Source organism: Ixodes scapularis, unplaced genomic scaffold, assembly GCF_016920785.2.
Source record: "Ixodes scapularis isolate PalLabHiFi unplaced genomic scaffold, ASM1692078v2 PGA_scaffold6__148_contigs__length_123643588, whole genome shotgun sequence".
Taxonomy (NCBI): domain Eukaryota; kingdom Metazoa; phylum Arthropoda; class Arachnida; order Ixodida; family Ixodidae; genus Ixodes; species Ixodes scapularis.
The window spans coordinates 85,921,326-85,992,759 of record NW_024609881.1 but is presented as its reverse complement, the minus strand read 5'-3'; the positions used below and the strand labels follow the sequence as shown (position 1 = coordinate 85,992,759).

General features: G+C 46.8%; 3 protein-coding genes across 3 annotated transcripts; 2 read left to right on the top strand and 1 right to left on the bottom strand.

The window, feature by feature from the left end:
* Positions 1–20,404: 20,404 nt before the first annotated feature.
* Positions 20,405–31,796, bottom strand: LOC120840724 (hydroxyacid oxidase 1-like). Its single transcript, XM_040211368.1, has 8 exons — positions 31,636–31,796; positions 30,107–30,261; positions 28,841–29,096; positions 25,785–25,915; positions 24,960–25,051; positions 24,186–24,344; positions 22,530–22,599; positions 20,405–20,508 (listed from the first exon to the last, which is right to left on the bottom strand). The coding sequence occupies exons 1-8, from the start codon at positions 31,794–31,796 to the stop codon at positions 20,405–20,407; spliced, it is 1,128 nt and encodes a 375-aa protein (XP_040067302.1).
* Positions 31,797–41,733: 9,937 nt separating this feature from the next.
* On the top strand, positions 41,734–43,008 carry LOC120840723. Its single transcript, XM_042294843.1, has 2 exons — positions 41,734–42,929; positions 42,982–43,008. The coding sequence occupies exons 1-2, from the start codon at positions 41,778–41,780 to the stop codon at positions 43,006–43,008; spliced, it is 1,179 nt and encodes a 392-aa protein (XP_042150777.1). The 5' UTR covers positions 41,734–41,777.
* Positions 43,009–43,118: 110 nt separating this feature from the next.
* Positions 43,119–45,629, top strand: LOC121045638. Its single transcript, XM_040501306.2, has 4 exons — positions 43,119–43,145; positions 43,629–43,728; positions 44,359–44,546; positions 45,177–45,629. Exons 1-4 carry the CDS (start codon positions 43,119–43,121, stop codon positions 45,627–45,629), a joined length of 768 nt encoding a protein of 255 aa, XP_040357240.1.
* Positions 45,630–71,434: the final 25,805 nt, after the last annotated feature.

Genomic DNA, 71,434 nt, shown 5'->3' with positions numbered 1-71,434 from the left:
CGTGACGGAAGTCGTGTTGAACTTGATTTGGTGACACTTTCGAAAGTAGCCTTCGCCTCTGGCGCGCTGCCGGGCAGCAAAGCACTGACCTGTCCCTCGTTGTTTCGGTAGAACCAACTCGGCCGGACCCAAAACCTGCGCCTCCTTCCGTTCAGAGCGCGGCGACGTCGCAAGATCAACGAGCAGGCTAGGAGAATCACATTCACGCTGATCACCACGTCATCATGGACACCTACCATGTAGGCAGCGAGTGCGGTTTCGATGCTGATATATGCAAAATATGAGAGCCGAAACGGTTCACCCTAGTGTGGTCAGGCCTTTAGGCTCCCGTTTGCTGCATGAGCGGCGTCGCTGTTTCCGCAGCTGTCACTGTCGGCGTAACCGCGCGTTGCATTATGGGGAGTTTCCCATAATGACGTCACACGTGACGTCACGAGGGTCCCGCGCGTTGCATCATGGGACGTTTCCCACAATGACGTCACACGTGACGTTACGTGTGACGTCACGGTCATTCGTGAAGGTCACAACGAAGGTCACGACCTTCAAAACACGAGGCCTTCACGAGTGACGTAACGAGGGGGAGGCAGGGTGGGAAGGAGGAGAGAAGGAGAATGAGAGAGGAGGAGGATGAGGGGAGGGGACGAGGAGACCAAGAGTGGAGGAGGGGAGGGTACGGAGGAGGTAAAGAGGCATACCCTCCTCTTCGTACCCTCCCCTTCTCCTCCTCAAGAGCTGCACTCTAATTCGGCATTACAGGGAGTTGTAAACGGCTTTAATTTTTTTTTCGAATTCAAGGACATTTTTAACTTTGCTTTAACAAAAGAAGGTCCCAACTGGATAGATAGAACGCAAGTGAGGGGGTATTAAGACCTTGAACAAGCTAAAAAAATAAGCACGGTATGATGATGGGTGACGCGCGATCAAACTTGGAAGAACCTTTTAAAATCTGTTTTTAAAGATAGAGAGGTTTTGTTTACTCCTTTTGAATGATTCATAATAGTTATAATACTTATTACTAGGCGTTTTAGACCGCTTCTTTCTATCAGTATCACCGACGTGAACTGCCACAAACAGGGCACAATTCTTACACTCCGTTACATGCTTCGACACTTCCGTTCGTCCCTCTTTTTTTCCAGTATTAAGATGTTTCTTTCTTTTTTTTTTTTACTACTAGCATAATAAGGCACATTCAATGCATCTTACTCCGCGAAGATTTAATGACCTTGAAGCCGACAGCTTCTGCTCAGTTGGAACGGCTGGACGCGCCCAGTCGTTTGTCCTTTAAATTGGCAAAATGCCACCATCTATCGTTGTCATTACGACTTTGAGACAGTGGAGAAGGGCGTCTCTGCTGCCTTGGCGAATCCGGTATCGTGACTCGTCGGCGGTAGCCCTCTCCTCGGCGCAGCAAGAAACCGCCACAGCGTGGAGATAGCAATGCGCACGGGTTTTCTCACACGCGGTCTGTCCCCACCGCTAGAGGAAGATTTTGTGTTGAGATGGGCTGTTTAACGCAAAAGAACGGAGTAAAATGTAGTATTCTATACTGTTGTCACATAAGAAAAGACTTTTTTGCATATTCTTCACGCTCTGCGCGAAGCAGTTATTACCGAAATTTGGTTGCAAAAATGAGACATTTACAACTCCCCGTAATGCCGAATTAGAGCGCAGCTTTTGAGTAGAAGAAGGGGAAGGTACGGATGGGACGGTATGCCCCGCTTCCTCATCCGTACCCTCTCCTCCTCCCTCCTCATCTACTCCTTCCGTGCTCCTCGCCTCCTCCCCCTCTTCCTCCTCCTCCTCATCCTTTCTCCTCCTCCCTACTCCTCCCCATCCTCCTCCTCCATCCTCCATCCTCCTTACTCCTCCTCCCCATCCTCCTTCCTCCTCCTCCCTTCCGCGCGGTGCATTACGGGAAACGTCCCATAATGCAACGCGCGTGTCACCGCGGTGCATTGTGGGACGTTTCCCGTAATGCCCCGCGCATTACGCCGACGGCTACGACGACGGTGACGGCGACGCCGACGCCGCTAAAGCCGGAAACAAGCGACTAAAGGTCCGTTCACACTCTTGCAACCGAGTACGATCGAGAGAGACCAAGACTTGTTAAAACCTCTTAAAATTTCTTAGGACGAGAGAATACACTGGCACGCTGGCGCCATCTATTCGGTGACCCTAGAACTGCATTTCACAAGAGCGAAGGTTTTGCGGCAATTCCGAGGTCAAATGTGCGTAATACCTATAAGGAAGCTTGTTTATTGGCCTCGAGATCAACCTAGAGGTGGCGCTACGGTCGCGCTATCATCATCATCAAAGCGGGGATAGGAGAACGGCCGCCCCATAGGCTCTCCACGGTCGCGCGCGAGACGGCGTAGATTCTTGCGTTTATTTCGTCGCATACTATCGGTGGGAAAACAATTCTAGCGGAAAAGGATGCGGTACTGTTCGGTGCTTCAGTGAAGATCGAATCGTGTTGCCAGCGTGCGGCCTAAGTTTATATAATCGCTTCTGTGGGTGCGTCGTCTGCTCTAGGCAGACGTTGGAAAGCATGGATTACCACGACTGATGCCTGTCTCCGGCTGAACTGGAATATTTATGTTAAATATTTGTTTCTTTTAAAATGGATGTATCGGTTCATCAACGTGGGAATTAAAAAAAAAAATAAATATCAACCCAGATAACATAATACTGGTACTGTGGGCTGTAAAATCGCAGCTTCTATGCTTTTTTTGACGTCTAGCTTTTGCAGTAATATAAATATTTAGAATGAAAATAAGTTATCGCTGTATTGGAAATTACCACGCTATTGAGTTCCTCTGCCCTTTCATTGTGCCATAGTGTGGGTAAGTTTTGTGGAGTCTGAACAAATCTACTGCTTTGCGATGAGGAGAGAGTGTCTCTTCTAGTTAAAATCTGCAAACTGCACGGTTGGCAGGACAACTGAAACAAGTGAAACAAACTGTTCTAATATATCTGCCGTGACTGTAATAAACGAGTGTAACCGAGCAACGCAGCAATGTTGCTGTTATTAAATGCTTTTCTCGGTAGTGTGAGTTCACCCGCTTCAATTTTCTTGGTGAGGGCCGCGGATGTCAAGAGGCTACTACTATAAACTTCTGGCTAAATAATCTTGTATTCAAACACGGTAGACTTTGCAACCCAAACAAACGACGCGCACCACGACACAGACAGCATCGGCTGCAGCCATACTCTTTACTGATGAGGGCTAGCGACCTTCACGAGACTTTCCGATCACCCTCCGCCCTCACCTAACGTATATCGGGACTGGGCATTTGACTGATTAACTTTAAGATTATTCGAGTAATGCTTTAATTGCAATATTTTTTTGCCGGTTAATTGGAGTTTTGTGCTGGAGAAAGTCAACAAGGAGTAAAATATGCCTGCTTTAATATTTTTGACGTCTTTACTTCTTTTGTGACACAGGCTTGCACGGTAAACCACTTAAGCGTTCTTGTCATTTCGCCGAGGGTGATTATACTGTTTACATATTAACTTAAAAATACTTCATTTTAAAAGGCTTCCCGTGTTCATATTTATGTAGGACTCACAACGTGAAGTTTAGAATGGGAATGCAATATGCCATTTATTACATAGTAAAACCAGTAAAAAAATGTGTAGTTCTAACGTCTTTAACGCAATGTGACCGGCGAAAAATCAACATACAGATTTATTGATTGATTAGTCTATTAAAAGATAGGGGTCAGTCGGGTTAATTTTCTAATCAAACCACAGACGCACTCAACATTCAATGCTTTATGAAAGCCACGGTTTGTGCGAGATAACAAAAATACGCGGGACCAGCGATTGTATAAAAAACAACACACTAAGATTATGGAAGCTTCCGACTTAATAATAATCGCTTTGCTGAATTTCTACGCATGGCAAGCGATGCAACACAACCTTTAGTAAGAAGAAACGGCAACAAAAAGATAAAACATTTAATAAGGAATGTCAAGCTCAGCCTGAAACGGGCTTGCGTCGTCAAGATCCAAGCTTCTGAGCGTGCGCCCGTAGCAGACGACGCACGGCGGTACCCCCGCTTTCGCGCGTTGCCAATTTCGGCCGCACGGTGGCGGCACGGTTCGATCTCGAGGCGAATAACGTTGACAAAAGTTTTTCGAACCAGGAAAGACAGGATAATGCGGGAGAGAAATAGAAAATATGCCAGACCGCCAAGTTTGCACTGCTACCCAATAGATGGCGCCAGTGTGTCCTCTCGTTGTAAGGGGTCGCAAGAGTGTGGATACTTCAACGAAATTTGAAATATTCCCGTCGTGTTCAAAAATAGGTTGAATATGATCCACAATATCCGTAAATGACAATCGGACGTTTGTGTTTCGTTTTATGTTCTTGTGACGAAGGGCACACATGGACAACCTTTCGTGCCGGAGTCAGGCTGAAGACTGACGTCTCGTTTATTAAATCTAAAACGAAATAAAAGAAAAGCGCCTCTGGTACGGGGCGCTCAGGTTACGCGCGAAGCGGCGGGACGGGGCTCCGCGCGCGAACGGTTGCTCTCGCTTTGGACTTTGGAGCTCGCTAGCGTCGGCGCGTCGGCGACCTCCATGACAGTTTGTATTTTGAGCCTGGTAGCTGTATTTTTCGTTATAAACGGCCCACTCTGGCAAGCGCTCGGAGAAGGCCCAGCGGAGACCACGTGACATCCAACGCAATCGTGACGTAGGTCGTCTCAAGACGAGCAAAGCTACGGCGAGGCTGACGTCGAGAGGATGGCCTAGTCGTTTTAGCCACCGAAGCGGCTGCTTTTGTACGAATTTTGAGTGACGGGTTAATCTTCTGTAATCTTGTAGGGGGACAATAGCGACTTCTGCGACACACAAAAGGCATTCTCGGGAAGAGGCGAGTTCCTCCTTCCTCTTCTCTCGTCGTGGCCGGAGGCGAGACGACCTCCGTCACCAGCTGTCAAGGTTCCTAGACGGGCATTACAAGCAGACATGTACAAATTACTCAAAAAAGGTAGTTAAGTTAAGATACTGAGTATCGACGCCAAAAGTAGTTGGAGTAGAGTAGAAATTACGCATTTGTAATAGTAATTGAGTACACTACTAACTACTGTAAAAAAGTAGCGAATTACTTTGAAGTTACTTTCGAAGTTACTTCTTTATGTTTTTGTGGCAGCAAAATGAACAGAAGTTTTGATCAGTAAAAAACCCTGCGAGCTGGAAATAAATGTGTCATTTTATGAATTCCAAAACAGTTTATTCGCTCGCCGAAGCAATTGTCTTGCAAAGTTGTTATAGGAGAGTTTTCCTCTTTTCCTTCTAATGACGTCCTCGGTCAAGCTAAAAAAACGTTCCACCGTGGCGCTGGATGCAAAGACAGCGTTCAATTTCAGAAGCAGGCTGTGCAGGGTCGGGTAAGCGAGTGTCGGCATCTTTGGTGTCCACGGCGAAACATGTGAGGCTTGCCTCGGCTAGAGGGTCTTTTATAACTCTTCTATTTTTTTCTTTTTTCTTCAGCAAGTTGAGATTGTCTTTTTCCCACGACGTTCGGAGATTTCGCCGAGCGAGTGCACCTGACCGTCAAGGGACCAAGTCTCGCGCCACGACGATGAGATCATCCGGACGACTGCGCGTCTCGTTGCAATCTTAGAGCTGCGCCATAAAAAAAAAAAAAAAAAAAAAAAAAAAAAAAATTGCTTTTTGCCGTTGGCGTTGGGTCTAACAAAAGGATTTCCCAAGGGTGATTCGAAATCCTTGCCGGCGACTACGGTATCTTGACGCGCCTGACACGCCTGACAAGTAAAACGTTTTCAACAAAGAGGAGGCCTCCCTGGCGTGGAAGGTCGGAAGGACGCGAAGGATTACGTGAACAAGCATCGTCGCTCGTACAGTTGTCTTTTGAAAAATAAAGTTATACCACCACCACCACCACCAGCTGGAAGCGGCAACGTGTTCCCATGAACGGATTATCCGTGTCTTCTTTTGTGCGCGGGGGAGTCCGGCTTTGCAAGGGAGTATGCGCTGACGACGAGGCGACCATGGGAACAGGAGCCTAGCTGCGAGGTCATTCCAGTGGTGCAAACCGTGGATCCTACCACTTGAGTCAGAACTCACTTAAGCGCGATCCAAACCAACGCTTCTTTTTGCGCCTGTAGGTCGTGCGGCTGCGGATGTGACGCATTTCGTGGCGTTTTTGCTGTTTCCGGGCGCGCTTTCTGAGTCAGAACCGTGCGCTTTGGTTTGGACGGGCGAAACTTCGGGCGAGCGCGCACGCGCGCACGCAGGCACGAGCGCACAAGCAAGGTGCAACTGCGACAGACTGGCCGGCCAGACGGCGAGAGAAAGAGAGAGAAAGAGAGATCGCGTTGTCATGTTGGAAGAGAATAAAAGGGGGGAGGAGAGGGCAGCCAGACGGCGAGAAACGCGGAGCCGGAACTAGCTTGCCCTCCACCGATTGGCCGGGACACAGGCGCGCCCTGCTACGTCACCGCGCGTTTTTGTGCGCGTCCAGAGAGAAGTTGAAATCATCCAACTTCTTCGTGCGCGCCCGGAAGGAGCGAAGAAGCGGCGCGACGTCACGAAAATGCGTCACATCCGCAGCCGCACGACCTACAGGCGCAAAAAGAAGCGTTGGTTTGGATCGCGCTTAAGGGCACACAAAATGAAAACAACAACAACCCTCGGAGTGTCCCCGTCTTTCACGGTTGCAACTGGAGGCGCGGCGCTTGCGTGCATTACCGGATTAGGTCAACACCCGACCAAGGCTTGTTAAGCATCTTTCCCTACGTTCGTGCGCGCCGGTGTTATGTTTTGGCGGTTCGTCGCCACCTTGGCCCAAGGACGCCTGTGATGCAGTTTCTAGGGCTGCCGAGTGTAAGTGCGTGGGAACGGAATGTGAAAGGCCCCTTGTTCGTGAATACCACTTAATCTGCCAGCGTCTTATTTATTTCTGCGCTCAAACTTTTGTGATGAAAAAGAAAACAGGATTACATTTCGAAAGTAGTTAGTAATTTGAGTAGAAGTTACGTGAAAAACGTAGTTAAATTAAACTACTAATTACCCAAATCAAGTTGTAATTGAAAGTTACCAAGTTACTCGGAAAAGTAGTTAAACTACAGTAGTTTGAGTAGAGTAGTTGAACTACGTCCAAGTCTGATTACAAGCGAGCAGACTTGGACGTAGTGCAACTACTCTACTCAAACTACTGTAGTTTAACTACTTTTCCGAGTAACTTGGTAACTTTCAATTACAACTTGATTTGGGTAATTAGTAGTTTAATTTAACTACATTTTTCAGGTAACTTCTACTCAAACTACTAACTACTTCCGAAATCTACCGCTAACTTTGCTCATCACAAAAGTTTGAGCGCAGAAATAAATAAGACGCCAGCAGATGAAGTGGCATTCCGGAACAAGGGGCCCCCTCCCATTCCAGAAACTGCATCAAAGGCGTCCTTGGGCCAAGGTGGTGACGAGCAGCCAAAACATAACACCGGCGCGCACGAACGCAGGCAAAGATGCTTAACAAGCCTTGGTCGGGTATTGACCTAATCCAGTAATGCACCAGGCGCCCGCCTCCAGCTGCAACCGTGAAAGACGGGGACACTCCCAGGGTTATTGTTGTTTTCATGTTGTCTGCCTTTAGTGACCTCTGCCTCAAGCAGTTTTGGAGTTCCACGGAGAGCGCCACTGGAATGACCTCGCAGCTGGGCGCCTGTTCCCATGGTCGCCTTGTCGTCAGCGCGTGCTCCCTTGCGAAGCCCGACTCCCCCGCGCACAAACGCAGAAAGCACCTTCCCGCTTCCAGCTGCAACTGTTCGAGCGACGATGCTTGTTCACGTAGTTTGACTACGCGTCCTTCCGACTTTCCACGCTAAGGAGACCTCCTCTTTGTTGAAAACGATTTACTTGTCAGGCGTGTCAGGCGCGTCAAGATACCGTAGTCTCCGGCGAGGATTGCGAGTCACCCTTGGGAGATCCTTTTGTTGGACCCGACATCAGCGGCGTAATATACTTCGTTTCATCTTCTGTCAAACCAAAGCAATTGTTTTTTTCAGTAGCATAACACTGCACAGTCGTCCGAATGATCTCATCGTCGTGGCGCGAGACTTGAACCCTTGACGGTCAGATGCACTCGCTCAGCGCACTCTCCGAACGTCGTGGGATAAAGAAGAGTCATTCATAACAATCTCAACTTACCGAAGAAAAAAAAAAAAAGCCCGAGATTTTCTTATAAAAGACCCTCTAGCCTAGGCAAACCTCACATGTTTCGTCCCGGACACCTAAGATCGACACTCGCTTACCCAACCCTGCACAGCCTCTTTCTCAAATTCAACGCTGCCGTTCCATCCAGCGCGTCGATGGAACGCATTTTACTTGGCTGGGGACGTCTTTAGGAGGAAAAGGGGAAAACTACCGTATCAAGAACTTTGAAAGTCAATTGCTTCTGCGGGCGAATAATCTATTTTGGTGAAAACGCAAGCCATTAAATGACTGCATTTATTTTAGGCTCGCTGGGTTTTTCACGGATCAAAATTGATGTTCATTTCGCTACCACAAAAATATAAAAAAAAGTAACTTCGAAAGTAACTCGCTACTTTTTACAGTAGTTAGTATTTTACTCAATTACTATTACAAATGCGTAATTTCTACTCTACTCTAATTACTTTTGGCGTCGATACTCAATAACTTAACTACCTTTTTTGAGTAATTTGTACACGTCTGCAAGCGAGGCGTTAGTGACATTCACCAGGTGCTCTTTGCTAATCGTTTAATTCGTTTTAAAATTATTTTTCGTGACTTTTTTAACAAGATATTGGTATGTTCGATGTGATGCTGCTTTTTTGAACACATATAGACCAAAAAATGAGCGCCGAAATTTCGTTGTAGTATCCCTTTAAAAACTGCGCTCAAACAAAAACAAAAAAAAAAAAAAAAAAAAAAAAACGCAGGGATGACTTTAGCGCTTAATACATGTACAGTCACGATCAGAAGTAATTGGAACACGGGAGCGGTGGCCCAACTGCATTGCAGCGCAATCTAGCCGCGCTCGTGGGAACTGATAGGAGAGTACGCGTAAGCGTGCATGCCGGCGCCGACGGCCCCTCTGCTCCTCTCGATCTATTCCTTTACCGGAGGTTCTAATCGTTCCTTATCGCTTCTGGGACGGAACGCTACGTCCCCGATGGCGCTGCAAGCAGAGAGCGGGCACGCTTTCCACCCTTGAAGCCATCTTGGTGCAGACAGAAACAGAAGGATTGCTGTCCCACTAAAATGTGCTCTCTAATATCTTATCTCGACAAAAATAAAATAAAAACGCGGTTCGTTGCTTGGAACTTATGGCGTTTGTCAACTTCGCGTGTCATTTTGTGCAGCTGGCGTTGCTATCTACTCGAGAACAATATAAAGATATTTTTTTACGTAGCGATGCGTCACGCCATTAGCGTTTGCCGCGTCATTGAACCAGCACCGATCCGCTCCAGGTGATTCTGATAGTGCACCCGTTTCCTCAGTTCGCGCTCGCAGGGAGCGTCCTCGTAACGCTGGATGGATGGATGGATGAATACGGCTGAGCCCTTTGGATCGGGCGGTAGCTTACGCCACCTAGCCATTTTGTTTTACCATTTAAGCTTAGAATATTTAAATGTGAAATCTATATTCACTCCGCAGTGCAAAGAAAGTGAGGCTATGAAACCCCCTTGCCATCAGTGGATAAGAAAATACCTAGTTTTCTCTCGATTTCTGCCACCATTCACTTAATCTTTGCTTGGTAATCTCTACAGTCTTGAAATCCACTCTCCCTTCGCTGTCTCTAAAACCCAATGACTTTACTAAATCTATGTTGTCTTCGGTAGGCATAGGGTGAAGCCCTTTACAGTAGAGTATCAAGTGTTCAGCCGTCTCGTCCTCCTCTCCACAAGCAGTGCACACTGTATCAATTTCCTGGTACTTCACTCTGTATGTTCTGGTTCGCAGAACACCCGTTCTTGCCTCAAAACAGCAATGAGCTTCCCCTAGAATTGTCATAAATGCTTTCTTTGGCAATAACTCTTTTGTTTAATCTATAGCTTTCCAGAGCCGTCTTTGTCTGCATTCCCTCTAGCCACCAATCTCTTTCTGTGGCCTTAACTTTCTTCTTAACTGAGACTTGCTCTTCCGTATCTTCGCTATAGCCCAAAAACTTTCCTCTTAATTTCCTAGTGCGCTGTCTCCACTTTGTGTCTACACTCCTCATGTATAAATAGCTGAAAACCTTTCGTGCCCATTGCTCCCCGTCCATTTGCCTCAACCTATCCTCAAATTCTACCTTGCTCACCGCTTCCCTGCTCTCAAATGATGCCCATCCCATGTCTCCTTGTACTCCCTGGTTTGGCGTTTTGCAATGTGCCCCCAAAGCCAGTCTACCTACTCCGCGCTGTTTTATTTCTAGTCTCGCATGCACTTCGGATTTCATGCATAGCACTGCGTTTCCAAAAGTCAAGCCAGGCACCATGACCCCTTTCCAAATCTCTCTCACCACCTCATACCTGTTGTAATTCCAAAGTGCTCTATTTTTCATTACAGCTGCATTTCTGTTGCCCTTACCTATTATATACTTTTCATGGTCTCTGAGATATTCTGCACCATCACATATCCATACTCCTAGGTACTTGTATTTACTAGCTCTCTCAACTGTAATATTCTGTATCTTCAGCCTCTCAACTTCATCCTCGTTAAAAATCATGACTGCCGATTTTTCGCTACTGAATTCTAAACCTAATTCCTCTCCTTCCCTACCACAGATGCTCATTAATTCCTGCAACTCTGTCCTGTTGTTAGCCATTAGTACAATATCATCCGCATACATCAATCCCGGTAAGGATTGCTGAATTTTTTGGCCTAGCTTATTGTAAGAAAGGTTGAACCCAAGCCCACTCTTCTCTAGTCTATCCTCCAATCCTCTCAGATACAACATAAACAGCAAAGGCGATAACGGGCACCCCTGCCTAAGGCCTCGTCTTATCTCTATTTTCCCTGTCGCCTTTCCTTCCCATGTTATAATCACCTTGTTATCTTTGTAAATGTTCCTTAATAGTGCTGTTAGTCCTTCATCTAGGTTTAAGTTCTCCATTATGTCCCACAGGTTTCTTTGGTTCACATTGTCATAGGCACCCTTGATATCCAGAAATGCCAGCCAGAGCTGTCTGTTTTCTTTTTGCGCTATTTCTATACACTGTGTTAGAGAAAATAAATTGTCCTCCAACCTTCTTTGTTTTCGAAACCCGTTCTGTAATTCGCCCAGTATGCCCTAGCAATCTACCCATTCCTCCAGTCTGTTCTTTATAATCTGCATTACCAACCTGTAAATAACCGGTGTCACGGTTATGGGACGATAATTCCTAATATCAGACTTATCTCCCTTTCCCTTATATATCATAGTCATCCTACTAAGCCTCCATTCATCTGGAATATTTCCTTTTGTTATCATGGTACTCACTACCCCCCTTAGTTTTGCCTTAGATTTAGGACCCAAATTCTTCACCAGCTTGATAGGGATACCGTCTGTGCCTGTCGACGTGCCACTAGGGACTCTTCGTTCCGCCTTTTCCCATTCTCTTTGTCCAAAATCCGCGATGTCACAAACTGGACTGCTACTTCCTTCGGTTCTCCTATCTTCCACATGTAACCGTTCCCGAAATTTCTCCTCCATCACTGCTCCTATATATTGTATCGCATCATCTCCCTCTAATTGATCTCCCTGATGCGAGAGTATGAACCTCTGTCTAGCTTGCGTTGTTTCACCGAGTGAGTTCAAGTGCTCCCAAAACTTCTTGGCAGCGTTTCTATCTTTCTTACTTACATTACTCATCCATTCCTCACCCTTTCTCTGAATTTTCGCATTGATCAAACTGGATGCCTCTCGGCGACATGTTATAAAATTGTCCCATTTTCTTTTTACTTCCGTTTCGGACTCCCCACTACGCTTGGAATACCTGTGTTCTCTAGAGGCTTCCTGACGTTTTTGTATCGCTTGCTTCACTTCTTTGTCCCACCAGCTTTTTGGTCTATGTCCTTGCTTCCCCTTTCGTTTACTCTTAACTTTGTCTAGTTCTAGAGCAAAAAGCCTAGTTAGGCTCTCATAGGTCCAATCTGTATGCCGTTGCCCTGAAACTGCTGCCTCTATTCTTTCAACAACTATTTCCAACTCTTTGTCGCTGCAGAAAGTTTGCTTTGAATTATGTTGTCTAGTTTCAGCATTTACTTCTCTGGCAAAATTCAGCTTAATACGTTTGTGATCACTACCAAGACTTTTGGAACCTTCTTCATCTATTTTCATTACTTGTAACTTACCATATATTTTGTGTGACATGAGTACGTAATCTATAGTTGAATGCAGATTGCCAGTTTCCCAAGTTATGTGCCCGTCACACTTCTGACTGGTATTACATAAAACTAAGTCATGTTTTTCCACCAGTTCTAGTAATATGCTTCCAGTTGAGTCCGTATACCCATCCAGACCGTCAATATGGGCATTCATGTCTCCCATAATAATTATTTCGGAGCCTTCCCCTAGTTCACTAATGTCTCTTGATATGCAATCAATCATTTTTCTGTTTTCCTCTTTAGCACCTGTCCCTGTCCATAAGTAAACCACTCCAAGGACTGTTGCTTCCCCAGCGACTTTTCCTTTCAGCCACAAATGTTCGGCGCACTCCTTTCTGATCCTTTGAAAGTTCATATTCTTTTTAATAAATGCTCCAATTCCACCTCCCTTCCTCGTTCCCTCCATTCTGTTGCATTCTTCCCACACATAGTCAGGGTTGCAAGGTGGCTGCTCCATGTCTCTGAGATGTGTTTCCACAAACCCATACACCATTAAATCCTCCTTTCTTAGTTGCTCCTCTACCTCTTCCCATTTTAACCTATTTCTACCACCCTGCATGTTAATATATCCAATGTCTGATTGTGCTGTTTTTTTATACCTGTTCTTACGTTTTCTCCTCTTTTTAACCCTGGGTGCCTCTCCTGACTTCGTTGGGTTTTCAATTACTTCAGTGCCCCCAGGACCCTCGGTCCCCCCAAAAAAGCAGTCACCGTGCGGCCCATCCTATCCCCCACCCTGTAACCCGTGGCCTCACTGTAGTGAATGCCATCTGCAAAAGGGCGGGAGCCAGCCTCGTACACCTCTCTGTTTACTTCCATTACGTCGTACCGAAGCTGTCGACTCATACCCTTAATTACTCCGTTGGCTTCGACAACCCTCCTCTCCGTTAACCCGGACTGCCCCCGAACTTCTGGAATGGTGCACACAACCACATGCACATTCTCAGACACGTCCCTCAGCTTACGTATTCCCACGTTTAGCTGCTTTCCGAGGTTCTGGCTCCTACCCTTCAGCACATCATTAAGCCCCGCGTGAACTATTACTAGGTTCCTTCCCTCCCGGTTATCCCACACCCCCTCACGTGCTGCGGTCATAGCATCCACCATACACTTCCCTGGCTGGACCTCTACGGTTACCCTCTGGTCTCCCTTCACCCTGTTATGTACACCCCTCCTAACCCGTGCTACGTTAGAGCTCCCCACTACCAGTACCCTAGATCCCCCTGGTGCCTGCGCGCCTTTGTCCTGCGACTTATCTCCTGTCACCTGACTGCCCGACGCCTGCTGCTCGAAGGCGCCATTGAGCTGAGGTTCAATCAGCTCTCCAGCGTCGTCGAGCCCGCCTGCCAACAGGCCGGACTCCCGACCACCAGGGACCCCAGCCTGCAGACTGGTGGTTCGTCCCGCTAGAACTGACACTTCCTCCTTTCTTCCCTCGCTACTCTCACTCGCTCGAATTACCCCTTCCAGGCGCTCTACCCTACTGTCACACTCCCTCTTACGCTCCTCTAAACCCGCCTTCCATACTTCCCCCAGCTCTTCCGCCTGCTTCTCGAGGCCGACGCGCTGCTCCCTCTCATGATTAAGCTGCCTAGTCAGCTCCTCTACCTGGGCCTCGAGACCCACCCGCTTCTCTCCTTCTGCCTTAAGCTGGGCCTCGATCTCCCGAACTCTACCCTCCCATTCCCCAGTTACCTGCTGAAGCTTCACACAAAGCCGACACTCGAAACTCACCTCCGCCGCCACCTCCAGGCTCCCGAAACCCGTCTCCTCCAGGTAACACCACCTCCCACACCCCTCGCACTGCACCAACTCGTCCCCACCCTTGTCATGCCGACCCAAATCTAGACCCATGTCTAGACCGGGAACAAACCGTCCCTTCCCGCCAAAAATTCAAACAGAGCCTACTTTGCGAAACTAACGTTAACTGCTGCTGTTCAAACCTAATACTGCTACCGCATAGTCACTTCCAATCAACTCTCAAAAAAAGAGAGAGAAAAGAAGAAAAACTGGCACTTAGCTTCGGATGCTCGAGGAGAACCAGGAAACACGTCCGCTCACCGCAACTCAGTACGCTGTCGGGCGCTATCAGCGCCATCACGTGTCGTATCTGAGAAGCAGCGAAGGATTATCTTGATCTCCGGTAAAAGAAATAGACAGAGCGGTGCAGAGCGACTGTCGGCGCCGGCATGAACGCATGCGCTTAAAGGGCAACTCCGGTCCATACTTTCGATTTTGGGATTATGGCTGTTTTTAGTGCAGTTAGCGCCCCTGAATTGCAAGGTGTAATTTTTTTCTCGTTATTGTGCGTAGTTTTAAAGATATCGACGTCTCAAAGTTTTGTTTGGGGCGCGGCCGACAAAACCGAAACTAGCTGCTCGAGGTTCCGGCAACACTGGAAATCAGCCGCTATGTGGACGTGACGCCAAGATCGTTCTCGTTCAGCGAGTACGCAGTCCAAGCGGCACCTACCTCTGTTGCGCTAGCCGTCTAAAGATAGAAGGTAAGCTGATTTTGTTTTAATTCTGTACACGTGGTAGTTATCCAGCATATGTAGCAAGAGTTAGTGCGTATACCCAAAAGCTAGCGACTGGAAAACCCGTCAACTCGTTCGGTGGCGTACTCGGCGGCCGCCGCCGCGCGTGCGCTATGCCGTGCCGTACTCGTTGCTTGTATACCAAAAAGCTAGCGACTGGAAAACGAGTGAACTCGTTCGGTGCCGTACTCGGCAGCTGTCGGAGTGCGTGCGGTCTCCCGCACTCGTCGCTAGGCCTAAATTGTCATCGGGGCTCCGTGGATGGAGCGGCGTTGCTCTACGCCGCGCTGCCAGTGACGTACAGTGCTGGCGCTTTCGCGCTGCGGGTCAGTCCCAGACACGAAGCTTTGAGGCTCTCCGGCGCGTTCCGCGACAACCGAACAGACGTGTGTCAAGCTGTAGACGTCTGTTTTTTGTTATTTTTTCCTCAGGCGCGTAAAAGCCGAATTTGTAAGCTACGACACTAATTCACCACATAAGTTTGTCCAGGTAGTGAATCTTTGTACAAATAAAAAGCAAAACAAAAAAACTTGCCGCACTAAAAAAAAAGTTCTTTGTGCAGTCATTTTCTCCTCAAAGCTAGCGAAGGTTTTTGTGGGTGACACCTTGCGTATAGCAAGGTGAGAACACTTTCTTTCCCTTCCGTATTCCCACCCCCAACCACAACAATTTTTTTTATTAGAATACATAGGATTTTAAGTTTTCCTTCGAAACTTTTGACTAAGGCAAGTGTTCTTTTTTTTTTTTTGCTTTTTTAAATATTATATTTACCTCCAGCCTAACTCGGACAAATTAGAGAGTTGTAACTTACAAATCCGAACTTTCGCGATTTCTTTAAAGTCCCTTGTGGTATTCACAAGAGCAATGTTAATTAATACTGCTGCGTAACGGGTTCGAACGATTGGGAGGCGAATGTTTGTATCGCATGAGCTTCACGCGCCGGCTGTTCGCTAGTAGTCGTTACAAACCTCAATACTACGCACGAGATTGCGTAGTAAACAAGCAGTGACACAAAGCAGAACATTGTTTTCTTTTTCATTACAAACTTTAGTGTTTGGAGCTAGTTAGTGGTTTTACTCTACATGCCCACCATTCCCCATTCAACAGACATTCAATGGAGCGTGAATGCTCAATCTTCAACACTGCGCTTGACAATGACTGTTTTATTTATTGATCAGGATACTTTTATCATGTTTACCTTTTATGTACATGTACGATGGGCAAAGAGCGATGTCACGGCATCCTTTCAGCCTCGACCCCTTCGCTGACAAGCCACAAGCAACCAACACCTGTAGGTTTCGTTCGTAACTCTCTGGCGAAAAATGATCGGAGCAGAGCTTCGATCTGGGGGTCGACGTCCAAGGCTTTCCAAAGTCCACTCGTCGAACAGCGTCCACCCACACCTTCTCCAATTTCCGATCCGTTGGAAACTTGTGAAAAAGCACCTCCGGGTTGCGCAGCGGCTTGTTTGAGCAGCCCACAGCGCTTTAAGTTGTACTCGGCATCTTTCGAGGAACAGCTGGGCAGTCTTCGGCGGCTCCGAGTTGCTCGCTAAAACGAGTCTAGGAGTCCTCACAAGCAAATAAACAAAAGGCTATACGGAAGCTACACGGGCTACAGGTAAAAGGAACGGCTAAACACGCAATTACAAGCCGAAGTAGCGGTGGTAGCGGCACAAAGAAGCGCGCGCGACGGCTGCGCCGTGCGCCCGTCCGGAACGGAGGAAAAAAAGAGAACGATGTTGACATCACGGCCCAATGTTGCTTTAGCGATCGGCAACCCGCTGGCCGCCCGCTAAGGAGCAGCGGCTCGCGGCGGGTCGCGTTTTTATTATCGGCATTAGTTGAGAATGCGGCGTCCCGCGGACGTGAAATTTTGGCTGGGGTCGTATTTTGTGTCCCTACAGCGATACCAGTAATTTAATTCATTTTGAGTTTTGGCCGGAGTTGCCCTTTAAAGGAGCTGTGCAACAATTTCAAGGCTTTGCTTAAATAATTGTGGAAGTTGATGCCTGACACTTCTGCAGTGAACTACAGAAAACAGATTTTGCCTGGATACCCTAGTTTTTATTTAAAAAAATGAAAAAGATCCAGGTTTTTGCCACCTCTCAACTCGTGCATCGTCTTCCGGGTCACGTGGACAGTGACGTCACTTGAGTAGGCGCGGAGTTCCGGAAAAGTTTTCTCTTTAGAGCCATCAGCGAGCAGCGAGAACTCATCCGCTCGCGCCCGCTTGACCACCCGTCCTTGCCCGTCCGGCGCTGTCCCCCTCCCCCTCCGGCTTCTGGCGGCTGTTCGCGGTTTTGTGGACCTAGGATAGATGGCGCCACTAAAACTCCGTATAATAAAAGTTTTGTCGATGATACCAGGGTTTTGACTCGTTTATATATATGTTGGAACGACAAGATTTATAAAAAAGTTACCTTTTATCGGCAGGTACTCGTACAACTTGCTATCTTTCTTACAACTACCCAAGTGACGTCACGCCGCTTGTTTCTCATGGCCGCCGCTCGTGGCTGCAGGTCGGGAAATATTTCAAGTTTTGTCTCGCTATTACGCGGCGAAATCGCAACATTTCGATGAAAGGAGGTGTGTTTTCTGCCATTTGTGACACAGTGAACAATATCAAAAGCAGAAAATGCCAATTCTTTCAACGTTAAAATCGTTGCACAGCTCCTTTAAGGCCAGTTCAGACACTTGCGTTCGACTGCGGTGCGTTCGGTTACGGAAGCGCGACTGCGGAACGATGCGGAGTGCGCTTGCGGATGGCTTGTGCACACAGTTGCGTCGAAGCGCCGTCCGCCGCAGTCAAGAACCAATAGGAGCTTACTATCGGCTCTTGCGGCGCACCAATCGAAACTGCGACTTGCAGCGAATGAAGTCAAGCAACTATGCTCACAACGAACATGGCAACGTCCGACGGTAGCGTCGGTATGGCCGCGACTCCTCCGTGTTCGTCGGGGTTGTCGAGACTGGAAGAAACAGAAAACCTGAGGAATCTCTTCCTAGACTGCGTGCGGGATACATTGCACAGGCGGGCAGTGAGGCGAACTGGCCCCTGGTTGTGCGGGCTACCGCCGCGACGATTATGCTGCAGCGGCGACGCCACCCCGGCCGCGAGCGGGTGCTCTCACTCCTGCGTTCCCGCGAAACTTTCGGGGAGTACCACCATCTGGTGCGCGACATGCGCCTGGACAACGGCCAGGACTTTTTTCAATACTTCCGTGTGACGAGGCAGAGATGAGTACGTAGAAGAAACTTTAGAAGCAGACGAAGAAGCAGACGTCCCCGACCGGAAAAACGGGACGAATCGGATGTAGTTGCCAGCGCCGCGCATGCGCTTCGGCGTTCTTTTTTTCGCGAATTGCGATTGGTCCACCGCAACCCACCGCGCGCCCCTCCGCACTGGAAAGTTTAGCCTGGCCCAACTCTGCTGCGGTGCGTTGCGGAACGCCAAGCGTCGTCGGTTGCTAGGCGACCCGCTGCTGCAGTCGACCGCAAGCATGCCGTTCCGCACTGGAACGCAGTCAAACGCAAGTGTCTGAACCGGCCTTTAGTCTCCTATCAGTTTCTACGAGCGCGGATAGATCGCGCTGCAATGCAGTTGGGCCTAGAGTGCCTTCATACACACGCGCGCTTTTGCTTGAGTGGTGACATCTCAGCCATTTTTCCGCCCAATCGTTTTTTTATGCATTTTGAAGTGCGCGCAATCCGGTGTCACTCAGCTCGAGCGCGTAGCTTTGGCTGATGCATAGACGCCATCTTACCGCCCAAGTCACGCACCGAGTGCGCGAGAGCGTCACGCGCTGGCACATTCCGGATAACAATGGATGTCTTCACCCTGAGACAGACAGACATCTAGGCACCCTAGTTGGGCCACCGCTCCCGTGTTCCAATTACTTCTGATCGTGACTATACGTCTTGGTAAAATAACATAAAGCTATTCTAAGATGCACCTACATATATCTTAATTTAACGCAGGAAGGGGAAATTAGTAACGTTCCGAGTTCCGGTTCCTTTGTTGGTACTTTTGAAACAGTATAACTAGGAAGGCAGCCTTCTACACATCAGTGTTGCAATGTCGCAGATCACATTTCTTTTGTTATTAGATATTTATACTTTAACTAGGCATGTTTTTGCATCAGTGCTGTTATCAAACATGTAAACCTCTTTTTTTTTTCTAGGCATGTTCTCGTATTTTGTATTTTATGCATTGTGTTCTAGCATGTACGCACTTCGGTGCACCCTCTTGTAGGCTCTTGGGTTGTTGAGGGGCACCGCAAAAGTAATAAATAAATAAATACGGTCTTTTTTTTTTTTACTATGCATCCTGAGGTGAATACGAGTATTGTGAGGCGTTTGGCCACTCCCTCCCTTTCGTAAAGCTCTCAGTGAAGATAGTTGCTATCGGCTATTTGAACACCCGTGGACCTGTGCACTGAGCACTTGTTATACGAACCCTTTGCGCCCCTCGTGCGTTCGTTTAACCGCCAAATGCGCCCGCGCGCTTTTTTTTTTTATCCTAGACCTCAAGCAGTGAGAACACGAGCTTGGCTGCATCGTCATTGCCCATACCCTGCGTGTTCTCGCTGCGTTGTTCTTTTGATCGGCGCGCCCAATTCCTGCGCTCCCTCGAGCCAAAGACGTATTTTGACACAATTGCTTGCTGCATATGCGCTGGCACGCTTTTAACTTAAAACACCTTCTTGGACTATCCGTCATTGCCTGCCTTGAGGTGTACCCGTTATCCTTCCAATCAGAGCCAATCATAGTTCGGCCTTCTGGCGTCACCGCCACTGCGGCGCAGGAAGCAGACGAACTTGCGCTTCGTATAATCAGTAAAGGCTTAAAAAATGCGGGACGTGGCGTGACCCAAGCATATTGCTGTTATTTCGCAGCCAATGGGATTGGGGCATCTGGTAATAAGAGCTAAGAAGAAATTCCCAACGAAGGAGCCGGAAGATAATGAACCCTATCCTCCGTTTGTTAAGCTGCCAGTCCCTATAGCTAGTAATCGAAGGATTACTGTGGCTGGTTCCTCATACTTCAAGTTCAGAAAAAAAGATAAGAATAAGAAAAGAAGCACCAACAGTTGTTTCTATTTTTTTTTATTATTCTCTTTCAATCAATGATGGTGATCACTTTACTAACTCGACAACGTGCATACGTATTGTACTTTTGATGTTGCGCGTTGATTGCTTTTTCCTTAATTTTGTATTTTTGCGAAGAGCGCGTATTTGTCTGTCATGCGCAAAATACAACATCGTGAAAAATGCTGTTGATCAATTTAGTCTGCCTCAGACATGAAAAACGTTGTGTAAAGTTTTATTGTTCCACTTAAAAAAAACAATAGTGGTTGCACAACTTTTCTGGCTTCTCTGCCGTTCCAATTTTACGGGAGTATGCTAATGGTACCTTTCGGAAACCCAAGAGCTCTTCACCAGTGCATGTCACAAAGCATACGCGATGTATGAAATGATGTATATTGTGTAGACATATTGACCGGGACTGAATCTTTGAATTTCAAAATGAAACATTCAAAGCCTGCGTTGTGAACCTCCAAGGTTGAGAGAAGTCGTCTTGATGAACCACCATTTCAGGTCGTAGTTGGTCGATAGAAGCGCAGCCTGAAAAAAAAAAAGAATAAAAATAAAATTAAAATAAAAATGAAAACGCATATTTTTTTTGTTCCAATCCTTTTCGTATAAAACATATTGTACTCAATGTTACCATGAACTTCGAAGCAAGGGTAACGTTTTAAGTACATATCTGCTGAAGCTATATACAAAATAATATATATTGTTAGCATGATGATGCCGGCAGCAGAAAGGACAGTAGAGGAGGCAATGGTTGAACACAAAGGATTGAACAAGGCCCGGCCAGCACATGGCACTTAGCGCGAGATGGTCGTGCGTGCCACGGCCCCCTTCGTCGGCATCTCCTTCCTCAGAATATTGCTACCAGTATCTATCCCTCGTTCTTTCTTTGTACAGGAAACACCGAAGTTTCATGCAATGCTGTTTTTTGCGTAATGCTCTTATAGTTAGCATACTTTGCGCAGTGCTGGTACTAGAGACAGAAAATCGGGCCATTTACTGTAGTGTTACATAATCATAATACAACACTCACAGCCCATAGAAACTGCAGAATAATTGTATACAATCCGTACTTACCTTGCATATATGTTCACATGAGGCTAAGAGAGCATTTTGTTCGGTTTGCAAGCTGCTTCCACAGCCCGGGCTAGCGCAAAAAGTCAACGTATTTCAAGCCCTTCGAAGTTTGTTCTAGCAGAGTTCAGACATCGGGAAGTAAGTCTGCTCCAAGGAATGAGTAATTCCTATATTGTAGATGAGAAATTAAACCAGTGCAATACGACTGCTAGCCTGGGGTCTTTAAAGGGGCGGTGCAACAATTTGCGGACTTTGGCTAATTAATTGTGGGAATTGATCCCGGCCACATATAAAACGAAGGACCGAAAACTATTATTTCCTGCTTGCCCTAGTTTTCATTAAAAAAAATAAAAGAAATTGGTATCTCTGGCACCCCTCAACTCAACATTGAAGCGGCACCAGCTTCGCCTGTGACGTCATTCGGAGTGGCGTTGGTTTCCGGTCGGGTGCTTCTGGCTTCCGTTTCCCCAGCGCTCGCCGGCTCGCCAGGCTCGCCGCTCTCCCGCTCTCCCGTCGATTTCCGACCAACATGGCGGCATGGGCGGACGGCCTGAGCGACGTCGAGCGCGAGATGCTTGCGTATAGTAAGTCAGTTGGACTTGTGCGGCGGGCAGTCGACGCGGCGGGCAGTCGAAGTCGAGGTCGAGACACCAGGAATAATAACGATACCATGATACTACGGACCACGACCAACGCACTTCGTCGAGCGAGGGAAAGACGAAACGTCCGGGTTGCTCGTGTAGCCGCCGTAGGCGCCTCGGGCGTCGACGGATGACGGCGACGCCAGGTTTGGTTGACTTGCGGTAGATGGCGCCACAAATCTTTTAGCGGCAATATTAGGCTTTTGAAGCGTTTCTGCATGCCTAAACAACAAGATTTTTTAAACTTACCTTAAATCAAGCTTACAATTGCCTAACACTATCACTTAGAAAAACCACTCCGAATGACGTCACACCACAGGTTCCATTTGCGGCCACCATGTGGCCGCCGGTTGGGAAAAAAAGCGTTTTTTATTTTGCGATTACGCAGCGAAATAGAGGTATTTTGGGGTATGGTGGCACTTTTTCTCTTACTTATGCCGAAGTAAGCAATATAAAAAATACAAGCTGCGCATTCTTTCAGTGTTAAAATCATTGCACCGCCCCTTTAAGATTGCGCCATCCATGCGAGCGTAGTGACGCACTAAAACATCCCAGTAGGATACTCATCAAAAACGAAACGGCCAGGGTTGGGGATTAAGCACGTGGACTTCGGGTTCTGCGGCGCGAACCTTTTATAAAGCCTTCATCTGGATCAAAGCTAAAGCTAAATAAAGCGCAGTTCTGCTCTCAGGCCGCACTAGTAAAATTGAAAGGACACGTTGCTAATACCCACACAAAAAAAAAACATAGATGAAACATGATGATCTAAATGTGCCACTCGACTAATCAGTGACGACTTTCTGTTCCACTCGTGACATGGGAAACATCCCTCACCCATGAGTGCGAGTGCCCGATCCAGCTCCTGTCTCAAGATTTCGAGCATCTCTCTCACGCCTTCTTCACCCTGGGAAGACAGATTTACATCGAGATGTTAGAGCGCTATGGTATGTTTATTGTTACTCTTTTCTTGAAGCTTTGGGCAGTGCTAAGCCTAAAAAATATCCAACTGCCCTTTAGTTCGCAGAAAACTGAAAACTAAGAAAAGCCGGCAATTTACTAGACGTATTTTGGCGGTGAAAAGACTAGTTATAAAGCGCGAGACACATGCGCGTCAGAACTGTCCGATCCGGCGTGCGAACTGTCGGGAAGATAGCTGCTCAGAATCGCCGCACAGGACGGTTCGCGACACATGGTTTCCGACGCGTCGTTGCGTCGCTCCGTTCAGCTCCGCCCAGTTTCGGGTGTCCCTCTACCAAATGGATGGATGGATACTAATGGCTATAGTTATAACGGGCGGTAGCTCGCGCCACCTAGCCTAGAAAACTAAAATACTTCCCTCGCCCTTCTTGGTTTTTCTGGCTTTAACACAAACATAATATTTTTATTACCTTCTATTAAAGTGTGCGTGTGTGAAGATTTTCCGTGAGGCTATTTTGCTGCTCAAAATCACTTAATCGCGAAGGACCGCAGCGGACCTTAGAGCCATCCCAGCGAAACGAGCACTGCGTAAAAATCACGTGACTACGTACCGCGCACATAACTGCGTCTCTCCCGAAGCTCACATGACATTAGAATGGCTCGTAGCGTCCGCTGCTGTCCATCCTAAGGTGAAACGGTGTATATTCGGGTTTCGACGGGCTCGATCGGTCCCAGAAGGCCGGCTTGCTTTGGCGCGCGAAATCAGCAGCTCGTTTTGTACGCGCGGGAAAACTCGATGGCGTCCGTTTCCTTCACAACGACGACTCGCGTCGCGTGACGCACCGTGCACCGCCACATCCGCTTCCCCGAACCACGTCGCGCCTCCTCGCCCGATCGGTCCGAAAGTCACTTGACAACATGACCTTCGCCATCCGTGCTCATTGGCTGCGGCCAATGCGGCCTTCCGAAAATCGGACCGTGCATGCGGCGATATCTGGCAAGTTGGACGCACGCCGGCGCCGGACGGAGGCCTCGTCCGACGCTCCGGTGCGACGAAAACCCTCGCCCTCGGACGTCGTTCCGGCGGTTCGCACGTCGGATCGGATGGCTTTTTCGCGCATGTGTCTCGCGCTTAACCTCAATATCAATACGAGGGATCCAAACAATCGTGTTTTGAACACTGCATGTGTTTAATGGCTGGCATCTAAAAAAAATGTAACGCCCCCCCCTCCCCCCCCCCCCCCCCCCCCCCAAAAAAAAAAAAGAAAAGAAGAAACATTTTTACGTATTTGTTATTTTTAGCGGACTTATGTTTAGTCAAGTTTAAACAAACGTATATTTTGTTAAAGTTGGTGGCCGAGACATCGCCGCTAAATTTATTTTCCTTCCACCCTAAACCAACCCCAGAATTTCAAAACCAAAGTAAAGCGCGCAAGTCCAACGCATTCTGCGCATAACGGTCTTATCATTAGGATGAAGGTAGTCGGCAAAATAAATGTGGCGGAAATTACAGAAAAATATTACTCCGTCTAATCAGCATATGATGTGTCGATAGTATGGAGGATGACTTACGTTGTAGGCCAGCGCCCAAAGAACCGGGCGCCCAACGAACACTGCCTTGGCTCCAAGTGCCAGCGCCTTGACTACGTCGGTTCCGCGGCGGACTCCGCCGTCCACGTAGACCTCGACGCGTCCGCGGACTGCAGTGACAACCTCAGGGAGGACTTCAATCTGCAGCATCCAGAAAAATACGGAGCTTACTTCGGAAGGCTCAAAAATTTAAGTTCTTAAACTGCCCATGAAGACGAAGACGCTCCTATTCCCGAAACGTCACATTACAGCCCATGCATGTTCTCGGGCAAAGTCACGGAAAGATAAGCTGAAGCTACCTTGCGACGACCGAGAAAAAACCAGGGGCTCGCTCCGAGGCGAGAAGCTCGGTATGTAACCTCGGCGCAGGCTGTAGCCCTCTTCACTGACACCCATTCCTTTCAAGGTGTCAGCAATCGACAGAGGCTTATTGCGCACAAGGCGCCGTGTAGCCAATATTTCGGTTTCAGGGCAAGAAATAACCAGATGGTAGAAATTACTCCTCAGACCTTTGCCCGTCGTTGGTTTGGAACGCAACACCTTAAAATTTTAGTTCTTTGCTGATCAGGTCGTCAGAGGGGAGTGCGCTTTGAATGTTTTTGTTTTTTCAAGCTAGCTGAACTTCGCGTGCTCGGCCTCTAGGTTAGCGCTCAGTCGTCTTAGCTTATGGTTTTCATGAGTGTTCTTGCAAGCACGAGTCACGGGAATTGCAAGGAAATCCACAATGCATAACGAGAGATGTTCAATGTGACGTACAGTTGCTGGTACACCGTCCAGCTGCCGCCCACCATGGTTGGAGACCAGTATCGCCGAAACACCGCAATTTATTGCTTCTTCAGCATCTTCGGCTGTGTTGGAAGGAAAGCAATCGTCCCATTTAAAATGATCCGTAGTTTGAACGCCTATTTGTTTATGGCAGCTAGGCAAGGCTAAGTGAACACGTAGAATTATTTCCATATTAGCAGATAAGTATTGAGAAGAAAAGATATGGCTCTCGAGATTTTGCATAGAGAACTAGGAATTTTACATGCCGCCTTTTTTCACGATCAGAGCCAACATCGAAACAATCTGTCGTAACTTTTAAAGCAAAAAGTTTTGAAAGGTGACTGAAAAGCACTTCGAACGTACAGCCGCAAATTGTGAGAGTTACAGGTCCCTTCTATCGTCACTATTCACAAAAAGGATTGGCATATGACACATTCGATAGTGTCATGTACCTAATGGCTTCATACATAGGAAACTTCTTTTTAGCTTTGGCATGCTTTTTGGGTATGAATTTTATACATTCCCTAAAAGACATCCTTTTAAACACCCCTACCCTTTCTCCTTCTCGGGTTGTTGCTACCATAGAGATATTATACCCATTTTTGCCGCATTGATGTCTAACAGATATCAAACTTAAATTCGAAACACAAACCGTTCTTCATTGCGTCAAATGTGAAGCAGCGTTTGCCTGCCACAATTTTTAGCGAACTTTTCTTTCGCGCTGAAAGTCGGCAAAAAAGATCACACCCCAAACACGTTCGAGCCCAACTGGGACCACTTGAGAGTGGTCGCAATCAGACCGAATTCGGTAGTTACCATTGCAAATTCCTTTAGCGATTACGGGGAGCTTCGTAATGCTCTTCAGCCATGTAACGTCGTCCCAGGTCAATGAGGGATCTAGAAATCCCCCGTACGCGTAAGCCTTGTTCGGAATTAATCCGGCGAAGCTGAAAAAGAAATGCGATAAGGATTTTCATTTTGTGCTTGCTCATTTTACTAGGCGATTGTTGTAGTTTCTCGATGCTTGAAGCAGAAACACTAATATTGCTAAAACGTATTAATGTTTACCAGCGAAATCCAGGGCTAATAAACGCCTAAAACGCGAGCGGTTTAATTTAAGTTGCACTTTAACCCTGCAAGCATGCCTTTGGAGTGGGGATCGGACAAATTAAATTTAGCGTTTTCCGGAAACTTACTCTCTTAGGCGAAAACAAGCAAACGAATACTTTTCAATACTCAATGAACGCAGCTTATTGATCACAAGTTGTTTACACCTATTGAAATTATCTCCTTAGTTTGCATTCATGTTGAAATCTACTTTCTAGCTAAAAAGTCTGACAGCGGGCAGTGTTTTCACTGAAACCAACTCACCACGACTGACTTCCTTGGGGCTAAATGGACATCATCAATCAAACAATATTCTCCAGTTTTGCCATGAGCAGCCCCGATAGACTACAATATCCTGCCAACCTTCCACACAAATACAAGCATGACGAACGGGCTGGTGCCATATTCGTGCAGGCTTATGTTTCATACGACTGAAGCAACTTAGACAGGCTTGCAATTGCACCTGCTTCCTTCCACGAGTTCAGGTGTGATGGATACGGCCTGATGCTCCGCATGCGATCATGCGCACGCCTTTATACATTCGAAATGATACTAGGTTTGATGTCTGGAATTTAAAATTTCGTAGTGTATATTTTATCTCACATACATCTACGGTGGTGACAAATCCTAATGCGCGAGCGCATGGCTTTAGAGGGGCCATGCAACGATATTCGCTCGGAATGTTTTTGTTTTTTACCTTACACGTCTTACTGACACTATTGGGACCCAAGTGTACTCGCACGCAACGTCACTGACCGAGAAACTTCTTTGTTGCGTGTAATTTCATGAACAAAAGCGAGCGTTTTTTTTTTCAATATGAAGACAATGACCCACTGCCAAACGCGTACGGGCGGGCGGTGGGCTACAGTGCGTCTTCGGAGACTCCGAACCAGAGCGGCCGTCTCCCCGGCAGTCCGGGCTAAGTTCGAGAGATGTGCGCTCAAGACAGATGTAGAAAAAGAACGCGCTGACGACGGATCTTGTAGATGATGCACAAATGAACAACAGGCCACAAGTGCCCATCTCTTATGGGACTGTGTGGAGATCAGCCGGGCGTGGGAAAAAACAATTCGAAAACTGCAACCCAAGCTGCGCCCGCGATGCCTTCGGGACTGGACACACCCGAGGGGCGCACTGCAGAACCGCAAAGCCACATTAGACTCGCTGCTTGACTTTGTCGCGACAGCAAACATCCAGGACTCCATCTGATTAGTGACATTTCTGGTACCCCCTCCCTATCCGTACCCCATTCCCCCACCCCCTCTCTCCGGCGTCAGGGGACAATTGATTAGAAAGAGTCGTACGCGCTTTGCTTTTTTTTTTATTAATAAAACAAGTTAAATCAATCAATCAATCAATCAATCCCTCACAAAACTTGAAGACGTAGTTTGGAGGTTGCAGCGTCCCCCAATGAGGCCATTATAGTCCCCTAGTGACGATACTTGAATATGGCTCAAAGATTGGGCCAGAGCATTGCATGAGCACTCTATTTGGGCTCGTGATATTCAATACCTCTACAAGCATTCGGTTATAGTGGCTCGTGTCCAGTCGCTCCAATGACGACAATAGCCGAACCATAAAAATGTCTGGAACCCTGCGCCTGTCTTGTGCTTTGCCAACCCTAACGCGTGGCAATGATCATCACTGCCGGCATATAATCGACTCCAGGCCACCTGGCCACTTATCTGGCTGCTAGTTGAGGGCGTGTACGCTGCTTGTTTTTATTTAATATTTTCCTGTGACTTCTATTGCGTGTCGTGAAGAACGAACACGTGTTTCGTAGGTAATTAAAGTCAGGGGTTCGTTCTAAGTTGTATTTGCGCAAAGTACGAAAATCGTTGCATCGCCCCTTTATATGCGCGAGTTCTCGCGATAACACATCGTTCTTGCTGACCAATATTCACATCCCTCTATCTTTCTCTGCACTCTGGAGATTTCGGAGATGGAATATAGGTGGCCTTCACGACGCAGCAGTATATTGTATAGCAAACAACAGAATCCAATTATGTTGTTTAGACCTAACACAATCCGGAGACAGCAAGAAGCAAAAGGCGACAGGCACAAAAAAGTCGCGTTTGCTTTTTTTTTCTTCTTTAATCTCGGGGTTGTGTCATATCTAAACTACACCAGCTAGTTTTTACGCCCTCACTTTCTGTTCATTGTGTCTTTTTTCCCTTTTTTTTTTGTTAACCGCACGCGGGTAGCAAAAATCAATTCAGCAACTTTGGTACGCCCATCTGACACGATATAGAAAAAGTGGTTCTATGGAGCCGATCGTCAATGAGCTAACTGTGTAACGTCACTAAAAAGATGCCAAAGTCTGTCGAACCTTATATCAATAAAAAATTTTGTTTGGTTTCGTTATACTATTTTGCCAATATCGGGGTGTTCAGTGATTCTAGGTTTGACCATTTCGGCCTGATTGAGCTAGTTGTTACATATTCGTAAGTCACACCTACAAAAATACAATATTTTCGGTGAGCCGCGCACAGGGAGCTTGTAAGAAGAATTTTAGCGGGTGACAAACTTAATATTTTTTGTACATTTTTTGACAACTAATAGGCATTTTGTGTTTAGCTGAACAACCTGTGATGCAAAAACCAATTACGCATCTGAATGAGTGTACTAAAGCAAATTTGTTAGTCAGTCGTTTTGTCCTCTTCTGGCCATTCTTCGTTTTTCTCTATAAGTTCAAACTGACCCTTACCCAATCTGATAAGTATATATTTCTGGCGCAATGTAATTAACTTTACGTTTCAACGTACTTAGCAACCTTCGGCGTTTTGAACTTGTTTTTGATACGGGCAATTTGCTTTCCGGCGATGGGCATGTCAACTGTCAGTACAAGGGCCCTGTATCCGGCTCTTTCGGCGCGTTCCACAATGTCTCTGGTGATGCTTCGGTCCTTGAAGATGTACAACTGGAGCCACTGGAGCCCGTCCGGTGCTGCCTTCTTCACGTCTTCGATAGTGATGCAGCTGAACAATCCCTGCATCAGAAGGGTTCTTGCACTCTGAGCAGCTGGACGGGGGAAAGAAGGTGGTGCACTTTGGTTCACTGTCGATCATAAGCTGTTAGGCTGCAAGATGAGCGTCACGCGCTTGCAAAACTCGCGGTAGCCACCCGCGCAAATCCTTACAGCATTTGATTGCGCTACCTGTAGCTTGGAGCACGTAGGCTTCTGTCACGCTGCTAATATCCTATCGTGCATCAGGCAATTTTCAGAATGTTTTCTTGCGCAAACTGAGGAACGCTACTTTTTAGCAGATTACGGGTACGGGTTAAAAGGTAGCATGAAAGTGTTCCACCCCTAACTTTCTTGGACTTCAACGCCTCGCCGCATGCACTAAAATTAAAAATTTTAACTCAACAACCAAAATTCCAATGTTCCCCGGGAATATTTTACGAGGCAGAAATAAAATCTCAATTTGCTGTAATTAAACTTTTGGAGGCGTATATTTTTTATTGCAGTGCTTTACGAACGTCTTTTTTTTTATTGAATTCTATGGGCCACGTTCACAAAATTGTCAAATTCTGCTTTTCTCGACAAAAAATCGTAATTTGCTCGAGGACTGTAATTGCCTGGGTATCATTTAACAAAATCAATTAGAATTTTGATACTTTCTTGAAAAAGGTCTATTCCATGGAGTGTCCCGGGAAGTTGGCCATGCTGCTTGATTAAGGCTCCACAGAAAGAAACTAGATTACGTTTATAAATTCCTTTAGTTATATATATTATATATTATATATATATATATATATATATATATATATATATATATATATATATATATATATATATATATATATATATATATATATATATATATATATAAAAACGAAAGACATTAAGGTGATTTCTTGTTTACGCCAACTCTGTTGTACCATGCGAGTACTCTGAACCACAAGCTAACTCGTATCCGTCGGAATCTCTCGTTATAGATTGAAGAAAACAAAAACGCTCAAAATGCCAAAAAGACACGATGGATGCGGCACGGAAGATGCCTGTGCCGAGACATTGATTTTCTAACCCCTGGCGGTGGCGGTCTCCCCGTCTCGATGCGCCAGATTCTGGAAAGCTGTTGGCGAGATTCCAACTGGCATGGACACCACTTGATCCTCCAGCAGGGTTACCTCCATGTTTCTCTGGGCCACGTCACGGAGTACCCTAGGCCTTAGGCGTAGTCTAAGTACGCGGGCAAAAGAACGAAACGTTTGGAAAATAGTAAATATTAAGGTGGGCTAGTTGGATATGCATATATTACTAATAAATAGCGCGAAGGTCAAGTACACACTGACAGAGAAGACGCTAGACAAAAATACAAAAACAAGTACGAAGGACAACGCCCGGCTGTGATGCCCTACATTCACCGGGTATCACACAAAATAAAAACGCTGGCTTCCAGATCTGACATCCCTATTGTATTTTAAGCACCAGACAATCTAAAAAAAAACTTTGTTCTAAGGAAAATTCTCTTAAGGAACGTCACAATGAATGTGGTCTGCAACAGAAGCAAACATATATACCTTGCCAAAGTCAGGTTATGTATGAAATGCTTTTCACCTGTGGCAGAATATACATAGGTCAGTCAGGCCGCGGAGTAAACACCAGGTTATGAGAACGTCCTTCTTCACTCAATTGAACACCAGCGGGACATCTCGGAGCGCACATAAGAGACTGTAACTGCGAACCGATACTAACAGAAACAACGGTCGTTGGAAGGTACCAGGAGAAAATATCTAGATAACTATACGGGGCGATGATTATCAAAGAAAAGAAAAACTCGTGCGTCAGTGCGCCAACAATGGTATTAACGGACAAATAACTTAATTAAGTTTACCTTTCTACGTGAGGCTGTTTCAGTGGATTACTGTCAGCAACTTCTTTTTCTTTCTTTCTGACATTTCCTAGTAATTAAAAAAAAAAATTAACTTCCTTTTCCCATTAAGGCAATTTTATTTTGGGAAGGTTACTACATGCTAAAAGGAAAGAAGAGAAAGGAACGTTACTTCTTTCTATTCTTCGGTATGAGTATCAAAACGACAGTTGTGAGTTAGCGCTTGTTCCGTCAGTGTGTACTTGACCTTCGCGCAGTTTATTATTAATGTTCAAGAATTAGCTTTATTTGCTGCACCTTAGTTGGATGGGGCTCAGCCATCTTGATTGTTGGTTGGCCCGAGTCACATAACATAAATGGAGGGGCAGCGGTGCAAAGGTTTATCAGAAAGTTATCTCGTGAAACACCAAGTACAACCATCTGGAGCAGGGGACTAAAGCTCTTAAAACCATAATGCCATCACTTAACTATCAAATAGAATTTCAGTGAAAAGAAGGTAAAAAGGAGGACTTATATATTAGGCCTACTTGAATAAACATTTGAGTATCACAGGTGCCAGTCATACAACTTGCCTCTCTGTCAGTGCAGCGATTTAATAAATAGGACTAATTTGAGGTTCATGCTAACACCATCGATAATCACAGGCCTCTACAAGCAATATCATCCACCAAATCTTAAGACGCCACTCATTTCCTAGCACTTAAAAAAATCAATTGTTTTACCTGTGGTACGCCATCTTGTTCTCACGCAGCGTCTGCTCCGTGTCTGCACCGCCGTTGAAATAGCCGGCCGCGGCGATGCTTAGTTTCGAGCAGCCGAGACGTTCAATGTCGTCCACTGTTGCCACTAAGTCATCCGTCATGGCATGCTCGGCTGTGGTCATCTTACAATAAGTATTCTAGTTGCAAGGGACTTCTAGAGGACCCAATGCTCTGCAATAGATAAAGGCCAGCTGCTGTTTCGTCGAGCTGTGGAACACTGAATGCCTGAAACTCATGCGTTATTATTATTATTTTCAAGTTGAGTGGTTTATGTTAGTTAATAACTGACGGACAAGGCAGCTGAAAAACACGGTATATATCGCACTCCCAATTCCGAATTTTCTGTTCCTGAGAAGCACGTGTGGCAAGCATAAAGCAATGCGCCAGCTGCAAAAATATGGCACACTGCTGTGAATATCAGAGTGTCTTGTGGATGTCATGATGTATTTAGCCAGGGTGACGTCCAGAAAGAAGCGCTGTCCTCAGACAGCCGAAAGGAGCAACCACCTTGTGAGGATTCCTTCTCATTTTCTTAGAAGACTCTGCTCGGTTTCTTTTCTGCGAAACAAAATATCCTTATAAAGTGAAAGATCAGTGATACTAAGTACGTCTTGAGTGCACCTGTTTAAATAATTTTGACGCCAGATGAACCAGAAAAATAAATACAAACATTTCTTAGAAATGTATTAGTGGTTCTAAGTGGCTTTTATTACCACGTATTTTATATGGGAATCATAGAATAGATCATGATAGATATACTTCATGTGGCGTAACGCTGCGCCTCCGCCGAAGAGCCCAAGGAGGTTATAAATACTAGGAGGGGGCACGTCGAAATATTGGTGAAGCCTAGTCATAAATAGTTTAAACGAGGTTGTGGCCAATGTGACCGTAGATCTCTCTGGCGATTGGTGCGCGTGACATGTCACGTGCGAGGTGGATGGTTGATTGTAGAAGGATTCCTTGCAGGCTTGCGCGCGCTCCGTCCGGTAGGTTTTATCAGAACGAAGGCTAGCTACGGCAACGTGATGTGGTCATGTCGGGCTGATAAGTGAGGAGAGTAAGGAGGAAAATAAGAGTCTAGGCGTCAAGGGAGCATGGCTTGTGGAGGCTACAAGGTTGACGTCATACCCTCTCCTGCCCTTCTATACTCCTTGGAAGAGTCACAGTGTCGAAAACCGGCACGGCCTCCTGAGCCTCCCGGTTGGTGGCGCGCCCTGGGGACGGAGCGCGTCAACAACTCCGAGGTTAAGGACGCCGTCCTTTCATGAACGGTAGCGTGCGCCGGGTTAGATATCAGATCGGGCCGGAATAGCAGGCCCGACCCTACCGGGCCCGATAATGCCTTGGCCTGAAGCCGTCCCGAGCTCCACTGCCCTTTTCGGCATTAACTGAACGTGAACCCGGCCCTCATCACGCCGAACCAGACCCAAACCCGGCCCAAGCCCAACTGTGGTTTCTCTTAATCCTACCTCTGTTTTATGACTCCGTTTATATTGAACAAGATTGGCAAATTTCGGAAGTAAAACACATTTATTTCAAAGGTCCGCACAGCCATTTTGGTTACTCAGCCTGTTTCTAGAACGATGATGCGTGTTTTCAATGTTTTTTTTTTTTTTTCGCATTGATGCAAAGCAAGAAATAGAAATTGACGTTTTGGACCTTTTAAAGTATCGCATATTATGCCCGAAAATGAACAAAGTTGATTAATTCAATAATTATTTGATTAATTGGTAGGAAATAATCAAGTTATGTTTTTCACTTATCATTCAGCCCTTAACACGCTGGAACGGAGCATGAATAATTTAGCGAACAACACGCTTAAACAAAATGGTATGTACTTTCCCGCGGGACGCGTGGTGGGCTAGAGAAGACGGGGTAGGATAGAGCTCAGAATGGGACTATACTTGAAATGTGCGAGGTGCTCATAGAGAGACAATAGCGGTAAGCGTCATGGGGCTCATTTTCATCAGTTCAATACACACGTTGTATTTTTTAGGTGTAACCCCATCGTGAGCTTCGTCATTTGTTAAGTTCCTTCCGCAGTTCTAATTGCTTGACTGCATGCTCTGCAAGGAAGTGTGCGCATCGGCTTTTTTCAACCTACATGCCATGTGTAGTGAAGCGCAGTAATTGATGTTGATAACTGTGTCATAGACCAGTGGTTCTGAAACATTGATGTTTCAGGGATAGCTTGTGGATCGGCGGAAGTGATGAATCATCGGTGTGGCTAGAGGAAAAGGTCTGGGGTAATTATCTTTGCGAAGGGATGAAGGAATATTATATAGCTAAGTGCTCGTGTAAACTTCGATTCTCTCACTGACATATACGAAAAAAGTATAAAGTTTATTGCCAGGTTCATTGAGGAGCAATGCTTCCAAGATCTTAGAAATGCCTTCGCATTTGCCACGGCCTCCCATTTGATAAGCACTGACCTGAACCGTTGGCATTGTTTAGCGGGCTTTGTTTACAACTTAATGACCCGCGGCACAATATTCAGATTGACACTTTTTATGTTAAAACAAACTTTCCACACTTTGCTTGGTTTTGGAAAAAAAAAAAGAAATCAAAGACGTTTACAATTTTGTGTAATGCGAAATTAGAGCGCAGCTGCTGAGGAGGAGGAGGATGAGGTACGGAGGAGTGGGTATGCCCCTCCTCCCCTCTCATTTAGTGAGAAAACGTTTGCTAGATTTCCCGCTAAATTCAGCCAGAGATATAGCGAAAATTTTCTCGCTAGATTTAGCAGGAAATTTAGCGAAAATATTCCCACTAAATTTAGCGGGCTACGTCACGTGACCTCAAAACCAATTCAGCTTCTCCGGTAAGTTTAGTGGGGAAACTGTGACGTCTCATAATGCAACGCCCGCGGTCACGCCGACAGCGACGCCGCTCAACCCAGAAAAATGGGCGCATAAGAGCTTCACTCTTAAAAAGGGGTTTACCGAAATTTCGATATGTTTGGCTAAGTCGGATTGTCGGGCTTTGATGCCTCCAACTAGGCCCGACACGAGCCCGACGCAGTTTGGGATAAATCGACCGGAACCCGACCCGAACCAAAACAGTGCTCTCATGTATTGGCCCGAGCCCGCTCCGAGTGTCGGGTTGGGCTCGGGCTTTCGGCCTAGCACGGGCCCACGCAGACCTCTACCCCGCGCTACAACGGCGCGTCCTAATTAATTGTTTAATTAGGACGCGTAAACAAAATAACGTATATGAAATGTTCCTCTGCAAAGATTTTGCGTGTTCGGCTGTCTGAAAATCACCACGGAACGACAGTCTTCAGTGCCAGTAATGAATAGAATCTATATAAGAAGTATTTTTTGCTCCTCTTATGATCAGATACCTTTTCGCAGGCCGGGAGATCGAGCAGATGTGCTCGGTCAGGCGGCGATTGAGTAGATGTTTTTTGGAAGGGATTTTTGTTCTTAATTTCCAGGTCTCGTGTAAAAAAGGTTCGCGCGTAGTGTAGCCCCCAACGTCTTGTATGGCGCTCTGCTCAGTAAATCTGGAATTTAACAGAATCATAGCTGGTCTGTTAGACAGGTTTTCTGTGCCAGTCCGACTGTGTTCAATGCGAGATATAGGAGCAGCACCGTTGTGTCACTGTCTTGTCGCACGGTTTCGATGGGTTTCTTGTGGGCAGAGTTGCCATAGGCTCAGCGGGCTTAAAGCAGGGCTGGGTATAGGGAGATAAAAAATTTATCCCCTACTGCAAATACTCAGACGCACGTATTTTAAAGGCAAAATACAAAAAAACTAGTATACGTTTTGTATTTTATGTAACAGGATATTCCTCTCATATTTTCGGAAAAACGCGACAAACGTGTACCGGAATAAAGATACACATTCTTACAGAAATATTTTTTTTTGTTCACGAACTAGGTCGTGCTCTTTAAACACGCATAACGATGAGGTGAATCGCAAACAACGTCATACGTATCACAAATATTAAATATCGCACGAACTGGAAAATGTGTTTTCGCAAGCTTCACATATGTTTATTTGATACGCTACCAAATTTGTAAGCTTCAAAATTTAACTCCTTACAATTCAGCATGAGTAGATTTTCAAAGAGCTTATCATGACGGCATCAACGATTTGGTCGTGGTAACAAACTAGCGAAAGAAAAAAAAAACCTTCCTACAACCGCTGACCAACATAAATCCGCGTCAAAACAATTGAATACCCCTTGATTGAAGAAAAGACCTGAAGCATTGAGATGTCTTTCATGGGGTGGTCGAGGTAGCGAAAGATTTCCGCATGACATGAGCCCGTTCTCATCTTGCTAAAGGCGAGGAATCACTGATCAAACATTCGAACAAGAGGTGAGCTGACGATAATAAATTTCTAAAAAAAACAAAAACAACTAGAGTCTGAGGAAAAAAAAAAAGAAAAAAAGAAGAGGATACCGCACACAAATCGTATAATGTCCCATTTGCGTCTGTTTTCCTCAGTCTTGGGGTTTTTAAAAGACGAGAAATCCCCTTCTTTGCAGTCTCCAAAATGGGGACGTGGTCCCCACGAAATGAGACCTGTTTCGCCTTTTTTTTTGTTTTGGAACATTCCGATTTTCATCTTTGCCAGTAGATGAAAAGGAGAGGCTGATTGGCGAAATATATCCAGGGAAAAGGGGAAGGGGCGAAAAAAGAAATATTGCGCAAGGGAGCCGGATCCGCAGAATCTACTGGAAATGATAGAGCTGAGCAACACGAGTCACTCAACTGGCCAATCTTCGAGCAACTTTATTTTTACTTTTGGTGACTTTTTTATGCAATATTCAAAACGACTCCCCCATTCTCCCCTTTTTTAGAGAATGTTATGTGGTGGTTTTATTGAGTAAATTTTGTTACCCCTCGCACCAGCTAATTCTTCAGAAAACTATTATCAAGACACATAGGCCTGACAAAGTATCGCGATACAATCGATCCATCGTAAAAGTATTTCACTACTGAGATACTAATACATTTCCCAAATGTATCTCGACACTAAGACGCAGATACTCGAAAGTTACTCAAGATACTACAGCGGTGCATTTGTAACGCGCGACACTACCCAGCCATGGCTTAAAGGTGACCGCGCCGCAATTCGTTTCTCTATTGCAGGGGTGGCCAGGCTGACCCGGCCTGAGAGCCGCAAACATAACCACGAAACTTCCAAGAGCCGCGGGGGGGGGGGGGGGGGGGGACTTTTGTTTAGCGCAATAAACGAAACTCGAACTACTTTCAATCTATCCGGGTCAAAAGTACTCCAACTGTACGTGTAAGGTAGCAGTAGCACAAGACTACCAAACAAAAACCTGTCTTTCCATTTAAAGTCCGTTCCATTTCTCGTTTTGGTGAAGTGCTCGTGTGACCTGGAGGGAGGCGGCGGAGTGTGTGTGCGTGTGTGCGTGTGGGGCGGAGGGGGGGGGGGAAGGGGAGGGAACCGCGAGCCGCACTGTAACACGCGAAGAGCCGCATGCGGCTCGCGAGCCGCAGCTTGGCCACCCCTGCTCTATTGCTTCAACGTTTTCGGTTAAGCTGATTTCTGCCAATCTCATAACACGCCAACAAATCGTAGAATTAAGCACTACGTGTTTCTCTGAGCGAAGCTTTGACCGTTGTCCAGTGACCCCCGGGATATTTCTTGTCAGGTTCCTGTCAGGCTCTGCTGTCTTTTATGATTTTTTTTTATGGTTGATACACCACAATGTACGTAATCCTCTCCCAGCGAATGGATCTGGTGTTTTCGCATTGCCTCTCAAATATAAACATGATTCAAGAGATGTTATTATGCCTAACATTTCACCCTGGTCTACAGACCTCAGTCAGAACATAACGCACAACCTGCCAAATTTGAAAGGAACTTCCGGTGCGCAGGTATACTTAGCTTGGAACGGAGAACTTACTTGAACTGTTGTAGGTTCGCTTTGCAGGACCCCGGTGTGGAATTGAAAGTAGTTCGTTAAACTTTGTTTGATTTTCCAGTGAAGGATATTGAGGTCAAATCAGGCCGCGGCAGAGGCTGATAAAACGGGGCAATAGAAGTGTTCTCTGAAGCAGAGCATATATTTTGATCTCCGTTCGCAGCTGCGCAACAAATGTTGCAAACGTAGCCTGCAGCTGGCAGTGCTGAATATAAAAGAAAACAACAATTCACAAAAATAAAACACCCGTTTTTTTTTTTATGAAGAGCTGAAGTTTGGTTATTTTACCATCTTATTATTTTCACAGCACCGACGCAGAAAGAGCGAATCGTTGCAATTTACAACACGAATACGGCGAGATTACCCGTAATCGGGACAACCTCACTGCTCCAAACAATCAATTGCTAGTGTCGTTACTATGAACTAATACATCGAACCAGACTTTTCTGTGAAAGTACGATGATTAAAAACTGAACGTAGAATTTAGATTCCTAAAAAGAATAGATACATGAAGACATAATCTCACACTTGCTGTCTTAAAAAAGGAATTGTCGAAGAGTCGGCTGTTTCTGAATTATTTTCGACGGCAACAGTCGATTCTTCAGTCCTTTCGAGATGCCTGCAGTAGACGATGAACGCAAACAATATAATGAAACTGCACGTACCCCCCCCCCCCCCCCCCCCCCCCCTGATGCCCGAAGAACACTGACAGCTCGTGAAGAACTGTTTTGCCTCAATCACTGTCACCTCGTGGTGCACTAGAAAGAGAACTGGTCGATGAGGAACCATTTTGTGTAAGAAAAGTAGCTTAAAAGAACCCTTTAAATGTTTTTCACGAAGAACCCTTTTTAGGGGGTGCTTAACAGAACGTTTTAGGGTGCAAAATATTGACAAGCCGAAGAAGAGATTTCGTACGACCAGATTTTTTTAGATTGTTTGAAAGTTTTAATTGTTCGCATAATGATACGATTTTGATCTTGTATTTGTAGCAAAAATACCAAGTCTAAAGAGACTCATCAGGTTTATAGAAACTAATTCTATTTGTTTGCGATACGGGAATATTTTACGGCGTAAATTGTTTTCACTCTAACACGATCGGGTTCAGACGTCCAATTTTGTTTGCTGGCTTGCCTAATCGGAGCGTGTTTGATACCCTTGTAGCCATCACAAAAAGAAACAAATTTTGCTGGTTCTTCCGTTTTCAGTAAAACCGCAAGTAGCGAAAGAAATGCATAAAAATATTCATTGAGGCAACTTTTGTTCAATTTCAACTTTTTAAACACATGCGGGCCTGAACGTTGAAAATTATGAACTTCACGTAGTCTTCGTAACTTATCATACCTACGTGCCTTGTTTGGATTGTGGGCTGCTTCTGCTTCGTGCCTTGTTTGGATTGTGGGCTGCCGAGGAGCTCGCAAGAAAAGAGAACTACCAGACAAGCAGGTGCCGTGCTGCTGCTTATCTGCGTAGTCACCAAGTGGATTGTAAACAGAAGGACCTGAACAGTGAGGATGAGTGTATTCAAAACATAAACTGATATTTCTTCTATTTCCATTGACTTTTCACATCTGCTATGCCCCCGAGTGCGAGAAATGGACGCGGCCTCAGTTCGCGTTATAATAGTAATAAAATATTTTTTTTATTTTTGAGGGCATCAAAACCTGCCCTCGCATTATATTCGTGGTCGCGTTATATTCGTGCAAATACGGTAGATTCCTTACCCAGACCATCGCATCTTTCTGAAAAGTGACCGTTTCCTTCCTCTGCTCCATGAACATCTTCTCTTGTCTTTCAATCGTGCGGTTTGCCGACGATGGATGAAGCAGATCTAAAGCTGTTCGTAGCTTACATCCCATCATCAACTTGGCTGGGCTTTTCCCATTAGTAGTGGAAGGTAGAACATGTTGAGTTACCAAAAATCTTGATATCCTTGTGGACCAGTCTCCTTCCTTCAGGCGTGACAGCGACTTTTTGGTTTCCTGGACCATCCTTTCAGCTTGGCCGTTAGAAGCTGGATGATACGGCGAAACAAACGGAAGTCGAATACCGTTGCTGTCTGCGAACTCTCAAAACTCTGCCGAAGTGAAGGTAGCTCCGTTGTCGGAAACCAGAACATCCGGCACTCCATGTGTCGCAAACAGTTCTCTTAAACTTCAGATGACTTCCGCCGCTGAAGTTATTTTCACTAAACATACCTCGACCCATTTTGAGTGCGAATCAATGACGATAAAAAATATCTTGCCTTCAAAAGGGCCGGCAAAATCCATGTGTAGTCTGGACCATGGATTCACCGTCCATCCCCATGGATGGATTGGAGCGCGGACCGGTGCATTTCGCGTCTCCTGACAAGTCATACAGCATCGAACACGTTCTTCGATCTGTTGGTCTAGTCCTTTGCCACCAGACGTAGCTTCTAGCTGGGCCTTTCATGCGCAAAACACCGGGATGCGAGGCATGCAGAATGTCCAGAACGATCTCCTGAAGTTTCTTGGGAACATATCTACATACTACTACTACTACTACTACATAACTACATATCGTCTCGCACTGACCATCAGTTTAAGGTGGGGACTCCATCATGTCGAACAAACGTATACTTTGACTCCTTCATTCCAAGAACTTCTAACGATTGGAACCACCTCCCTGCCTCCATTGCTGCCATCACTGAAGCCACAGACTTCAAGAAAGTAGCCAACGATTTTATACTGTATAGTACCACTCCTCTCTGTAATGCCTCCGGGCCTTGAGAGTATGCAAATAAATAAATAAATAAATAAATAAACCACACGGTGTCCCCATAGCAAACAACCGTTGTATACCGACAACTCTTCTCGTCGGCTATGGAATGCACTGAGAAGGTTCTTTGACTTTTGTTCCGGCCATCCATGGAGAACCCAGTACATCACAGTTGAAAAAACCTGATATTTTTTCGTCATTTTTGCCACTTCGGCTTTCACCAATCCTTATGGAGTTCCTTCCAAAAGAAAAGCTTTTCCCAGTTGCGGAACGTCGAAGTTGGGAGAAGGTAGCGGAAGTCGGCTGAGACCATCCACATTTCCCATTTGTTTACCTGGACAGTACAATAACTGGTCATGGTGAGCTGCTAACATCAAGCTCCAACGGAGGACCCTTGGTGATACCATCTTCGGAATCGGTTTCTTATTGCCGAACAAACCAAGTAACGGTTCGCGGTCAGTGTAAATCTTGATGTTTCTTCCGTAGACATAGTGATGAAACCTTTTTAGTCCGAAGACTACAGCTAGTGCTTCCCGATCTGTTTGAGAATAGTTTCTTTCCGCTGTTGTCAGCGAACGTGAATTGTAATCGACAGGTCGCTCTTGACCTTCGTCATCTGCGTGGCTTAACACAGCCCCTACACCGTAAGGAGAGGCGTCACAAACCAGTACCAGTGTTAAGGTCATAGTGGAACAGAACACTGTCAGACTTTAGAAGTTCCTTTTGCATTATTGAAGGCCTTTGCTTCTTTGGATGACCAACTCCATTTTACTCCGTCGCTTAGAAGTCGGTGGAGAGGCTCCAACACGTCTGAAGCTCCAAGCAGGAAGCGATTATAAAAGCTCAGGAGTCCTAAGAAGGCTTGAAGCTCCTTCTTGTCTTTAGATGCAGGTGCATCATGGATTGCTCTCACCTTGTCCTGTGTTGGCTGTACCCCGTCTTGGTCTACCTTGTAAACCAGGAACGTCACTTCTTGCACTCCAAAAGTGCACTTCTTTTGGTTCAAGCATAGTCCGTCCACTTGGATTCTTTGTAGAACTGCAAGGACTCAAAGGTCATGTTCTCCTGAGCAGTGGCGTAAACTTTCCATCACCTGCGTCCACGTTAGAAGGACACGACATTTTCCTCGGCGTCCGAATGCGATGCAAGTCTCCGGGAGGAAAGGGGAAGAGACCGTGAAGACGTCTTGGAGACAACCACACATGCGGAGTTCGGAATAACAATGCCCCATACGAGTGAGTCATCCGGAGGAGCTTTTGGATGCCGAGTTTTCCGAAACGCCGATATTGTAGCAGGGCACAAGCTGTGTCATGCTAGTGAAAGAGCTCACCCAATCATGTACCGTAGAACGTCCTACGTCACACCGTTCCTCGCCTTGATAAAGGCGCACTTCGTAACAATAAACGTTATTCATCACCCGACTGGCGGCCCGCTTACATGGTGGCAGCGGTGCCCAGTCGAGATGTCGAAACCGTCAACGCCGCCGATGCCCCCATTGCCGTCAACGCTGCTGCCGCCACCGAAGCCCCTGGACACCTCAGGCGACGCATGGCTCGGATGGAAAAATTGGAAACGTGAGTTCGCCTTGTTTTCCACCGCTACGCAATTGAGCAATCAGCCAGAGGAAGTGCAGGCAGCAACCTTACTAATAACAATCGGAGAAGAAGCCAGAAAGGCGTACGAGACCTTTAAGTTCACTACAGATGAAGAAAGAAACAGTGTAGAAGTACTGATTCAAAAGTTCGAAGAATACTACAAGCCCGCTACAAAGCTGACTTTCCAGGAATTCAGATTTGGGTCAAGAGACCAAAAAGAAGGTGAACCTTTCAACGAATGGTTAACAGAGCTAAGGATTCTAGCTAAGAATTGCGAATTTGGAGAGCTAGAAGATCGGATGCTACGCAGCCGTATCATCCTAGGAGTTCGAGACAAGAGCTTGCAGCGGAAATTACTTGTTGAAAACCCAACCTACGAAAAGACCGTTGAGCTGTGTCGCCTTCAAGAACAAGGGCAGGAAAAGTTCCGAGAGATTACTGGAACAGCGCAAGGCGCATCTGAGACAACTATTAATGCTGTTGCTGCGAAAAAGAGTCCCTGCTCTAGGTGCGGCTATTTTACTCACCGCGGCGAAACCTGCCCAGCAAAAGGAAAAACGTGCAAGAAATGTGGAAGGCTTAATCACTTTGCTCAAGTGTGCAAGACGCCTGTACTTCAACAAAGCGCGAATAAACCGAAGAAAGAACTACGCGCTCTGCACACCGAAAGTGACGAGGAATTCTTTCTCGAAGCATTAACGGTAAACTGGGTCGAGACCGACAAATGGAGCGCGTCAGTTCACATTGAGGGCAAACCAATGGCGTGCAAGCTAGATACGGGCGCTAACTGCTGCGTCATATCAATGCAAGACGCCGTAAAGCTTTCAGATAAGCCTCGGCAAGAGTGTCAAGTGACGCTAACTGCGTTTTTCGGAAACAAGACGACTGCTCACGAGAAAGTAAAATTGCTTCTTTCCGCAAACGGCAGAGAGCACGAAGAACTCTTCTTTGTCGTAAAACAACATGTGCCGATCACCTTGAGCGAATCCGTTGCCGAGCGCCTGGGACTTCTGTACCGGGTGCAGAATGTTCATCTAGAGAACTTGTACCAAGCCGCACAACCTTTTGCAGAAGTTTTCAAAGGCCTTGGGCAATTGAAAGATGTCGAGTATGAAATGAAGCTGAAACCTGGAACTGTTGGAGTCGTCGTGCCGGCCAGGAGAGTTCCAGTTGCTCTTCAAGACAAGGTGAAGGCGGAACTTCAGCGCATGGGAGAGCAAGGCGTCATAACCAAGGTAACAGAGCCTACTGCATGGTCTAGCCACATGGTCACCGTCATTAAAAATGACAAAGTGCGTATTTGTTTGGACCCTACGGCACTCAACAAAGCACTTTTGCGTGAAAACTACCCAATGCCAACCCTAGAGGACGTCGAGCCGCTACTGTCTGGAGCAAAATTCTTTTCGACCCTAGATGCGGCGTCAGGATTTTGGCAAATCAAACTTACAGAGTCGAGTTCCAAAATATGCACGATGAGCACACCGTACGGCCGATATCGCTTCCTCCGGATGCCCTTTGGAATCGCATCCGCGCCAGAAATTTTTCAAGCAGCAATGCACCGCCTACTAGAAGGGCTACCTTGTGTCGCCGTAGTGATGGACGATATTCTACTCTGGGGCAGAACAAAAGAAGAGCACGACCATCACTTGACACTACTGCTGTCGCGCTGCCGAGATCACAATCTGCGACTGAATCTAAAGAAATGTACCTTTTTGCAGACAGAAGTCCGCTACCTAGGTCACATCCTGACCACGAAAGGCCTGCGCCTGGACCCGGACCGCGTAAATGACATCCTGGCGATGCCGCCACCCTCAAACAGTAAGGAGTTGCAAGTTTTTCTTGGCACAATGAACTTTGTACAGCGTTTTGTACCTCGCATGTCCGACGTGACTGCGCCGCTGAGAGCTCTACTGCGCAAGGATGTTGCCTGGGTATGGACCGAACAGCAGCAAAACAGTTTTGACGCCCTAAGACGAGCATTGATCGAAGCACCGGTTCTGTCGTACTTTGATCCAAAAAAATCAGTCACTCTTTCTGTTGATGCCAGTCAATACGGAGTGGGGGCCGTCATTGCTCAGGAAGGACATCCTATCGCTTTTTCATCAAGATCCCTTACGGAAACGCAACAGCGATACGCACAAATTGAAAAAGAAACACTGGCAATTGTGCACGGCTGTACCAAATTTCATGATTACATTTTCGGCCAGGCGGAAGTAATTGTCGAGACAGATCACCGTCCCTTGGTGCCGATTTTTCAAAAACCACTGCACCAAGTTCCACTTCGTTTGCAGCGTATGCGATTGACTCTGCAACGTTACCCCATCCGTCTTCTATACAAGCCGGGCAAAGAACTCTTTCTTGCCGATGCTTTGTCACGCTTCCCCAGTAAAGTCAGCATGCAAGAAGAAACCACCCAGTTTCATGTGAACGTACTTGCTTACGTTTCAGCATCAGAAACTCGCCTTAAGGACCTTCTTGGAGCAACCAATGAGGACCCCGAACTCTCAAACCTGCGTGACTACGCGGAATCAAGCTGGCCTGATAACAAGCAAGACGTCCCAGAAATCGTCCGTCCCTACTGGGCGTACCGCGAGGAGATACACACTCAAGACGGCCTTCTGTTTCGCAGCAATAAGGTAATGATACCAAAATCAAAAAGAGTAGAAATGATGTACCTCCTGCACATGGCACACGCGGGGGCGGAGAAGATGAAAGCGCGAGCAAGAAGTGTGTTGTTTTGGCCAAACATGTCCAATGATATAGAGCAGTTTTGTAAAGCCTGCAAGGTGTGCCAGATGCATCAGCCACGAAACGTAAAGATGCCTCTTCTGAGCCACGACGTCCCGACATTGCCTTGGGAGATCGTGGGAATGGACTTGTTCTCATACGGCGGACGCGAGTTTGCAATAATTGTAGACTTCTATTCGTTCTTTTTTGAGGTTCGGGAGCTCCGCCACACAACCGCAAACATGGTTAAATCGTGGTGTGCTGAAGTTTTTTCAGTTCATGGGCTACCACTGAAGCTGTGTAGTGACAACGGCCCACCATTTAACAGCAAAGAGTTCAAAGACTTTCTAGCCCATCTAGGCGTAATGCACACTACCTCTAGTCCCTACCACCCACGCTCTAATGGTATGAGTGAAAGAGCAGTTCAAGAGGCCAAGAAACTTTTAAAAAAGTGCTCATTCAGAATGCCAGACTTCCAAATGGCTTTACTTGAGTGGCGAAATACTCCCAGAGATGCTGTCCTCAAGTCTCCTGTGCAGAGGCTGATGGGACGACAGACGCGGACGCTGCTACCAGTACCAACAAGCCACCTGGAGCCGGAGACTGTGCCAAGCAAAGCTGTCCACAACCGCCTCAAGGAGATCCGGCAGCGGCAGATGACCTTCTACAACCGCAACTCCCGAAACCTGCCGCCATTGTCACCGGGGCAACAGATCACGACGTACGACACACGCCAGCGAACCTGGTCGCCAGCCGTCATCCTGAGACCAGCGGGCACCCCGCGTTCAGCGATTCTTCAGACTGAAGGCGGCCGCGAGATTCGACGCACAAGAGAGCACCTAAGGGAGGCAGCATCCCAGCCGGACTCAAGTCGACCTTCCACCGAAGACCGACCGGCAGACCAGGACATCAACGAGCCCAGTCAAGAGCTACGCAGAAGTACCCGAGAACGCCGGGAACCCTGCCGGTACCCACTGCCCGAAAGACTGTAACAAAGCCCCTTCCCCTTTCCCATTCTCCTTTAAAGAGGGGAGATGTAGCAGGGCACAAGCTGTGTCATGCTAGTGAAAGAGCTCACCCAATCATGTACCGTAGAACGTCCTACGTCACACCGTTCCTCGCCTTGATAAAGGCGCACTTCGTAACAATAAACATTATTCATCACCCGACTGGCGGCCCGCTTACAGATATGCGAACCGGAAATGCTTCCCCGTCCAACAGCTGACGCTGAAGTGCCAACTGGTCATCCGAAGAAAGTACGTTGAGCACCGCGGTACCTTCAAGACTACCAGTTGGAGTTGTGAACTTGATAGTATGTTCTTCCATAGGCTTCGCATAATTCCCGCTCGAACTTCAGGTAAGTCAGAACTGGTAATTAGGACACCTACGGACTGGGTGGTGACGATTCCGGGGGAAAGGGATGTAGTATCGCGGATATTACCGCGTGAGCTGGAAGACAACGATACGCGAGCCTGCCACGCGGACCAGAGAGCTGCACGAGCGGGGACTCTGGAGCATGCTGCGGTTCGAGTCTATCCTATCTTTTCTGCCTTATTAAATACGTGAGTTTGCTATGATGTAGCGTTGGCCTCCATACATAACAAGATGCTTTCGGTTTTGATCGACACGTCGACAAGAGATTATACACAGAGCGTGGCATGTTTTCTGGTCCCGAGATCGTCATTTTTGGTCTCTAAAATATAACCTAAATGGCCAGACCTCGGAGCTATAGCATGTGGGATTTGCTAGCTACCAACACAGGTTCCGATAGAGTAACCAAAGGGTTGTCTCAACAGCGGCGGCAATCTCAAAGGAGACGTCAAACCCATACCTTGGCAAACCTCACTCGTGAGGGCCCTCACTCACCCCCATCTTCACAGGTGAGGTGAGGGTGAGTGAGTTTCTGAACCAGAAAAATTCATTAGTGTGAGGGTGAGATGACGGCTGTGAGGACCGTGAGTGCGTGAGGGTGGTTTTGTGCGTGGGGGCGGTCAGTGGCGTGAGGGCCATGAGTGCGTGAGGGGGGCCGTGAGGGGTGTGAGAGCCATGAGTGCGTGAGGGGCGTGAGCGGTGTGAGGCGGTGAGTGCGTGAGGGCCATGAGTGCGTGAGGGGCATGAGGGCGGTGAGTGCGTGAGGCCCCGTTCAGATGGAGCAACTTTCTCAGCAATTTTGGTGTTGCTGGCGGTTTGTTCCCTAGCTTTCCCTAGATCAACACGAATTGCTGAGATCGGGTCCGCCTCGAAACAAGCGAGCAACTGAGCAATTCGAAGACGTTTGAAGCGGCTGGATCCAATCAGGGACGCGATATTTTTGCGTGATACCTCGTGCCGGTGATGATGACAACAAAAGACGCGTGTCTTATTAGCTAAAATGAAAGCTGCACATAGCAAGGAGTCTCGAAAATATTTTATTACACGGGCAAAATATTACACCGCAAAATAATCGGTATGAAATGGTAGGAGGTAGGCGGATAAGAGAAAACATTGAGTCACGCAATTATTGCTGCAGGAATGCATATTTTACACAGAAATACTTCGACAAAATGGCGAGACACGCAGTGATGATTGGACACAGCAAGACAGATTACAGTTAAAATTCAGGTAGACGTAGTCAACGCGGACACGGCGAGACAAGTGTCACGATCATGTAAGCAATGTTATCGCGTGCAGTCACTGAATCCTTGCATGATACCCCGGCAACATGGCAAAAGTAATGTAATTTCGATCGAATGACATTATGGGATAGACAAATCAGCTTGCGACGCTCGTATAATCACTCAAGACCATGAGCTGATTGTGTCCCATATCATTTAATGAAAATATATTAACTTTTCCGTGTGGCAGGGGTACTAAACTTACTATTTACAGTCAACTAATTTACTTCTCCCTATTGTCTCTAGCTGCCTTAGAACAAAATATCTTATTTTGTATACAATAATACTACTACCTTAATACAGTTAAGATTCTAGTATAAAAGCGGTAAAGGCTATCAAAAAACATTAGTATAAATAAACGCATAAGCACAAACAACTGCTATTGCATTAACAACTATTGCACAAACTTGTTATTCACCTTCCAGTGAAAACTAGAATATTACCACGCATATTTACAAATGTCGACGCAACCACACACGAAGCCAATCTATCACGGAAAGAACAAAACAAAACAAAACAAAAACCGACTGCAGCACTTTATTCACAATACCTTACAGGTTCTTTTCCAGAGCATTGAGTAAGGGGGGTATTATACACATACATTCACAAAAGAAAATAGAACAAACGCACATACAGTCTCACACAAAGTTGTCATGTAGGCACAGCATACAATGAACACCCAACTAAGTACAAATTTTAGAGAAAAAACAAAACAAAAAAAAGTGAAAGCCGTTTACAAATCCCTGTAACGCCGAATTGGAGCGCAGCTCTTGAGGAGGAGGAGTGAAGGGTACTGAGGGGAGGGTAGACCCCTCCCCCTTCTCCTCCTCCTCCCCTCATTCTTTAATATGCTCCGGGGGGGGGTGTCACGTGACTTCGGGGAGGGGGTCACGTGACCTCGGGGAGGCGTGACCTGGGGGTGACCTCAAGGCCACGTGACCCCAAAGGTGACCCCCACGTGACCTTGGGGTCACGTGACCTGGAGGGGTCACGTGACCTCGGGGGGTCACGTGACCTCAGAGGGGTCACGTGACCTCAAAGGGGTCACGTGACCTGGGGGTCACGTGGGGTCACGTGACCTTGAGATGACCTTGGAAGGGGTCACGTGACCTTGGGGGTCACGTGACCTCGGGGGTCACGTGACCTTGGGGAGGCGACCACGTGACCTCGGAGGTCACGTGACCTCAGAGGGGTCACGTGAGTTGGGGGTCACGTGACCTTCAAAGGGTCACGTGGGGTCATCTTGGGGTCACGTGACCTTGAGATGACCTTGGAAGGGGTCACGTGACCTCGAGGGGTCACGTGACCTTCAGGGGGTCACGTGGGGTCACGTGACCTTGAGATGACCTTGGGAGGGGTCACGTGACCTTGGGGGTCACGTGACCTTGGGATGACCTTGGTTACGCCGACGCCGACGCCGACGCCGACGCCGACGGCGACGGCGACGCCAACGCCGACGGCGACGCCGCTCAAGCCGGGAACGGGCCCCTAAGAGCTGCGCTCTAAAAACACTGGACTGATATAAAAAGTTGTCAAGTTACACAGAAACAGAATTAAGCGGAAGCGCATTGCTTAGAAAATAAGATTCAAGTTTAGCACGGAACAGTGTGGTCTCGGCAATGGTGACTATGGATTCGGGAAGGTCGTTTCATGCGCGGATGCCACGTGGTACAACTGAGTTAATAAACGCGTTGGTTGACCCAGTGAGGTGTTAAAAACTTTTACTGTTAGTGGTTCGATGAGATGATATATTATTCGCTTGAAAAACGATTGTTATACGCGTAATAGAACTTTTGAATTAGGCACAGAGTAAAAATGGTTCGACGCGCTTCGAGCAATGGCAGGGAACATTGATGTTTTAGGAGAGAGACATTCATGCTATATGAATAGGAAGATGTTATAAAGCGTGCTGCTCGAGTCTGGACTTTTTCAATGTGCGTGGTTAGGTATTTCTGATGAGGGCTCTAAATCGCGGCAGCATATTCCAGTTTAGGACGGAGATATGTTTCATAAGCGAGTTTGCGGAGTTGTTTAGGGGCCGCTTTTAAGTTACGTTTAATATAACCGAGCGTTCTAGATGCGTCAGCGGTCACAGAGTTAATGTGGGTGACCCATGAAAGGTTAGATGTAAGATGGACACCAAGATACTTGTAGGATGAACATACGCTAAGGGATGAAGTGCCTAATGTGTATGGGAACTGTGAAAGATCGTTTGCGAGTGAAGTTCATTACTTGGCATTTGTATTTATTTAGTGCCATTAGCCATTCTTCTCACCAGTTGTTAATGCGATCAAGATCATGCTGGAGTAATACGTGGTCATCTGGAGTGTTTATTTTTCTGTACAAGACACAGTCATCCGCAAACAAACGCACATTAGAAAACAATGCATTTGCGAGGTCGTTTATGTGGATAAGAAATAACAAAGGACCCAAGACGCTGCCTTGCGGAACGCCAGAGGTTACATTAGTAATGTCAGACTGAAAATCACCACAGACAGTATACTGAGAGCGAAACGACAGAAAGTTGCGATTCCATATGACAGGGTTAAAGAATCAAGATTAAGTGACGAAAGTTTAGACAAAAGGCGACAGTGGGGAACGCTGTCGAATACTTTAGAAAAGTCCATAAATATTGCATCGGTTTGAGAGTTAGAGTTCATGTTAAGATGTAGGTCATGGGTGAATTGAAGCAGTTTCGCTTCACAGGAAAAGCCTTTACGAAAACCATACTGATGTTTATAAAAAAAAATTGTTAGACTCAAGATACGATGCAACATGTGAAAAAATTATATCATTCAAGTACTTTGCACACAACGCTGGTTAAAGAGATGGGGCGGTAGTTCTCTGCGAGGTGGCGATCTACGTTTTTGAAAACAGGAACGACCTTCCCTATATATCTTCCATTCGTCTGGAAGTATACCGGTGCACAATGATTGTTGAAATAGTAGACCGCAAATTTCACTGGATACGCGCTTTGTATTTTTAAGAAGTTAATGTTATCTGTGCCAGCCGATGCAGTAATATTTAGGTTATCTATAATATTTTCAATTCCCGAAGGTGATACGGAAATAGGACTCATGAATTGATAGCTAACGTCATTAATAACGGGCACTGTTGACTTATCCTCCTGCGTAAATATAGATGCAAAATGGTTATTCACAACAACAGGACATTCAACGTCAGAAATGGTGTCACCTTCCCGGTTAGCCAAGGATATTTTATTTGTGGCTTCATTTGGTGCGATGAGCCTCCAGAATTTTTTAGGGTTGAGTTTGAGGACGGATGGTAGGTCACAGTTATAAAATTTTCCTTTGAATTCTCGTAGGCGATTAACATAAAGTTTAGCACATGTGTCGTAATTGGACCATGCATGTCCTGTGTTGACATGCCTGGCAGCTCGAAATAACCGTTTCTTCGTGTTGCGCAAGGCTTTCAGTGTTTTGTTAAACCAAGGCTTGTTGCTATCGGAAAGTATTTTAAAGCGTGGCACATAACGGTCAACACATTCAATCATTTTGTTTTTATATAGCAACCAATTCTCATTTACTGTGCGGCTCCAGAAATCCACAGAAAAGCTGTGTAAAAACACATCAAGTTCGCCATTCATTTGAAAATAATCAGCTTTATTGTAATCAGATATATTCTTTGAAGTTGTTGAGTGTTGCGGTAAGCACATATCTAGGGTTCTGTGTATTAGTTTATGGTCACTTAGGCCATTTATGTACTTGATTGAGTTTATCACGCTAGGATGAGCCACAAGAAAAGGTCAAGAATGGTGTTCAAGCGTGTTGGTTGGTCAATTACTTGCTCAAAGTTAAAGTCGAGAGACAAATCAACGAATGGCTGTTCCTCCCCACATGATGATGAAAGTGTCGTCCAGTCAATATTTGGAAAAGTTAATTCACCGAATAGCAGCACAATAGAATCTCGAAACCTGTCTTTGATAACGGAAAGAACACTTCTTAACTCAGTACAGAAACTTTTATCATAATCTGGGGGCCTGTAACATACACCAACAACGTATTTGCCGGTAGACAAAGATATGCAGACCGAAAGTATCTCTAGTTTGCTATTTAGGGTAATAACATACGACTCGCGTCCCACACGACCAAGAAAGCCCGTAAATAAGTCGTTCCTCACCTGTCGATCGTATCCATACGTCACAGAATATCCGTGACGAAAACATTTGAACACGAACTTCTCTCTCTGTCGAAAGAAGTCTATCGATAATCGACCAGTGTCATCTTTGGCTAGTTGCCACACATGTCACTCAAACCGTAGCAGGGCTTGTTCCGCGAATCCACGTAAATGCCGTAGTATCAAGCGAAAAAAAAAAAAAAAAGAACTACCCGAGACTGCGATGACGACCAAGAAATGACGGGAAGAATTAAAGGGGTAGGGAAACGAAATTCCAGCGCTCATTTTCTAGCTTGAATGTGTTGCATGTTCCTCCCTAACCTCAAAAACCCCAGTCTTCCGTTAAAAGGCTCAAGAAAACTAATTTTAAAGATAAATAAACGAACTTTCAATGTGCACCTGGTGGATGCATGCGGAGCCTATTTGGGAGGTAATCTAGAATGTTGGGGAACTTGCTACGTAGTCGTGACGTAGCAGATTCCTTCGGAGCAGCGCCGGCCTTTGGAATTTCAACATTTTCCTTCTTAGCTTTCCTCCTCAACTCACAAATCGCGCATTGTACCAAACGGTCCAAGACGACGGAAAGGAAGGACTCCCCTCTTCCTCGGACCCTCGTTTGTGCAACCGGACACAGCCACTCTCCCCCTAGATGATTAGCCCGTCGCTCAAAACTCGAACATAAGTTGCTTTCCCCACCCCGTTCAGCCCTAAGCTGACAGTGTTGTGGAAGCTACGTGCTCCTTGGGCCAGCCACACGCTCGTCACCCCACGGGTACTTCGAACAGCTCAGTTGTAACGCGCTGACGCTATTAGGGAGTTTTCGCAGATCGTTTTCGCCGTCCCGCAACGCCCTCCGCAACCCACTACGATACCCCGAACTCTACAGTCAAGGCTATCGGCGCGCAGGCGCAGTAGCAACTTCTTTGTCGCGGCGGGCTTAGTGGAGGGGGAAACGCGCTCTACGAAAACTCCCTGTTGACACCACCACAACGCTGACAACGCCACCAAGGGCAAAGCTCATAACCACGCCAGTCTTGCTACGTCACGAATGCGGGGAATCTTTTCCTTCTGGTTTTGTTTGCGCCGGATATCCCATGACGCATCGCGCTCTCCGTTTGCTTGTCTTCGAGCGCTTGCTCGAGTGCACCGTTTGGAACGAAAAATATAGCCAGTCGTTCAAAATACAAACGCGCGATTATCATTTACGGTTATTATCGTCATGCTTGACTCATTTCCGAACGAAATTTGAATATTTCAATTTTTGTTTCCGTACCGCATTTGGGTGGATCGCTCTATGCCAATAAAACCAACTGTATGCTTTTAGCAAGCCTCTTGCGAGAGTTGACGTATTTTGTAATGAAGACTAATTATGAAATGTTAGGGTTAATTATTTCATTTTTTTATTTACTATTTGTCCCCTCTGGGACTATGATAGGAGAGGGCATACTCCATACACTTTTCATACATATGACAAAAAATAGAAGACTTTAACAAGGAAAAGAACTGCAACATTTGATGACACTCTTTTCAGATCTGTTAGCCAGATTGCACTGGAAGCAAGGTAAATAGTTCAACCAAAGATAGCCCTGTGCTTATAGTTATTTACTATATGATCGACGTGAAGCTAGCCCAAGAGGATAGACCACGCATGCACACCCAGATACCTGAGCGATGAAGTCGCTTTAAAAGAGATGGGGAGGGCGTATGATGTCAAGAGGAGAAACACGTAGAGACGCGTTGCAGCAGCTGTGCATGGGCGCCGCCGTAACCGACGTTCAGCTTTTCTTATTCCGTTTACTCCACTTCATCATTACCACAGTAGACCAAATTATCGCCATTTGAGATGCTATTGAGTACTTCCCAGCATTGGTCTTTGCGGAGATTCGTCAACGCCTGTTTTACTGGCTCCGTATCCGGCAAGACAAGAGAAGGTCATAAATGGGCGGCTGAAATAAGGCGCATAAAGCGTTAATATATTCACAAACATAAGTATTCCATTTTATGTTCCACAGTTTATAGCACTCCTAAACACGGTGATACGGAAGTGTAGGAGAGGCACTTTTGAACCGCTGTTAATGTTGCGCTATATCGCCCAGTCATTGTCAAGAAATGACACGGCCGCAAGTTTTAGGTGTGATTAAGTCCTCGTGCCAAGTCTTGTAAAATGAAGCACATGTATCGAATGTAATAGATTTGTTTTGATATAAGGGAATTAATGGAACGAAACAAAAGTATGGAAAAGAACACATTTATTTCTTTGTCGCAAAACCAATTGAACAAACCGAATATTTAAACATGAGGTAAATTTTTAATAGAACGATACACAAGAAACCGAACGAAAGAAATGTCAAGACAGAACAGAAGCGAATCCACTCAAAAGTCACAAATGCAACCGAAACAAAGTAAAATGGAACGTGGGTTACATTTGTCCTTCGGAGACAAAACTCATTGATGGGCGCACGCTATTTATTATAGGACGAAGGTAGGAGAAATACAAAATATATCGTAGCGTTTCAACGGCGATGTGGCCCCGCGCCTTCCTCATCGCCTACCGACGGGTATACCATTGCCTCCGGGATCGGCTTGCAGTTCATGGTTCTGCGAAGGAACACCGCCTCTCCGAACGCCGAACATAGAGGCAATTTAATAATATAGAAGGAACGGTCCTATGCATTCGAGCTGCTTTTGAACGGCGAGGCATAAGCCGCGTTTACATGAATGCGACTTAGTCGCATCGAATCCAGTTGTCGCATTCGATACGGTCATGTAAACGGCATAATGCGCAAAGAAAGCGCATCGCATTCAAGTCGCTAGACAGAGCTGGATCGAGATGGCAAGTGCGCATTCATTCAGGCCATGTAAACAGAGGTCGCATCGCATTTTGAAACGGGAAGGATTATGGGAAGGCGCTCGCTGCGGAACTGCTCGGTGAGGGCTGCCCCCGTCCAAGCCTTGCGAAGTACGACTTGCGCGTCCAAAGGGGTCCCAAAGGCTTCGGCGGAAGCACGAACGACAGCGAGAGCTCCGAGCACTGTAGAGCACTGCATGGTAGCGCAGAACGAGCAGCTCCTACGTCGGTGCCGTTCCTGACTGCGCAGGAGCCTTTCGGACTCATGGTCCGGCTGGTCCGGTCGCGATAGGCGAGGTCTGGCGCGGCGAAGCGCGGAGGCGTCCTCAAAGCGTGCGCACACACGTCGCCTCTGGTCCAGAGTGACCCGGCGGCCCAGCCTGGAGCCCTAAACGCTTGGGTTTTGATGTTTCTTCCGTCTCGTAACTTCTTCCACAGCACCGAAGACAGCGGGCACGATCTTTACGTTCACTCGAATGGCCTCCACCACTGTGGCCTCCACGTGCGATGCACCGGAAAACGTGGTGCGGCTGGTGTCGGAACGGCATAACTTCGAGCTTTGACACGGCGTGGCGCCACCTTCGTGTAGGCCTCCCTGTTGGAAAGACCAGTTTGAAAATCTAACTGGTCAGACTGGTATTTGGATTGGTCATACTGGTCTAACAGGAAACCAAACTAGTGCAACTGGTAGCCAGACTGGTCTAACTGGCAACCATATTGATGTAACTGGTCACCAGATTGCCTTCTAACTGGTCACCATATTGGCCTAACTGGTCACCACATTGGCCGAACTGGTCACCAAATTGGCCGAACTGGTCAGCAGATGGGCTGAACTGGTCAGCAGATTGGCCGAACTGGTCAACATATTGGCCGAACTTGCCACCAGACGCCGAATTGGTCGCCGAACTGGTCGAACTGGTAACCAGATTGACCAAACTGGCCACCAGATTGGCCTACCTGGTCCAACTGGTTACCAGTTTGAGCCCTCTTTCTCACTTTATTTATTGGATTTCTCACTTTGAGTTATTGGTTTTCAAATAATTACGGCAAGATCGAGCGTTTACTTTTTACTAAGAGATTCATCCCCTGAGCCGCTCAAAATACTCTCAGGGGTATGACATTGCTGAAAAAAAAATCAACATGCTGGGAATATTTTTTATTGCTTAGGCGGTCACCGAGGAATTCCGTACGTTCAAAACGGCCAGTATAAAAGACGGAAACGCAGAGCTCAGAAGTAGTGATCGTGTTAGTGTGCTCTTGTATTGATGTTTGTATGTGCCATGTATGCGCTCAATTTATGTTCAGCTGCTGCTTGTAGTAAGCGTATTGTGTCTCCATTTGTGTATGATAAAGATTTCTGGGTGACAAGTCAACCAGTGTGACCAGTTCCAGTTCGAACCACTTCGACCAGTTCAACCATTATGGAACTGGTCAAACTGGAGCAATAACCAAGTTTGAAACTGGTACCAGTTTGAACTGGCCTTCCGATAGGGGGGCTTGGTGCGCATTCATGTAAACGTTGCCGCGTCGGCTTCGTTCGAAGAACGAGTGGAGTCGACACGCTGAAGTCGCTTTCATGTAAACGAGGCTTTACACGCACACATCGGTGGTTCCAGTTGGTGGTCCCCAGGGCCCGTATCGCTGGCGACACCTCAAGGGTGCCCTGAAGAGGTTTCTCAGATCGCTTAAATATTGCGATAATTCAATCTGGCGGCCCTAAGCGTAGGGGCTATATCTCCAAGTTTCTTTCTCTGTTTCAGGGTTTAAATATCATTATTAATGCGCACCAGCTCGCAGGCATGTTGACCATTCTTTTCACGTGCACAACACCACGATCCAGGTGAGTGCCAAATTAAAAGCGGCTGACAGTAGGTGGTATTCACCGGCAGCCATGGTTGAGCTCGCTGCTGAGCACGTGTTGACTGCAAACTTCTAAAGTGTTTCCAACACGCACATTGCACACCATCAAGATTGTCTTCTTTCGGAGGCTATAAATGAGAACTAATTCGGAGCATGCGCTGTGAGAATTCACCTCAAATATGGAGTCCAGTGAATACCACATATCGGTGACCGTTGATGATTAATTGCCTCGAGACGAAGAATGATTTACTTCTATGTAGCCGATTCCTCTGTCGCGGAAAATTATTTAAGCGCGTGCGACTGACGCTATACGGCGCTCTCGGCGACTGCAAGCACGCTGCCGCAATCCACCTCTGCTGCCGTTCCTTGTCCCGAGGTTGGGAAAGAAACCGGAACAGGCTCACAGTCGGGCTGCCGTCGTTGTTATGGCAGTCCTTGGCGCTAGAGCACCTGTCCGTCCTCCTTTCCTTCGGGCGGTCAATTTCGTCGTTGCTGGAAGGCTTCTGTTTAACCGTTACTATAGAGCACTACCCGAAAATTAAACACAACTATATGTAGAACGCAGGGCTACAGCGTTGCAAGGGGCGGAACCTCGACGGAACGGACTGGCCATCGTTTCAAAAGCTGGCCGCCGTATGGCGCGACATATCTGGCAAACTGGCAGTCGTCTTTTGTTCGAGGCACGAGCGAGGCCCTGTGGACGTTGACTTACATAAAAATATTCAGTCCCAAGGTGAATTCTGTCACCGGTCGGGCGTGCGAGAAAAACATAGAGAAGGTAGAGCACCTGGTGCTCTCCTGCCAGCGCCTGCTGCAACCTTCGACGGATCATTTCCGACCTGACCCCGAACGGACGCTCGCGGAAGCCCTGGGGTTCAAGCAGACGCCAGGTGAGGGCAGCGTGGACTCTATACTCCGTTTCGTACACAGCGTGCAACGCTGAGAAGGGTACGAAAGTAGTGCGCATGAAAAAAGAAAAGGACTGTGCTTTGCGTATTTCGTGGAGGAGTCTAACGCGCTACCCCCGCGATCGTAATTTCCCACCGTCCTGCGTTCGAATCCACTTTCCAGATGAACTTCTTTATTTCTTTAGATGTACTCTAAGTTCATGCATCTACTGGAAATGCATATTTCATCTCTTCGTCTTCTTTGTGACTGTCATTCGCCTCCAGCACCAAGTTTTATTTCGTATACATGCAGCATGGAATGAGGAATTCCATTGATAGCACACTTGTCCCCAAGTTTCAGCAGTGTGATTAAAAGTTAACATACAATAATAAGTTTGGCCTGTACCATTTATTTTGAGTTAACTGTTTTCACCTGTGTCTATACGTTTCTTCCATGAAGGCTTTACATGTTCCGTATTAGGAAATTCATGTAGCACGATCGGTACCTGCCATTTTCGGAATTCCTTCATTGCTCTCAAGTGTCTCCGACGCCAGGCAATGATGCCACTGCGCTTAATGAAGGCCAGTCTTCGTTTACACTTCTCAAAAGTGAAACTTATGTCTTTCAGCAACCTCAACAAGTTTGTTTTGGACAGGTTCGGCAGGTAGCTCGTCGTCTTCCTTGAAAGCCTCCAGTATGCTATCGAGGGTAGGAATCACCTCCGAGAACTTGCGATGCACCTTCAGGCGAATGGCGTTGGTTTCGAAGTCGTCATGCTTGACGGTCCGCGTGCTCGACACCTTCACTTCGGGAGGTCTTCGCTTCAAGGACACCGCCTGGCCAGAGCGACATCCTGCTTTTGACTTTACGACAGTACGGACGGACGCTCCGGTGTCGTTACAGATCATCTGCAGGATTGGACGAACCGACTTCTCCGGAATATGTTTTCTCGTACTCACGTACACGTTGAAGATCACCTGCTTGCAATCAACGAATCTTCGACAATAATCGAGCAGGGGAGGTGCTTGAGATCGATGCGACGGACGCCATTTTCTCAAAACATGCGAGATGGCCGGAAAACTCGAAAACCCAGCGACTGTCGCACGGATGCTGAGAACGTTCCGACACGGCCTAAAACGGCAAACATAACGAGGCAACTATACTTTAGTTTAACGTTTTAATAAAAATAACCTTTGCTTCGTCAAGATATTAACGCAATAATGAGTTAGTACCTTCAAAGACGCACATTTTCCCAGATTTTCCTTTGTGCAGGGGGCGCACTATTTCATGGGGCGAACGTGCGTCGCAAACCGGTGCGCTAGCTTTGATTGTATCGCACGCATGAAACGGAGAGAAGCGCCAGGGGCAACTGCCACATCACCAGTGCCGGAGTATCGTCAACGAATTGTTAGTTGGCTTTGTGTCTATTATGGACATCATGTGTAGTTGCGGTGCCTTGAGCCCTCTGATGTGCGCCACCTATGGGTGTCTAAAAAAAGCGGCCATGCTCTTAAAATCGAGCGCAAAAATAGGTTTATTAATGAGCAGAACGTAAGGGCGCGAGTGAGCTGGTGTATATTGACCTATCGCGCTACGATTTTGTACACCGCTGCCCACAGGGGGTGCATTTTTTTCTATGAAATTTTGCAAAGAGTGCACTTACCTGAGGAAAAAGTAAAAAAAAAAAAAAGGAAAAGGCTTAGCTCCAATGAAAACTCAGCGAAGCCACAGGTCTCCAAACAATAGGGCGCTGCTTGGCAAGGGAGAAAAGAGATGGCGCAAGCGGTCTCGACGCTAACTGCCGCCAACGAACGAGCATATGGTGCCGAGAGCCGGCGTCTTTAGCAGTAGGGAGCCGCGAACTTTTTTCGAATCGAAGTTTCGATGATCGAATCAAGCGGTTCGAAAGGCTCGAAAGTTTCGATTTTCGACCTTTCTATTTTGTAAAATTCGACGGAAGTCGAATTTTCGACCTTGTTAAACTAAGAAGTTCGACGCTTTTCGAACCGTCGACCTTATTACGCTAAAGGATTCGATCCTTTTCGAACTTTCGACCTTATTACACTGCAGAATTCGATGCTTGTCAAACTTTCGACCTTGATAGATCAAAAATTTCGACGATTTTCGAACTTTCGATTTTTTCGCACTAAAAAGTTCGAAGCTTTCCGAACTTTCGACCTTCCTACGCTAAGAAATTTGATAATTTTCGAACTTTCGACCTTATTTATCAAGAGAATTAAAAAAGTTTCGAACTTTCGAATCCTGAAAAGTGAAAAGGTCGACGAACCTCGACCTTTCAGGGTAAAAGTTCAACGCTCGTCGAACTTCGAAAGACCGGCGGACGGTTTCATGTGAATTCAAGTAGTGAGGTACATTCGTAATTTTTTTTTCGCAAATTATTACATGCGCTGCTGCGTTCCTTACGAAAGACAATGCCGTTTATTTCAATGTTTTGGCATGCTTAGTTTTAAAGAAATAAATTCCCGAAGGGGCGAGGAAGGACGACGGGTTTTCGACGATTGTCGTTTGTGTCATATTTGAAGTTCGCTATAGCCGAAGCTATTTATGGTAGAGACGTAAACTTTTTAAGAATGATTTATATATGGCCTAGGTAAGTGTCGTCTTAAGATGTCATTATGTTATTTAAGGTGAGTTTCGAAGAAATGCTCAAACATGTATCTACAAGCAATTATGCCATAAACTTGGTATTTTTTTTTTGTCTAAGTTGTTTGAGGTATCGCATTTAAATCAACACCACAGACAGTACATATCATTGCCATCTGCAGAATACAAAATAATGTATTTATTGTTTTTTCACGTTATGGAAAACATGGGGGAAGATTTTTAATATTTTTCAAGTTCAACACGTCATTAAGAAAACATTTTTGTTTTTGTTTCACGTTCCTGGGACATGTTTCTTTTAGCCTGTACACATTTTGGTAGGAGAAACTTGTTTCTAAGTTCTGAGCCTCTTAATATGCAATAATACAACACTTCCGGCGGGTTCTTGATAGTTTTTTTTTCTCCAGCTTTTTATCCCTGCATTTATTGTTACGTTTTTTTTTGTTTTTTATTAGTGGCACCGTTATTTAGGTCGAGAAGACATAGCTTTGAACTTCTGAACTACTAAGAATGTGACAAGTAGTGCCTCCTGACAACTAGTGTCCGACAATGACCATCTACGCGATCTTTTATGCAGTGAAGGGCGAGAGTAGCTATACATATGCATAAATAATTTCAGATTAAAATAAGCTCTACCACGCCCTCTTTCCCCGTATTGTTTTCTTTAACAGTCCGAAATATCTGGAAGAAAGAAGAAAGGCGCTGGAACCCCCCCCCCCCCCCCCCCCCCCTTTTTTTTTTGTCCCGTGAATTCAGTTATGGTCTATTAGGGTCATAGCAGAGAGGGTAAAAAGAGAAAAGAATGCCCTCCCCCTCACCCGTATGTTGTCTGCTCCGCCGAGTCGGCTGTACCTAGCATCTGGGTGGCGTACAAACTCTGTTTAAAATCGCGTCATTTTGGAAATTTCAAGCGCAGACGCGAAGATTTTGGTGTGCCAGTTATCGTGTAATACTATGCTAGATAAAAAGATCAACAAGGTCCAATTGCGCTGTTACCTGCGTGCAAATAAAAAAAAAACAATAGGGAAAACTGTGTCAAATGGGCTGGTCTCCGGCGAAAAGTCAATCCGGTTGCTGTACCTTTTTTACTATACAAAGTTCGTACTGGTGTAGGCCTTTAGCGACCATGAGTGGAAGTCTGAAATAATAAATAAAAACGTGCTCTCCTGCCACAATATACGCAGTAGTTGAAGGTAGTACTGCCGGCTGACTCAACTGCTATTTAAGTAACGGAAAAAATATATGCTAGTTGATCATTTACTGAAATAGAACAACAGAGCGCTATAGCCTGATTTTAGAGTAGCCATAACTATTCTAAGAACGGGAACCACCTCACAACGTCAGCCACGAGCGAGAGTTCGATGTTCCGTACAGCCCGCCGGTACAGCCCAAAGATGGAGAACGGCAACCTCCCGGTTTGTCGTCTGCTAGCGGAGTCGGGCGCGTGCCCTCTCTCTCGTTTTACCCCGCCGAACCCGCTGAATTTCCCGGATGTATGGAGAGGGCGTTGCTGTCGAACAAAATGGTGCCGCCCAGAAAGCGCTAAATAGAATGGTCTATATTGGGCAGCAATAAACATATAAGCCGCATTTATTTTGAAATATACGTGCAGCGATTGCCGCCTGTTATCTGTCCAGAGCGGCATGACGTCATTGTTGGCATCCCCGAGTCAGTTTGGAGGCGAGAAAGGGTCACCAAACGTTACCTAAACACTCAGTTAGGAAACTCCCATAGAGACAGCTTTGAAAAAGTGGCCCCAATCTGTCTCCGAGCACCGAGCACCGAGCACACAACGCCACCATTTCTCCCGCAGCGGCCACTCGAGGAACTGCACGTGACTTCTATTTCGGCTTTAAGAACAGATACAGCGGAAGAGGTTACAGGGGTGCCACCCCCGCCTCCCCCGGTGGACGCGCCGCGTCCAACTACGGAAGTTAAAATGCATCTAGGTCGGGACGCGCTACCTGAAAGGCCCGCTGAGGCATGGTTGTTTAAAAACAATATTAATTGTGCCGCAAAACCCTGCAAACTAAAGATTTTAAAAACAACGCGCCCCTCTTTTTGTACTAAACTCCAATAAATTTCATACAAAAAGAGTCTTGTCCGTTTGTTTTTACGCAAAAACAGGCTTTCAAAAAGCTCGAGGTGGCCATAGTACAGACAAATGATAAAGAGTGACGCTGTTGTTGCATTTAGCTTGGTCTCGGTGGACGCCAGCGGCCCAGGTTTCGACGGCTAGTTTCCCAACTGAGTGTTTTATAGCGAGTTCGTTTCACAGCACCCGTGCCCACGCGTGCCCACTCGCAGCGTGGAACGGGTTTGTTTCGACCGGCACTCCACGAGTGGTTGCACTCGCCGAGTTCGTTTCAGCGCTGACACCCCACGCGTGCATGCACTCGCTGCACCGAGAAAATCGGGAGTGCGCCAAAATGCAATCCCGTCATGCCTCGCTCCGGTGGGGCCGGCGAGGAGCGGGAGCAGACGACGAGGGTTCGTCTGCTACGATGTGTCGCGGAACCGAACGAAAAAAAAAAAAGTAGATTTTCTGATAGAAATCGCGTCCCGCGGGGCAACGAAATCAAACGCGAGGTTGAATTGTGAGCGTCTGCTATTTCACAAAGGAAGCAATTGACAACCCGTGATTTATTTGCAGGTTTTAAATCGCTCTGCTGCCGTACAAACGCTGAAATATACCAGTGTGTAAAGAAATGCTCAGAACAAACGCAACAGCGGCCCCCGAGATGTCTATCACCATCCGTGTGCGGGTGAAAAATTTAACATTTGTCGACAAAACTCCCCCAGCAGAAACCCCTGACTGCCCAATAAGCATCAGAGAAAGCTAAAGATGGAGACTTTACACGAGGATTGGGCAACATCATCATGTTTAACATTTACCTACGTCGGCTAACTTGCCCCGTCGTATTTTGTTCGAGAGAGCTCTCGTTCTCGACGCCCTCACCAAGGCTAATATCTAATCCACCTATAATGACAATCCAAATCGAAAGTCCCAGTTTTGCTGGATATTCCAACAGGCTAGTTTTAAGCCGTACCCTTTCAGTGGTTCACGCGTAATACCATGCTCAAACAGACCAAGCTTCTGCTCGGACAGAATTATCAGTTTTCTTCAGTGTAAACGGTTATAAGAATTGAAAAATCGCAACCAGCTGCTTTATAGACAGCTGGTTGCGGAAATTTACGCAGTCTGTAATTATCTCTACGGCAGCCTTGCTGCTTGAAGTCATCGCAACTATAAACTACATGTTGCAGCGACCAACGTTTGTATAACTTTGGTAGCGACCAGGGGCTCCGGAAGCGGGGGGCTTGAGCCCCTCCTGTCCTCAGGACCGAGCTGCCGAGCCCCCCCTCCCCCTCCCTCTTTTTTTTAGTTTGTGTGTTTGCAGGTTATCTGGTATGGACCTTCGGCCTATCTGCTGTGCCTCCGTCTCTCCTGAGCCGAAATAAATGAAATGACTCTTTATGCATGCTGACCTACCGCCCTCCTTACCTCCGCCAAGCACAAAAAGCACCGGGGCGACGGAGAGGCTTGCTTGAAAAGTCAAAACCAGAAGAAAATGACAGGCAGGACTCATGAGCCTGATTGACAACCAGTTTAGAGCGAGCAAAGAGGAAACAGCGAAATGAATGGATTCCGACAAGACGACGTCGGCGAGCGTTTGTCTGCTTCCCCCGTGTGGAAGCAAGAGGCCCAGAAGATGCATGGTGCTTCTGGCCCGCGGACAAAACAGGCAGGCGGTACTACCGCGGCGCTTAAAGGCCATCATTAGGAGAAGGGGGGGGGGGGGGGGGGGGGGGGCTGGTGAGCTTGAGTGGGGATTCGGGAGTGCTTAGAAAAGGAGAAAGTCTACGAGCTCCCAAATTTGACAAGGCGCCTTCGATGGCGAAAGCTTTGCGCGCATGCGGCGTCGTGCCCGCAGGGTGGTGAGGCATGAGGCGACACATGTTTACAAACTCAGGACAACACAACACGAAGTCTGAAACACAGCTCTTATCCTTCAGTACGCTCCTTTTGTGATGCCCCCCCAACCTGTATTGACGCCAGGAGTCCGAAGCGATCACGGTCGATGTACTTGATCCTGAGGTACATACCGATGTATGCAACCTCTGCTTCCAGTTAAGACATCCGATGGCCCAACTTGCTGTGTTTGAGACTCCGTGTTGTGTTGTCCTTTTTTCCCCCGAGTCTCGGGGTTTTGTCTAAAACTTTTAACACTTGTTTGTCTACGTTTGCGTTAATACATCATGCTTCCCCGAGAATCCCTAAATGAAGGAAGGTTTTCATTTTTAGACATAGACAATTTCGCATAGGCATAGCTGCGGTTGACATGTAACAGCTGGTATAGGAAAGAAAAAATAAAGAACACATGGTGCGGCTGATTTCAGTGGTTATCCAATCATAGTATGAGTTGTCAGTGCAAGCTTCTTACTGTTATTTTACTGAACCATTGTTTTAATTTGTTTTCCATGGATATGTGCGTGAATATGCGAACGCGGTGCATTAATATGTTTTCATTCAAATGTGGCAATTAATGTCAACCTGAAACCAACCTAACCTTGAGGATTTCGGAGATGTCGAGCCCCCCCTCTAAAGAAAGACTTCCGGAGCCTCTGGTAGCGACTGCATTCTCGCATTCCCACGCATCACTCCGCACAGAAAGGCACTAGTTTCGGTTTGAAGTCGGTACCTTTTCTATAACATAGATGGCGGCAACATCAGTCTTCTGCACTCGGTGCATTTGGCGAGTTCGTTTGAGTCCAGTTTTCCGTGCAACACTCTGTGAGTGCGATGCATTCTGGGAGAGAACCCGAACGGTGCCAGTGCGTGGAAAACGAACTCGCTATTAGTAACGTTGGGGTCACCTGACCCCGCTGATGACGTCACTTTTGCTAGTTTTTCTCTCCGCTCTCGCACTTTCCAAACGTCGACGCGCCGCAACGCTCGACACTAGGTCGAAATTTTAACTGGCTATTACGACGCTCCTACTAATTAGATCGAAATAAAACTTATGACACATAATTTTTAAGGTGTCCACTTTACAACTTTTACTGTTTTAGAGCGCAGCTCGTAAGGCACCACCACATTGGCGTCGCGGAGGCCTGCGGCGCGACGGTCGGCGGGGCCTGCTGCTCACCAAAACCAATTTTCGGCTTCAACGGCACGACGTACAGCGCCGCAGAGCCAACCGCCCCTTGCGCGGTTCAGAGCTTGCCGCTATTCGCCGCAGAAGAGAGGAGCCAACGGGAGGTGGCGTAGATAGTGACGTTGCGATGCCATGGCAACGCTCAAGCCGGTCCTCCGCGCGTCCTTCACGTTCCAAAGGCGTAGCGTTGTTTCGTGTCGTGTATTATCCCTATCCCCCCCCCCCCCCCCCCCCCCCCCCCCCGATGCCTTCCCCAACGGAGCGGTTCCTTGAAACTGTGCGACTGTTTCCCTTTTTATATGACAAGACGCAGCCGGGCTACCTAGATAATGACGCTAAGAACAACCGCTGGGAAATTATAGGAGAGGAATTAGGAATTACAAGTGAGTTTCTCCGTGGCACTTGCTGCAAGTCGTCGGTGTTGTGACGGATGTCGTGTTGAACTTGATTTGGTGACACTTTCGAAAGTAGCCTTCATCTCTGGCGCGCTGCCGGGGCAGCAAAGCACTGACCTGTCCCTCGTTGTTTCGGTAGAACCAACTCGGCCGGACCCAAAACCAGCGCCTCCTTCCGTTCAGAGCGCGGCGACGTCGCAAGATCAACGAGCAGGCTAGGAGAATCACATTCACGCTGATCACCACGTCATCATGGACACCTACCATGTAGGCAGCGAGTGCGGTTTCGATGCTGATATATGCAAAATATGAGAGCCGAAACGGTTCACCCTAGTGTGGTCAGGCCTTTAGGCTCCCGTTTGCGGCATGAGCGGCGTCGCTGTTTCCGCCGCTGTCACTGTCGGCGTAACCGCGCGTTGCATTATGGGGAGTTTCCCATAATGACGTCACACGTGACGTCACGAGGTTCAGGAGTGACGTCACGAGGGTCCCGCGCGTTGCATCATGGGACGTTTCCCACAATGACGTCACACGTGACGTTACGTGTGACGTCACGGTCATTCGTGAAGGTCGCAACGAAGGTCACGACCTTCAAAACACGAGGCCTTCACGAGTGACGTAACGAGGGGGAGGCAGGGTGGGAAGGAGGAGAGGAGGAGAATGAGAGAGGAGGAGGATGAGGGGAGGGGACGAGGAGACCAAGAGTGGAGGAGGGGAGGGTACGGAAGAGGTAAAGAGGCATACCCTCCTCTTCGTACCCTCCCCTTCTCCTCCTCAAGAGCTGCACTCTAATTCGGCATTACAGGGAGTTGTAAACGGCTTTAATTTTTTTTCGAATTCAAGGACATTTTTAACTTTCCTTTAACAAAAGAAGGTCCCAACTGGATAGATAGAACGCAAGTGAGGGGGTATTAAATTCCGAACAAGCTAAAAAAATAAGCACGGTATGATGATGGGTGACGCGCGATCAAACTTGGAAGAGCCTTTTAAAATCTGCGTTTAAAGATAGGGAGGTTTTGTTTACTCCTTTTGAATGATTCATAATAGTTATAATACTCATTACTAGGCGTTTTAGACCGCTTCTTTCTATCAATATCACCGACGTGAACTGCCACAAACAGGGCACAATTCTTACACTCCGTTACATGCTTCGACACTTCCGTTCGTCCCTCTTTTTTTCCAGTATTAAGATGTTTCTTTCTTTTTTTTTTTTTTTACTACCAGCATAAAAAGGCACATTCAATGCATCTTACTCCGCGAAGATTTAATGACCTTGAAGCCGACAGCTTCTGCTCAGTTGGAACGGCTGGACGCGCCCAGTCGTTTGTCCTTTAAATTGGCAAAATGCCACCATCTATCGTTGTCAATACGACTTTGAGACAGTGGAGAAGGGCGTCTCTGCTGCCTTGGCGAATCCGGTATCGTGACTCGTCGGCGGTAGCCCTCTCCTCGGCGCAGCAAGAAACCGCCACAGCGTGGAGATAGCAATGCGCACGCGTTTTCTCACGCGCGGTCTGTCCCCGCCGCTAGAGGAAGATTTTGTGTGGAGGTGGGCTGTTTAACGCAAAAGAACGGAGTAAAATGTAGTATTCTATACTGTTGTCACATAAAAAAAGACTTTTTTGCGTATTCTTCACGCTCTGCGCGAAGCAGTTATTACCGAAATTTGGTTGCAAAAATGAGACATTTACAACTCCCCGTAAGGCCGAATTAGAGCGCAGCTTTTGAGTAGAAGAAGGGGAAGGTACGGATGGGACTTTATGCCCCTCTTCCTCATCCGCACCCTCTCCTCCTCCTTCCTCATCTACCCCTTCCATGCTCTTCGCCTCCTCCCCCTCTTCCTTCTCCTCCTCATCCTTTCTCCTCCTCCCTACTCCTCCCCATCCTCCTCCTCCATCCTCCTTACTCCTCCTCCCCATCCTCCTTCCTCCTCCTCCCTTCCGCGCGGTGCATTACGGGAAACGTCCCATAATGCAACGCGCGTGTCACCGCGGTGCATTGTGGGACGTTTCCCATAATGCCCCGCGCATTACGCCGACGGCTACGACGACGGTGACGGCGACGCCGACGCCGCTAAAGCCGGAAACAAGCGACTAAAGGTCCGTTCACACTCTTGCAACCGAGTACGATCGAGAGAGACCAAGACTTGTTAAAACCTCTTAAAATTTCTTAGGACGAGAGAATACACTGGCACGCTGGCGCCATCTATTCGGTGACCCTAGAACTGCATTTCACAAGAGCGAAGGTTTTACGGCATTTCCGAGGTCAAATGTGCGTAATACCTATAAGGAAGCTTGTTTATTGGCCTCGAGATCAACCTAGAGGTGGCGCTACGGTCGCGCTATCATCATCATCAAAGCGGGGATAGGAGAACGGCCGCCCCATAGGCTCTCCATGGTCGCGCGCGAGACGGCGTAGATTCTTGCGTTTATTTTGTCGCATACTATCGGTGGAAACATAATTCTAGCGGAAAAGGATGCAGTACTGTTCGGTGCTTCAGTGAAGATCGAATCGTGTTGCCAGCGTGCGGCCTAAATTTATATAATCGCTTCTGTGGGTGCGTCGTCTGCTCCAGGCAGACGTTGGAAAGCATGGATCACCACGACTGATGCCTGTCTCCGGCTGAACTGGAATATTTATGTTAAATATTTGTTTCTTTTAAAATGGATGTATCGGTTCATCAACGTGGGAATTAAAAAAAATAATACATATCAACCCAGATAACATAATACTGGTACTGTGGGCTGTAAAATCGCAGCTTCTATGCTTTTTTTGACGTCTAGCTTTTGCAGTAATATAAATATTTAGAATGAAGATAAGTTATCGCTGTATTGGAAATTACCACGCTATTGAGTTCCACTGCCCTTTCATTGTGCCATAGTGTGGGTAAGTTTTGTGGAGTCTGAACAAATCTACTGCGTTGCGATGAGGAGAGAGTGTCTCTTCTAGTTAAAATCTGCAAACTGCACGGTTGGCAGGACAACTGAAACAAGTGAAACAAACTGTTCTAATATATCTTCCGTGACTGTAATAAACGAGTGTAACCGAGCAACGCAGCAATGTTGCTGTTATTAAATGCTTTTCTCGGTAGTGCGGGTTCACCCGCTTCAATTTTCTTGGTGAGGGCCGCGGATGTCAAGAGGCTACTACTATAAATTTCTGGCTAAATAATCTTGTATTCAAACACGGTAGACTTTGCAACCCAAACAAACGACGCGCACCACGACACAGACAGCATCGGCTGCAGCCATACTCTTTACTGATGAGGGCTAGCGACCTTCACGAGACTTTCCGATCACCCTCCGCCCTCACCTAACGTATATCGGGACTGGGCATTTGACTGATTAACTTTAAGATTATTCGAGTAATGCTTTAATTGCAATATTTTTTTTGCCGGTTAATTGGAGTTTTGTGCTGGAGAAAGTGAACAAGGAGTAAAATATGCCTGCTTTAATATTTTTGACGTCTTTACTTCTTTTGTGACACAGGCTTGCACGGTAAACCACTTAAGCGTTCTTGTCATTTCGCCGAGGGTGATTATACTGTTTACATATTAACTTAAAAATACTTCATTTTAAATGGCTTCCCGTGTTCATATTTATGTAGGACTCACAACGTGAAGTTTAGAATGGGAATGCAATATGCCATTTATTACATAGTAAAACCAGTAAAAAATGTGTAGTTCTAACGTCTTTAACGCAATGTGACCGGCGAAAAATCAACATACAGATTTATTGATTGATTAGTCTATTAAAAGATAGGGGTCAGTCGGGTTAATTCTCTAATCAAACCACAGACCCACTCAACATTCAATGCTTTATGAAAGCCACGGTTTGCGCGAGATAACAAAAATACGCGGGACCAGCGATTGTATAAAAAACAACACACTAAGATTATGGAAGCTTCCGACTTAATAAAAATCGCTTTGCTGAATTTCTACGCATGGCAAGCGATACAACACAACCTTTAGTAAGAAGAAACGGCAACAAAAAGATAAAACATTTAATAAGGAATGTCAAGCTCAGCCTGAAACGGGCTTGCGTCGTCTAGATCCATGCTTCTGAGCGTGCGCCCGTAGCAGACGACGCACGGCGGTACCCCCGCTTTCGCGCGTTGCCAATTTCGGCCGCACGGTGGCGGCACGGTTCGATCTCGAGGCGAATAACGTTGACAAAAGTTTTTCGAGCCAGGAAAGACAGGATAATGCGGGAGAGAAATAGAAAATATGCCAGACCGCCAAGTTTACACTACTACCCAATAGATGGCGCCAGTGTGTCCTCTCGTTGTAAGAGGTCGCAAGAGTGGATACTTCAACGAAATTTGAAATATTCCCGTCGTGTTCAAAAATAGGTTGAATATGATCCACAATATCCGTAAAGGACAATCGCACGTTTGTATTTTGAGCCTGGTGGCTGTATTTTTCGTTATAAACGGCCCACTCTGGCAAGCGCTCGGAGAAGGCCAAGCGGAGACCACGTGACATCCAACGCAATCGTGACGCAGGTCGTCTCAGGACGAGCAAAGCTACGCCGAGGCTGACGTCGAGGGGATGGCCTAGTCGTTCCATCCACCGAAGCGGCTGCTTTTGTACGAATTTTGAGTGACGGGTTAATCTTCTGTAATCTTGTAGGGGGACAATAGCGACTTCTGCGACACACAAAAGGCATTCTCGGGAAAAGGCGAGTTCCTCCTTCCCCTCTTCTCTCGTCGTGGCCGGAGGCGAGACAACCTCCGTCACTAGCTGTCAAGGTTCCTTGACGGGCAATACAAACGAGGCGTTAGCGACATCCACCAGGTGCTCTTTGCTAATCGTTTAATTCGTTTTAAAATTATTTTTCGTGACTTTTTTTAACAAGATATTGGTATGTTCGATGTGATGCTGCTTTTTTGAACACATATAGACCAAAAAATGAGCGCCGAAATTTCGTTGTAGTATCCCTTTAAAAGCTGCGCTCAAACAAAAAAAAACAAAAAACAAAACAAAAAAAACAGGGATGATTTTAGCGCTTAATACAGTACAGTCACGATCAGAAGTAATTGGAACACGGGAGCGGTGGCCCAACTAGGGTGCCTACATGTCTGTTTGTCTCAGGGTGAAGACATCCATTGTCGCCCCGAGTGTGCCAGCGCGTGACGCTCTCGCGCACTGGGTGCGTGACTTGGGCGGTAAAATGGCCTTTATGCATTAGCCAGAGCTACGCGCTCGAGTTGAGTGACACCGGATTGCGCGCACTTCAAAATGCATAAAAAAAAACGATTGGGCGGCAAAATGGCTGAGATGTCACCACTCAAGCAAAAGCGCGTGTGTATGAAGGCACTCTAGGCCCAACTGCATTGCAGCGCAATCTAGCCGCGCTCGTGGGAACTGATAGGAGAGTACGCGCAAGCGTGCATGCCGGCGCCGATGGCCCCTCTGCTCCTCTCGATCTATTCCTTTACCGGAGGTTCTAATCGTCCCTTATCGCTTCTGGGACGCAACGCTACGTCCCCGATGGCGCTGCAAGCAGAGAGCGGGCACGCTTTTCACCCTTGAAGCCATCTTGGTGCAGACAGAAACAGAAGGATTGCTGTCCCACTAAAATATGCTCTCTAATATCTTATCTCGACAAAAATAAAATAAAAACGCGGTTCGTTGCTTGGAACTTATGGCGTTTGTCAACTTCGCGTGTCATTTTCTGCAGCTGGCGTTGCTATCTACTCGAGAAAATATAAATATATTTTTTTTACGTAGCGATGCGTCACGCCATTACGTTTGCCGCGTCATTGAACCAGCACCGATCCGCTTCAGGTGATTCTGATAGTGCACCCGTTTCCTCAGTTCGCGCTCGCAGGGAGCGTCCTCGTAACGCTGTCGGACGCTATCATCGCCATCACGTGTCGTATCTGAGAAGCAGCGAAGGATTATCTTGATCTCCGGTAAAAGAAATAGATAGAGCGGTGCAGAGGGACTGTCGGCGCCGGCATGAACGCATGCGCTTAGTCTCCTATCAGTTTCTACGAGCGCGGATAGATCGCGCTGCAATGCAGTTGGGCCACCGCTCCCGTGTTACTATACGTCTTGGTAAAATAACATAAAGCTATTCTAAGATGCACCTACATATATCTTAATTTAACGCAGGAAGGGGAAATTAGTAACGTTCCGAGTTCCGGTTCCTTTGTTGGTACTTTTGAAACAGTATAACTAGGAAGACAGCCTTCTACACATCAGTGTTGCAATGTCGCAGATCACATTTC

Coding starts and splice junctions, on each gene's coding strand:
- LOC120840723 (XM_042294843.1), top strand. CDS start 41,778: ATGTCGAAACCGTCAACGCCGCCGATGCCCCCATTGCCGTCAACGCTG. Junction 42,930..42,981: donor GCCTGGGACTTCTGTACCGG/GTGCAGAATGTT, acceptor AACCTTTTGCAG/AAGTTTTCAAAGGCCTTGGG.
- LOC120840724 (XM_040211368.1), bottom strand. CDS start 31,796: ATGACCACAGCCGAGCATGCCATGACGGATGACTTAGTGGCAACAGTG. Junction 29,097..30,106: donor GGAGACCGCCACCGCCAGGG/GTTAGAAAATCA, acceptor TCCCCCGTCCAG/CTGCTCAGAGTGCAAGAACC. Junction 22,600..24,185: donor TTTGGGCGCTGGCCTACAAC/GTAAGTCATCCT, acceptor CTGTCTTCCCAG/GGTGAAGAAGGCGTGAGAGA.
- LOC121045638 (XM_040501306.2), top strand. CDS start 43,119: ATGGGAGAGCAAGGCGTCATAACCAAG. Junction 43,146..43,628: donor AGCAAGGCGTCATAACCAAG/GTAACAGAGCCT, acceptor ACCTTTTTGCAG/ACAGAAGTCCGCTACCTAGG. Junction 43,729..44,358: donor GATGCCGCCACCCTCAAACA/GTAAGGAGTTGC, acceptor CTTACGTTTCAG/CATCAGAAACTCGCCTTAAG.